This window comes from Odontesthes bonariensis, chromosome 13 (assembly GCF_027942865.1).
Source record: "Odontesthes bonariensis isolate fOdoBon6 chromosome 13, fOdoBon6.hap1, whole genome shotgun sequence".
Taxonomy (NCBI): domain Eukaryota; kingdom Metazoa; phylum Chordata; class Actinopteri; order Atheriniformes; family Atherinopsidae; genus Odontesthes; species Odontesthes bonariensis.
The window spans coordinates 30,877,970-30,950,058 of record NC_134518.1 but is presented as its reverse complement, the minus strand read 5'-3'; the positions used below and the strand labels follow the sequence as shown (position 1 = coordinate 30,950,058).

The following is a 72,089-nucleotide window of genomic DNA, read 5'->3' as shown; positions in this document are numbered from 1 at the left end:
AAATGACAGAACACATCATGGCAAATCTGTATTTCTACCGTCAACACTCTTAAGTATTGTGTGTAAAAACATAGTTAGAATCAAAAGAATCAAACTCATTACAATGGTGAGTTTACAATAAAATCATTGTCCAATAACTGCACTCCAAGTCCATGTTTCACTGTGGGAAAGTCTAACTCTTCCTCAGCAGGAGTCCTGCTCAGAATGGAGGGGGATTTTGCATGCAAGCTCATTCTGAAGATGGTAAAGACCAGTGTATTCTTTTACACTGACAGCTCCTCTGACATATTGGAATTTTTTTCACAGTGTTAGGACAGCACCCAATTTGCTTTTTGGTATATTTCACTTACTGTAAGAGCAGAAACAGCTGTAAACTGAGACTTGTGTCAGAGACAAACCTTGCATTTGTTTGTGCTATGACACATCACAGCTACAAGAATGTGTAGCTTCTTCCAAAGCTCCTCTGTGAAGTGCCACAATTCTACCTTACAGTAAAACCACAGTTGCAGTAAACTCCTGACGCCTGCGGGGTTTCTTACTGACAGTTTGTGACCTCCGAGGCAAAGGTGAATTGCAAGTGTGGCGCTATCAACAGCCCCAGCTTATTAGCCTGCTGCTTTGACACTGGATCCTGAAGGCTTATTATGAGGGATGAGTAATGTGAGCCAGAATAAATCAATCCAGCCTTGTCTTATAAAATTCAGTCAAATCAGCATGATGTCTTATAATGCAAATTATGCACTTCATGCAGGAATAAATGAAAGACACTCAGGAGAGGAAAGAGGAAGATGAGTGAATACATTTAGGTGTTCCTTGAAGGGAGAATAAGTGAGTGCATTATTCCCTTTTGGTGAGCACAAGTTAAAGTGCATTACATTCTTCTTCACAGATGTGTTGTTGTGATTTTTAAACAACGTGCATTTATCAACTTGTTTAAACTGTGGTATACACTGAAGAACGTATTATCCTCTTTTTTCTGTATACTTAAGCTGTGATGGCCAAATGCCAACAAGTAAAGACCATGTATTTCTGCTGCTGCCCAGTTGTTCTTGTCTTTAACACGCAGACACTCAAGCCACAACTTGAGCCCATTTGTTATCTGTTGCTGCGGCACAAGTTATTTAGCCTGTCAGCAGAATGATAAACTCTCCCCTGCCATGGGTGTCACTTCGACAGCTAGCTCTCGCATTAGCTAATAAACCTATAAGGTGGACAGGAAAGAAAAGTTTCTGTTCCAGAGTAAGACATCCCAACTCTGACAAGTATATGCACTTACAGAATGATCAATGCGTGTAAATTAAAACAACTGAGGTTACATTTTTAAGACCACACAGTAACAAACTCTGTAGTAGTTTTGATGAATGTTATCAGTTTTAAAGTCTAGCTCTGACTTAAAAGCTTGTTATGGCAATGCACTGTACAGGGTTTTGAAGCGGACCTCTTCAAATGATTCTATAAATTCTTTGGATTACTGTGAAATGCTGTGAGCTGTTTTTAGGCTCCAGGTATTGTACACAGAGAAGACTTTGTGCCTGGTACAGCCATTAATCACAGTTAACTTGACATTATAGGGCTTCTTTATTAGAGGTTAGAGTTGGACGCGGGGTTGGAGGAAGGTCAAGGCGAGCTTTATTTTTGTAGATTTGTTGCTGTTCTACTAAAACACACCACTCACTTACTAGTGCAAAATATGTTTTGCGCTACAGAAAATGACATGACAAAATATGGATTGTAAACACAGGAGTTTTTTTTACACTTAATCAAGGGCCTGATTAACAAAAACAAAACAGACAAACTTGGACCATTTAGAAATTCATTATTCCCACGATGCCTTTTATTATATTATATATTTATTTTTTGAGAAAATCCAAATATCATCTAAATGAAATCATAATGGGATGTTTTGTCAGAGGCCAAAAGCTTGAATCTCTTTCATGACCCTGCCTTAATGAGGTGTTTTTTCTCCTTTCTTTTTATTTTGGATCCAGGGGCTATCCTTTTAGCCCATGGAGTCACTGATGTCTTACTCCTCATGCTAGCTGAGTGTGGAAATTGTCACCTCTGATTGATTAGTTTGCTGTCACCAAGAGGTTATGACTGAACTGCCCCTTTTCAAAGCTCCTCTGCAGATCCTAACATGCAAGACACATAAGAGGCTCCACTTTCTGTAATCCCTTTGAATAGGAATCTTTTAGGGGAACAAAGCAGCCCTGTAAATGATAGAGAGAACAGGATTCAACAGGTTGAAAACATTAATGCATAATCCTGCCTATATGTGCCCTTAAATATCATACTAAACAATTTAATTTTTTATACTTTCGCTCTCTTGTAAAATGTATAAATTGGCATTTGTCCATTTTCCCAGTCAGATCCACTCAAACAAACATGTATTTATCAAAGATTTCCCTGCATAACTTTAAAACAAGAAAAATTGGAAATGCTAACAACCTCCGATGTGGAAGTTCTCTCGTAAAGCTTAAAGAATGGCTTAGGGCACTGCCATGTTCAGCTGTTGCTTTACTTTAAAAATGTGCAGAACCTCTCACAGTTCCTCGAGGCACTTTGAATAAAAGTGTCCATCAGATGGCTAAGACTCTGTGGAATTGTTAAACTTACATATGTGGAAAAGAGTTGGGCTAAGCTGTCTCTACTTGGCAAGATGTTACAGTTCTGCTCAGTACATTTGTTGTGACCCCAATTCTGGCTGCTGCTTTCCCCCAGCCTGCAGCTCTGGCTGGGATAGACACCAGCTGAGGTCTGACCCCTGCTGACAGAAGTGAGGTTTGTATTCAAGATCTGTTGCTGTTGTATTGCTTTAACCTTAATGTCGGGTCTAACTCTAAGCAGTTAGACACAGTTGGCCTGATCCGGCATGAAGTGTTAAATTGGTTATTGCTTTAAAAACGGTTGCCATGAGGTGGGGGATTAAAAAAACTCTGCCGGAGCTTTTGCAACCACATTATAACTGTGAGCGTGTGTGTTTGTGGTTTGTCACCTTATGCACATGGGTAGCCAAGCTTATATTAATTTAGTAATCCCTTCTTTCAGCCAGTACACAATTGTGAGCGTACGTCTCACATTTGTTTGAGAACAAGCGTGCGTGTGTATGTGTGTGTTGCCATGGTGTCAGACAGTGAGAAGTGTTTGCTGACTTACAGGCCACCTGCTGAAGACAGAAGCCCCACAGAGACCCATCCACAAGCAGAGGGACACGTCTCCTTCATGCATTACTCAGTCCAACCAATGGCTAGCACACCATAACTAGGGTAAAGTGATAAACACAAACCACTTGGGCCAACTCAGGCCGGTTTTTTCCACATTTTTACTTGCAACACTAAAACATTATGCTGTGTAATGTGCCTTCTAAGTGTTAAATATGTTTGGGCTTTTTAAACTTCCTATACTATATAATTAACAGCGATTTATATTGATAGAACTCTTGATCTACGGAAGTTTTCCTGATTATATTATTACTTTGATTAAGTTAAGCACCTCATTGCATCATGATAAAAATGAGATTGTATCACACATAAAGGAACATGAGGAAGTCTACAAGTACATTTAAAACAATGAACGCTCTATTGCTTTTACAGGAAAAATACTATGGTGTGTTTCCTCCTGTTGAGCTTCAGAATTCTTTCTACCAAGTTAGATAACTTACCACTGTCTGTGTGAACGTACAATCGATTTCATAAAAACGTTTCCTAGCATAAACTGCAAAGAACCACAGAGAAAATAAACTAATTGCAGCATTTTATGGGACTTAATTTGACAATCAAATCTTTTCTGTAAACTTTACAATAGACAGTACATGCGCATATGAGTATATGCGATGGTGAATGAAATATGTGGGATCAAGTTAACTGAAAAAAGCTCATGAGCCAGCTGTGTGGAGTTTGTATGTTTCTTCTGCTTTTATCAGAGTGCACCAGCAACCTCCCAAATTCCAAATGAATCTTAAGGTTATCTTCCCTGGTGCCAGCTGAATGGGCTTCAGCTCCCTACAATCCTCTAGAACCCCAAATAAAATGGACATGGAAAATTAGTATAAAAGTTTATCATTGTTTTATTTTATTGACAGGATGTAACTCTAGAATACAGAAACTGTTCAAATACAACACTTTTTTTGACAAAGCAGCAGCCAGTTAATTCCTGCAAAAGTACACTGAAAGTGTTAGTTTAAGAAGATTTTAGTAAAGTTTGATGCAGCAAACAAGTAAAGTCAAGGTCATACTATAAGATTTTAAGCCAGATTTTCAGGTCATAGACAAATGCTGTAGGTCACGGCCAAATGGATCTGAGACACATCTGCGGTTTGAGCGGTAGTCACTAATCACTGTGTGAACGCATCAAAGATGTGCTTTGTGTGGTACGTGGACACGTTCCAGTGTCCGATCTAATACCCATATTGTTTGATATTCTGAGGCGGTCGTCCCAGCCAATGAGAGTGTAGGTGATAGGATCAGGGGATGTCAGGTCAGGAAGACATCCAGAAAAGTAGAGTAACAAACATACAACATACATGGCAGGGAGAACGTGATAAAGAAACCACAGTCTGCTCAGAAAAATAAGTAGAATTTGGTGAAATGTGGGCAAGAACACTCACTCCTCTTGGATGTTTCCATTGTGCAATAGCATGACAGATTAAGCAGAAAGAGACTTCCAGTTTTCTTCAATGACCAGGAGAGCAATCACCTAAATCACTAAGAGCCCCTTGTATCATAAGGTAATGTTAATGATGAGGCAGTAAAGTGCACGACAGCTGGAAATGCTTGATAAAGATCAGTCAGACAAAGTCTGGTGAAAAATCCTACAGTGTTTGATCTTCTGTTGCAGATAACTTGTATTGTGTCTTCAAGGACGTCAAAACTCACCGTCATAAGAGAAACACTTTGTGCAATACAAACATTGAAATGAACAGAAGACACTAATAATTGTGCACCAGAATTTAAACTTGGCTTCAGCAGACAAATTTAGGTGAGTAGCATCCATATGACGTGACTGGAACTGTGACCCATACATTATAAGAATGTGTGTCCCCTAACCATGTGCCTTGTCTAACCTTTTACCTTAATCCTACCATTAGTGAGTGAGAGGGCAGTAAAATACGAGGAACTGTGAGCAAGGGTAAATTAGATGGGAGAAAGGAGTGTGGAGATAGATCTTAAACTCTTGGTGTCTTGCATGGAATCGACAGAATAAAGCCTCCCACCAACCATTTGAGTCCAACTGCACAGTGTGAAACATGTTTATTGTCATGTATCACAACGTCAAAGTGGACATGATGACAAACGTATGTCGATGTTGGGCACGAAGGACGTTGTGTAGCAACACGTCGTGCATCAATGTCATGACTCAGCAAGAATGTCGATGTCATGTCGATGACAGATGTAGATGCTTGCTGTGGGGAACTAACTGAGAAAAGTGTAAATGTAAATGTTACAATTTTCAAGTGTTTATTGTGTAATTATAACATTTAGCTATAAGGACTAACATAATTATCACTGTTATGAGATCAGATTAAAGGTAAACATTTGCATTCAAATGACAAACTACAAAAGTTCTAGTCAATATTCACTTTTTGAGGTGACTAAGGTTAGGAACATACAGGAACATGTTTTTAACATTATTTCTTTCAGATACACATTGTGTGATGCCAGTATTTTGGTTAAGACTCAACAACTCTCCTATTTTTAATGGATTATGGAAGAAGTCAGAGTTTATAATCTAAATGGCAAAAAATCCCAACATCAAATAGATTATGTCAAATGGAAAAAATTTGCCAAGAATTATTGTTAAATCGAAGGAATTATGAATGTTGCCATCATCTTTAAGTTACAGTAGTAAAAGTCTGAGGCCCTGATATTTTTCCCCGTTGACCACAGAGAATCTCAGACAGTGCAACTGCTATTAAAATCATAAAAATAAATGTGCTGAAAGCAAACCTAAAACCATCAAAGACTATTTTAAATGGGCTTATTTATGAGGGAGATTCATGTAAATATTTGCATTAGTTCCGGGGCAAGGACAATATTTCTGTTTTGCACCTGTGCACGAAAAAGAATGAAGTATGTCACATTTGTCCTTACAAATAGACATGAGTAGTAGCTGAAGAATGATTTTCCTTTCATGCCATGCCAATACATGCACTATTAAATGTATGTCCTTTTGATCTGTTTCAAACCATGACATGAATTACAAGCATGTTCCTGGCAACCGTAAGCTTTGCAGAAACCTCTGTAACATTTCACCAACCAGCATTTCTGCTTTGTACTGCATGGCGGAATCAATTATATCGACATAACTTGAACATTTCTCGACTATTTTGCGAAGGGTTTGTTTATTTTTTGTCTTTACAGTTGTTTCATGTTGTGCGCTGCTGAGTATTTACCTCAGTGTGTTGATAGATAGGAGGTGTTGTAACACTTATTTTAGGCCACACTGCCACTTTTTGCACCGGGTCATTTAACAGATCCCAGGAGCATGAAATCTTAAACTGAAATGTATTCCTGCAGCAGTGCGGCTCATTAAGGCATAAAGTGTTTTCACAGCTTACAACAAAGTTTTTAGTCTGACTTGTTTAGTTGTGCTCCTGGTCTTTACTCTTTCAGAACAAGTGTTGATTCTTGTTATAAAGTGACACTCATGAGTTCTGTTTAGGATTTCTGTGGACAGATCTTTTCAACATGTTTGTGAAAACTAACTAACACCATGTCAAAACACAACATTCAAGCTGGCGATGTACTGTATATGGGACAAATATGTTCTGTAACAGCAGGACTCAGTTATGGTTTGATCCCATGCCATCTGGTGACAGCTTTCAGAAGCTTTCAGCAGAATCTGGCTTAAGTCCACAACCTTACTGCCATCGTACCAGTAATGCTCATCATCTATTTATACAGTGCGAGCAAATGGCCATAGCAGGTTTTGGAGCATGGCATTAACAAGCAGAGATGTCTGAACAAAGGAACCAATGGATATGAAGGGTTATGTGTTGGGGAAAGGCAGCTTAGGGGGATGTTTGGGATAACTTCCTCATTGTTGAAAAGCATCCATTCCCTCACATTGAAGCAGGGATGGTTTTCAGAGGTGGGGTTTGATCGTGTTCTCCATTTACCCCGAAGAGCAAGCGTCTGCCCCCCACCCTTCGCCAGACTTCACCCCATTGTTGGCCTGCCTGGGGTTTGGACACGAGCCAGACCACCTTCAGTCTAAGTCACGCATTGTTCACCGCTGTATTGCGACAGACCCCGTTTTACTGCGGCTGCACTCGGACATCTGGCCTTAGAGCAACTGCCACCTGTTTCTGTGGAGGGATTGTTCACCAAACTGGGATCCATGATATGCCCATTTGTTGGCTGCATTAGTTGCAGCATGTCATGTGATGTGACAGACTAAGCTCTGTGCTCAGTACTATCTCAAGTTTCCCATTAAAGATGAATAGGAAGAATGAGCTGGGGGGTGGAGGGATTAGACTTTTCCTTCATGCAATATGTGTCACATTGGGCTCACACGGTGTGTAATATGAAAATATTGTAACTCTGCCTGTTTTTCTTTTTTAACTGTAAGCCTGTAAATGTGACATCAGCTTACATTAATCGTTTAAACTTGCAATAAACAACAAACAATGTTCATTGTTTTTATAGAGAAATAAATCAAGAATCTGTAAAACCAGCAGCTGAATTAATGTGACAAACATTTTGAATATTTCTATGAAGCTTAGAGTTCAGAAATGGTCATAACTGAGTAATTGAATAAAGATAGAGCAAAAAATCATGGCAGTTGGATGAATGTTTTAAGAATCTGTGTCCAGATGTGTTCCTTTAGAACAGCCATGGTTCTAATGAGCTGCCAACCAATCAGGACGGAACATGAACACAACGGATGATACGAAGGAGAGAAAGACTAAACATGTTTGCTTGACACTAGAAAAAAATACATTTTGTGTTAATCTGACTAATACCAGACTCTTGAAATACTGAGTGCGATCTATATATCTAAATAACTATAAATGCTCTAAAGCTCCATATTTTTGCATCTTTTTGTGAAAACAGTAAAGTGCAAAATTATATTTATATGATATATACAATCCAAATAAAACTGCTTTAACTGACATATTTTTTTCTGTTTCTTTTGTCAGATGGCAAAACATGTCAGAAATTGTGGTTGAAAATCGGTCCATTGGGACTGTGTCACCCCATGGTCACATAAAGCATTTCCAGACTGTCACTCTGCTCTAATAAAATCTTAGTTTTGTAACCACAGTGTCATCTGACAAAATCACCATTCAAGTAGGTCAGAAAGTTAGAAGAGGCCGAATGTCTTGAACTTTTTCTTCACACAGTTCTCTGCGTCGTGGCATCAGACATGTTTCAGTAAATAACTCAATTCTGCTCCCATACACGTAAACTGGGACAAGGACGGCTGTCCAGTTAAGTAATAAACTTTTGTCCAATATGAGTCCAATATGTAACAACACTGTCTAAACAGGGCTAAGAACTTCCGTTTGAACTGGAAAGCAAAAGAATTTCAGTTCAGTAGTGGGAAGTTTCAACTTGAAAACCCCTGATTTCCCACTTGGAAAGTTGGACATACATCACCAATCCCCACTTCAAGCTCCACCATGACTGCCTCATGCATAAAAGTGGGGAAAGCCATTTTACTGTTTATTTGTACCTCTGAATACCTTTATCTGTGGACATATTGCTACTGTGTTTACAGTACAACTACCCGATGCTGTGCATTATCAAGCAGCATTGCTAACAACAGCAAATCTGGTCTGGTAACAAATACCAGAGGTTTTTCATCTGGCTACTTGCAATGCATTCTGCTTGAATGGGATGTTATTTGCATCTGACACCTTACCTGTAAAGCAAATTAAGTACAAAATTTGACCCAATTTCAGCTGGTTGAATTTCATTCTACATAGAAATTCCAATTTCTGTGAAGTAAACTACAAGAGATAGTATTTATAAATTCACTGCTTCAAGGTGTGTTTGTTCAAATAATTTTGTTCACAAGGAGCCAGTTAAGGCCATCTGTCCATGTTGATGTTGTTATATGAATTGAGACAAACACAGAACTTTGAGCAGTGAGCATGGAATGCGGTAGTGAGCCCACCACTCAGGTAAAGGGAAACAATGTAAAGTACAACCTAAATTGTTCGGGTAAAACCTGTTTCTTTTCCTTACCATCAGCACACAGTCGCACTTTGGACAAGCAACAGCCTCTTACTTGTCTTCGATTAAAATAATTATTTCCCCCAGACATGTGAGCAAGTTATTTTGCCAGAACTTTTTGTGCTGAGGTTAACATCTGCAGAGCACATGCACATTTTTGTAAGTTTTTTTTGTGGAACTGTCCTGATATTTGCTGAGGTGAAAAGTTTAGAAAGTGTTTTTGCATCCAATGATATCACATAAAAGCACATTTTTAGCAATTACCTGTGCACAACAAGTACTGTTACCAGGCTGAGAAGCAGTAGTTCTTGTCATCTTGTGAAAGTAATCCCCTTTTTTATCAATGATTTTATTAAAAAGCTTGTAATAAGCATGAATTAATTAGTAATAATTCCCTTATAAGCCTGTAGAAGATTCTTCTTATGCTATTCTTTAGACTATGTAAATATGCTGGGTTATATATAAACACTTTCTTGTTAGATTATGAGACATTTACAAGAAACGTTTACAATAGTCATACTGTTTAAGAATGTTATTAAAAGCCCATGATTATTGCTTTATTACAATCAATAAATACTATATTAACATGTCAAGTGCCAAAAGATACAAAGAGAGAGATTTATGTATTTATTAGCATTTAAATAAACGATCATTTAAAGGGTTAAAATGATGTTTGGTGTTACTAGATATCAGGCAAAAACAACAACTTACGTAGATTGAAGTTTACTTTAAAATAAACTTTTTCAACAGTTAACTATCATTTTTAGCTTCTCCGTCTTAAATGGGAACTTTTGTCTGAATTAGCTTCTTAGCAGTTTGTAGTGATGCACAAAAACGGACTGGAAAACCATTTTTCTGATGTATATATTTTTAACAATCCATCATTTTTAAGTGAATAGCGGAGCTATGCGTCCCCAAACGGAATGCGTTATTAACACTTGCACAGTTCAGTCACACCATCTTTCATAATTAAATTGTGTTCAAGGATTTGATGAGGGCTGTACGGTGGTGTGGTGGTTAGCACCGTCACCTCACAGCAAGAAGATTTCAGGTTCAACTCCCAGCTGGGGCCTTTCTGTGTGGAGTTTGCATGTTCTCCCCGTGTTTGCGTGGGTTCTCTCCAGGTACTCCAGCTTCCTCCCACTGTCCAAAAACATGCATGTTAAGTTAATTGGTGTCTTTAAAATTGTCCTTGGGAGTGAGTCTGAGCATGTGTGGTTGTTTGTCTCATGTGGCCCTGTGATGGACTGGCAGACTGTTCAGGGTGTACCCTGCCTCTCGCCCGATGACTGCTGGGATAGGCTCCAGCCCCCCCGTGACCCGACCAACAGATTCAGCGAGTACAGAAATTGGATGGATGGATCTAATGAAATTTGGCTTGCAGACACCAAAGATCAAGTGTCTTTTGCGTCAGCTCTTGCCATGAAGGAGGGATATAGGAGGAATAATAGTAGAATTGGGACTTAAAATCTTGATAAAACCTTTAACTTAAACTTTAAATGTTGAGCTCAATAGAAAATTCGGAAAATTAAAAGAAAAAGCCACAAAGAGTATTATTTTTTCATGAGTAACCCATTTTCTCAACCCCGTCTTCTCTATTTTCTACTATTCATGAAGAAGGAAGCTCACACAGTAAAATCTTTTGTTTTGTTATTCTTAATGATATTAATGAAGCAAGAGCATTAAAGAATACTTGTACCTCTACAACAAAAACTACAATATTCAAATTTGGTCTTTCCAGTCACAGGTCACAGGTCAGAATGATAAAAAAAAAATGTCCTGATTTGTGTCCCTGTATTGCTTTTAATATTTTTGTGTTTTCAGTGTGTGGCCACAGGGAATTTATGTGTTTCTATTCTCATTTATGTCCAAATGTGTTTCTCAGTTTGAGCGGCAGGGGTGAGTTGGAGTTGGTTGGGGGTGAGTGGGGTGGGCCTAAAGGAAAACACATTCAACTTCCTCTTTGTAAGTAAAAGGCACACTTTGAGATAGAACAAGTGACTTAGTGGGTGTTTCCCACCAGGGGGTAAAAATAACCAAGAGGAAGAGTTTCTTCACACCCGCCTTGTTAATTAGCTTCCCAGCGGTGCTCGGAAACTTTTCGCCTCACCTCACTCAGCAGGGAGGAGGAGGGGAAATATCTTTCAACCTCTCAGGAAGGACTAAACCACAAAGTTATTGCAGATCACTCTTGCGCCAACTCTTGCGCTATACTGTCCAACACCAGAGAAATATGTAAAAAAAAATCTTTCAGGATCATTATGGAGGAAGTTGAATTATATGTTAGATGTTATGTTTCTTTCAGAGTGAAAATGAAAGCACCCCCCTTTGTTTACTAAGCCTTGGGAAAGCCTCCGGGGGTGTCCCAACATGTCTATGACTGCTCCTGATCCCTCTCTTCATTGTTTTTGGCAGAGCAGCTGCTCTGAGATTTAGATATCATCATTCAGGCAGGCAGATAGGACATCAAGACATTTCCTCCGGCGAGCCTGGAGAGCATGGAGAAGAACGTTTGATAAAGAGTCTGTGTGTCAGTGACAGCAAAATCCCTCCCCGGTGAATCCCCTGGCTGTGCTCACTGACTCCCCAGACTCTGGAATACAGTTTTGGAGAGTGACTGCTCGCAGTTCACACAAAGACAATGTCAAACATTGTTTAAACATCGATCTTCTCATTTCATATTAATCTGAAAAAGAATGTCCAATCTCTCTAGATTTTAAAGTTCAGGACATGATTAAAGAATAAAAATAAAATCTGCCCCTTCTCAGGTGTTAAGATCAGGTAAGAACAACCTTAAATGACCAACAACACATGATCATGCTATAATGTGCCATCATTTTATTAAACAAAAAGCCAAAATGCAGTGTGAGACAACCAAGTTCACAATCTCAGCAGTAACTTGAATTATTCCCTTTGGGTATGAAGTTATCACTTTGACCCATTCTTCTTTACAATGTTGCTTCAGTTCATTGTTGTTTTATGGGCATTTCTTTATTTTGTGTAGATTTGATGGGATCATTGTAGTGTCGCATGACCTAGTTTCAGCCTAACTTTACCTGTCGGACAGATGGCCTCACATTAGACTCGAGAATACTTTGGTATACAGAGGATGTCATGGTGGACTGCACGGTGCCCAGTGTCCTGTCATCAACCCTCCACCACCGAGAATGACAATTGGTCAAAAGTGATTTTTTTTCTTATAGTATTGTCATGAACTTAAAATTCAAATTTTTAACTGAGACCATAGAGTCTGAGATGCAGCTCTTTATTTTTTTGCAGTTTCTCTGAGCATTGCACATTCTTTGGTGAACTTACTCTCCAAATTGTTTGCAAATGGCCTTACACCCTTTCCAGATTGATGAGCAGCAACAGTTGCTACTCTAAGATCATTGTTAATATCTTTCCTCCTTGGCATTTTTAACACACACTTGAATACTCTGCTGTTTTCTATAGAAGCAGTACGATTGTGCTGTTTGTTTGTACGTTTTTCCATACATTATTCAGCATTTTGGTCTCATTGTTAAGTAAATGAGAACATAGGGCAATATGTCATTGCAGTTGGTAAAGACATTATGATTTTTTATTATATCCACATAATTAGAATTGAGAGAGGATGTATTTTCTCATTCACGACTGTGTATGAATCTGCCTTTCTTAGTCTCCAAGCATATGTGTGCATTTAGAATTGAATTTCTGTCCAAAAGTATCTTTGACATTTTTGTGTTTATACTACATATGTGTAAGAGAACATGTGAGTTGGATGATTGCATTTGCACATGCATGAGGCTGCAATTACGATACCATTGTGTGAAATATTAGTTAGAATTAGGACAGCTGCAGTACATTTGTATTGCTTGCTCAAGTTCAATCAAATCATAAAAAATAAGTTCTAGTTTTTTCTTTCTTTCTCAATCTGCAGCTAAATTTGATCATCTGTCCTTTTAAATCAGAGAGTACACATTTATTTTTCTGTACCTTCTCTCCTGATCAAAGAGTTGTCTGGGTCCTCATTGCATCTCTGCTTATTGCATTTCTTCATTTTTTTTCTTTCCATGACAACGTTTGGCCCGATGTACAGAGAGAGTGTTTCATGGGAGCACTCATCAGATGGGAATCCAAATCAATTTGTCAGGTCATGTTTGACCGACTCATTACTGGCGGTTCGATTAAAAAGCGGAATGGGCTCAGGTGACTGACAAGGCAGCTGAAGCCATTATGCAGAGATTTGGGATCGAATCCCAGTGTTAGATGGTTATTCCCATCCAGAGGCCTCCTAAAGTCATCCATCATGGGGAATTTCATTTTGTTCCTTAATGTTGGCTGTGTGTTCTTTTTTGCAAACCACAGAAATGATTAGAATTTGCCCAGATTGGACCATGGACTGAACGTGCTCAGTCATTGTTATCATCAACAATTATTGTCTTTCCATGATTTGGCAGGAATAGATTGACTGGCCGTGTTTAAAATGGAGGTGTGTTCCCCAGAGCAATGCCAACACTGGGCAAGATCAAATACTCAAGCATGTTTCTTTAGCCAAGGATGGCAATTAAAGCACATTCCACTCCAGAGTCGATTCTGGTTTTAAATGTCTTCAATATTTCCTTTTAAACAATTGTGGAAACAGTTTTGATTATTAACATGTGTGTCCACTCAGTCAAGTTCACCAAAAAAAAATAAAAAATAGATGTTTCGGGCTTTGATAAGTGCACTAATAAATTATCATATTTGTCAAGAAACACGTTCCCTTAGAAAACAAGTATTTTGTTTGATTTCTTGTCAAACACCCACTGTATATATATATATATATATATATATATATACTGATCCATCCAAAAAGACCAAAGTTTAGATTATGTTCACTGTGGTTACGGTTTTCAATATTTCATGAGCTTTTATTTCCACCGGGCCTTTAAAAACTTCATGCAACGCAGACCTATTCTTCATCATTTACACCTGTTCAGCTTAATCCACAAGGAAATGTTTAAACTGCAACGTTGTGCCATATACATATTTCTGAAAGCAGGAAACAGAGTGCCCTGCCTGGGATTATCTTCTACATGAAACATTACCAGGGAAACTATAGAATTAATTGCCCAAATGATTAATTACACTCACGGATGGTCACTTACAAAAACATATTTTAATTTCCAGTGGGCCATCATAGTGGACTGACTCTAATAGTTACCATACATGGAGCATTCCTCAGTCAACGCCTTCTTGAAAAGTTTTGACAGGGTGTGTATGATATCACACCAGATCCAGACATGCATTAATAGTTAACAGAATGATAATAAATGTAATTTCCATCTGGAAAAGCCTAAAGAAACTTTTCTGCCTCAAAAGGAAAGAAAATACCACACATTTGAATGTTATTAGTTTTCTAAATTGTCACTGCAAGTGCAGATTAAGCACCAAAGACAGAGTTTTTTTGCTACGCCTTAGACAGAAATTTAGAATGAAAATAAAGATTTTACACAGCATGTGAGTCAGTTAGAATAAGAGTCCTGGTTGTACATGATGAAGCTGAGTAGAAACATTGCTTAATATTTATGGTAGAGGCAAAGAATAAAATACAAGTCTATTATTGCAAGGAAAATCATTTTGAATGATTACTGTAATTCAAAAGATTCTGTTCTTTTTCCAGTTTGCGCTTCCATCAGTTTAGTGTTATAATGTGATTGTTGTAACTTTATAGGATTCTTGCACTCAAGCTTTATAGCTTAAGGAGGCGTTTATTAAGATCACAAATCCTCAAATCATGGGACAAACAGCTGTAATTATCACCATTTCTATGTCTACAGTTCTTACACAATTCTGGGCTCCTCCACAGAACTTCGTCATCTTTGTCACGGGCCCTTAAGTATCTAATACCCAACATCACGCTTTGTTTATGATGTCGCCGAAGCTTTTATTATCGTCTCGGCTATCATAACAGTTGGGGGACTTGCTGGGGGCATAAAATGGCAGACAAGCCTTTTAGATGTGAGCACATATGCATGGTGATAGATGTAATCCCTCTCCCCCCGTCTTGCCCTCTGTTTGCTATCCCCCCACATAGCCCTTAATGGCGACGAATCCTGCTTCAAGGCTGTGAACCCACGCAGCGCTCCAGTCTGCCTTCATGCTTGTTGACTTCAGAAGGTTCTGATGTCATAATGAAGAGGGCTGGTGCTTTGATATGGCTCCTCGGGAATTTCATGCTCCCTGTGTTTCGAACGGGCTAAGATGCTCAGCTGGCAGGTACAGTAGAAATAGGAGTTTTATTGCCTCGGCCCGGGGGGATTACTAGCCACCTCTGAGGCAAGGATGGGGCAGCCGTGGAGGCGGCGGCATCGGGCCCTTTCTCTGTTGAAGCTTTGAGCTGCATTTCTCATGCCATCTAATCTGAAAGCACAACTCAAATCCCGTTAATCTCCTCCAAATACAAAAGGATCCAGGGTGGTATACCATTTACAGCCCTAGTGGTCTGTTCAAGTATTTAACTGAATCATTGTTTCATGAGGAGATGCCATATTTTGAAAAGAAGTCGGCCGCATTCTTTGTGTTTCTTGAAGCAATCAATATTTTATTTTCTAATTATGGAAAATATAAATATGCAATAAAATCAAAGACACGGAACTAAAGAAATGAAAAACAAATGATGTACTTTGCTAAATGAAATAACAGGCTGATGTACAATGGCAGATGTGGCATCTGCTCTTGCCAGAAACCATTTGCAAGATGTTGAAGCTTTTGAGGCAAATAAAGTGAAGCAACAAGTGGACGAATATGTATTTGTTTAGTAGTGAAGTTAATGTTCATTGTCTTTCTCTCAGCATAGATCTTTATTACATCAAACAGGCTGCTCTATGTCAAAACAATGGCAGGAACAAAGCCTAAGCTATTTCCTCCTATACCTTTAATGATGTAATGCATTTTGCCATCAGTTTGTGGGGAGTAGCAATCAGTCGGGATATATGGTATTCCTACATGATTCCTGGAGCAAATCGTCAGTGCACAGCCGCACTTGACAGGAGTACAAATTTATCATTTGCTTTACGATATCCCTCAAATCAGTTCAGAATGCCTTTAAAGGGGGCCGCAGGGAAGCAGTGCAAAGACACATGTGAGTCGTCTGTTCACCAGCACGCTCCCCACGGAACATAAATTCTGGGCTTCCACCGCAGGACGGGCCTCAAGTGGAAGCAGACATACTTTGCTAATAAAGAGTAGTTTTCCAGCTTTGCTAATGGCCTAAATAGGAGCTGACTTTTGTTACAGCAGAAAACTTGAAAAATAAATAGACACTTGTTTGAATCGAACTATGTACCTTCAAAGAAAAGTGTTTAAAAATCAAGTTGCGTGGAGGAAATGTTTACTGTGAGATACATAGATTTTACTTGGATATAATGTCTTCATTTTAGAACACCCATAATAATAACATCAGCAAATCAGAAACCCATTTAGGAATGTGGTACAGATTTGTTTAACAGCGAATCTGTATAGTCTTGTGCTTATTTATTCAGAGGCTCAATTGCAGCTGAGACGTTTGCATGCTTGCTGTGACAGTGACAATATGACAATGTGTATCTGTCATCTTCCAGGCTATAACAAAATTATAAGATGGATAAGTCTCCTGAGAAACCATTTTGATGCAGGCAGTAACAGTTAGTCGCTTCCCCACATGCTGCTCGAACAACAGTGTCGGATGACAATTTCATTAGGTAAGATTAGAGGCGGAATGCAGAAATTACAGATCATTATTGCCCTTTTCTGGCTGAAAGATTGTGTTTCACCAGCAGATTAATGAAGAATAGAGAGAGTAGAGAGGACTCCAAAAGGTTCAACAATTAATTGTCCTGAACTGCAATGAATTTCATTGAATGGTTTTTCCAGCTTTTGGAAATGCCCAGGAAAGCTTGCAATTATTAAACAAAGACAGACAATAGTACACAGAAAATCAATTTCTTCTAAGAATATCAAGTGGGTATTTAACGGTCCAAGTAGATATGAAACAGTTCAAAGGATATTAATCGTATGAACTAATACAACTGTTTCTTTTTTTCTGAGCTTGTATATGTATGTGTCCAACTTTGCATAAAAGAGCGGGTGGATATGTCACCATCTTTACCCCAGCGGCCCAAAGACGTAACAGTCTTCTCAGCAACCCGATGACTCAAAGATTTTACATGTGATTACAATTTATGACCGGTAGTTTTAATGTTTTCCCTTTATCTGCCGCATCAATTTCTTTCATACTTTCTTTCTCTCTGGTCTGTTATTTCTGTCACTGCGAGAACTGTGCAGAATGAAATGTCATCAGAGGAGCTCTGTTTGATCTGCATGCTGAGGAAGAGCTACGTAATTGATAAAAGCTTGATTCAGGAGATAACCAGATCAAGAGTCAAGAGTTTGAAGAAACAAAATATTTTGAAGTGTTTCACAGCAGTGATGAGCTTCTAAAAGATAACCATCCTGATCCTAAAGGTGAAGAAAGTTCCATGACCAAAAATAAAAACAGATCTCCAACAGATGCTCTGGTAGAAAGGCATACAACCACAGCTATTTTGAGCTCATAATTTATTTTGTCATTTTCCCTCATGTGCCGTGAAATGTGTATTTTGCTTAGCTGTCATCAGGCGTGATGCTGCTGATAGGGGATTTGCACTGTGTTTACGTTGCATTTATTTAGTATGAAGCAATTGAACTGGAGTTTGTTGTACCATTACAGGGTCAAAGTATTTGAAAAGGAGTCATATTTTGATGTGGCTAGTTGCTTAGGCTCGCTTAGGCTCTGAAAAACTGACATCCAAAATGAAGGGTTTTGATCGTGGTGTAACTGACTGGTCCTTTTTGAGGGGAGTGGACAGACCATGTCTTGGGCTTGAACTCAACAACCTCTAATCAGAGAAAGCAATGCATCAAGAATGCAGAAAAATACATGAAATCTGCATCATGTTGAGGTTGGAACAATGGAAAAACACTTACCTTGATTTGGAGATAGAGTGCTTAAAACAAGATCAAATGAATCTCACAAACAATAACATAACTGTATTTATGCTTCACAGCAGAATCAGGTACTAAGAAGTTGAGTACCTGAGTAGGATTTGTTGAGACAGTAAACCTTTATCTTATTCCAAACAGATGCTTTAATCAAATTCCACTCTGACATACTCAATCGAGACAGTTACTCTATTACTTTAATAATTTTTATTAATAATAATATGGGTTTTCAACCCAAAATGATGCATCCAAATGTAATGTTACAGTGTTTTTACCAGACATCCCCTTCGTGGCTTAATGTTTCAGTGTGATTACATTGTTGACAAATTGGTGTAATCCAGGTATTTTTGCTCAAGACTGGTTGTCACAGCAAAATATCTGTAAGGTTAAAATAAACTGAACTGAAAGCTGTCCAACCATTTGATAAATGATTGATTTTGATCTATTTTAAAAGGTAAAACTTAAAATTTCTCTGTAAAAAAAAGGACAGAGTAACAAACCTTTAACAAATACAAATATATTCCCACATAATTTTTCATTCTTTTATTTGCTTTTTTTTTTTTTTTTTACTTTTGGAAATAGATGCCCGGTCACATTTAGCTGGAACATATTCAGATTAAAGCCTGATGTGTCACCAAGTTCTGGTCCAAATTTGTATTTAAATGATAAATAATATTTCAACAAATAGATAACATCTGCCCTTTACTGCTGATAACGGCATTTGGTAGACTTACATTCCTTGGATTCCTTGAAGTTTTAATAATTCGGTTATCAAGTAACTGAGTTTAAAGACCTATTTACATTCAAAAAAGAGAGAAAAGATAGTGCAAAAACTGTCAGAAAATCTTAAAAAGGCTCAACAACAAGTTTGAACAAATTCAGACTGACACTAACAAATGAGAGAATGAATTCTGTTAAAACAAGACATTTTACATTGAAAACTGGCACGTCAACTTTTTGCCTTTCTTCTAGCTTGTTTTTGCTGCTTTTGCTGTATTATTTTTAGTTGAAATTTGTCAGATCATTCTGAGGGTTACAACGTGGGTCTGTGTCAACCTGTCGTAGGTGCTTTGCAAAGCCTCACAAATGGAAATGTACCTGTTTGGCTGTGTTACCTCTGGTATCAGTTTAAAAAATATATGAAACAATCTCAGGTCTAGGCTACTCTTATGTGTTGGTGTTTCTGGTCCTTTAGTTTTGTCTGCTGTGGAAAAGAGGACAACAAGCTGCTTAGTGATTAGCTGAAACTAATTCCTGAAAATATCTAAGATTGTCCAGTACAACTATTGTCTGTCACTTTCAACTTAGGCCAACTTTCAACCAGATCAGCACACAACCTGCACAAGGTGTCATCTACATGCTTTTAGCTTTCTGGAGGACAGCATACAAGTTGTGTTACATGCCACTTAGAATCTAAAAATCTAAGAATCGCTATGCTGGGATGAAAATTTCAGCCCTCTGTTGTTTTCTGCAACAATCAAGCAGGTTCAAAGAACAAAACCAATTGGATTAGCATTATCAGGATAAATTAATCCTGGATCAACAAGTTGATCTTGCACCTTTTAACGTATGTATGAACAATAGGCCCAACTGATGCCCCACTCCAGGTCAATTATGTCATCGGCACAAGTTGGCAGCACAGTTAGAGGAAGTGATGATATTCAGTCCCTATTTGTAATTGCTTGTTGCCCTACACTTCATACGGTCTATGATAGCCGTATCGTGTAAATGAAATTGATAAGCCAGCACACATCATAAGCTCCCGCTTAGCATTTTGTATTCGACTGATCCCTGGCCAAATACAAAGTTCCTGATTGTGAAACACAAGAACAACTGGTATTCATTATAATGGCGGAGAGCGAATTGTCCCAGGAAAGATAAACGAGTCCTTCACTTGGGATCAACTGAGGTTTGAGCGTGAGATGCATCTTTCCTCACAGGCTCTGGATCTTTGCCGGGACACCTTGTTGGGAGTGCACATCATTGGATGGATGCTGCCGCTAGAAGCTTAAGAAACAATGAGCAGCAGACCAAATGATGACTGAGTGTTTGTCTTTGATCTGCTCATGTAAAATTGGCCTGTTTTTTGTCTATCATAGCAAATGAAGCCTAATCTAAAACCAATGCAAACCACTCAAACCTGAATAAATTTTATGCAGAAACCTGGATGACATTCAATAGTCTTAGAGCATTAAGTAACAAGATTTTTTTTCTGATTTATGGGTCTTTAGCATGAAATGCATTCCTAATCATTGCAGTCTTTGATTACATTTGCCAGGGACAAAAACAAAAAAAAAGGAATGTGAGTTTGACTTATGTCTATTAAAAAAAAACATGTGGCATTAAATCTGCTGTTTATATCATTAACTGCTCTTGTTACATGAAAACTACACCCAACCAAATCACCTGACCTTCAAGTTGCACATGGTTTAAAGACATTGGTTTGAACAAATTCATTTAAAAAGAAAAGAAAAAAAAAAACTTTTGAGCTGGACTCTGACTTCTTCTGACAGTATGACTCTATCAAATTACATGCTAATAAAAACAATGAATAACTAGATAAAAATTAGGAAAGAAGGCTTGTTCCTGGACAGAAAATTGTATAATTCAGGATTAGTTAACTATGACCTCCTTTTTCTTTGTCTACTCCTGTTCTGCCCTTGAGCAAGGCATTTAACCCAGTCTGCACAGGGAGAACCAGGAAGATTCTCTACTCTGATCTATAAAAGTGAATCAAGGCAAACCATAAAAACTACATATGTAGATGAATGTTATCATCTACATAAAAACATTTTCAGTATAGTAGGAAGCTGATTGAAATGTGCTGTTTTAACTGCTCTTCAGAAAGGCCTAAAATACTGACAGGTCTGTGTGGGGTTAAGTGGCCCTTCAGACAAGAAACACTTTAATGGTGATCCCACAATAACAACAGTAACAGTGTCACAGACACTCACCACTTTTATTGAGTTTGCTTCGGGACTTTGAAGGATTGATGCATCACCATAGCAACATTGACCCATTGCAACATGAGCTCAGCCTCAGATTTATGGGTGTTTTCAGCTTGTTACAGCAGATTTATCATCACAATAAAAAAGAACAACAATCTGCAGAAATCATTAAGGGGAGACCGTTGGAAACTGGGTTAAAGGCAAAAAGTGCGCCAAAGGAAGCTCAAAAATTATGTTGACATGATAAACTACAAACGTTAGGAAGTTCAGCAAAGCCTCTTAAAAAGCTTCTACTTCAGTTTTATGACTGATTGAATACTCTCTTCTACAGAGGCTCTCTTCTATTGGCCGGAGAGGAAAACAATCTTTGGTAGAAACTAACAACGTAAAACTTGGTGCTATTTTTGAGGTATGCATGAAATTGTCTTCTGCATCATACTCTTTAGTGAAGACATTTTTCTTGTTTGTATCAAAACTTTGACTTTATTAAGTTTATCTGACAACTGTACTTATTAAGCTGTACAAAAGAGAGTTCAGCAGATAGGGGTGGAGGGCAATGTGCTCATTTTCTTTCCGTGAATCCGTCTTGATTGCCTCACATATGTGATGAGGCACAGATATTCAAAACCCCAAGATGTTATTTAAGACTTCTTCAAGAATTCAAGAGGAAGTCAATGAGGAATGGTCTCATGTCAAAGATGAAGTCATTAGTATAGTGTGCTGATAAAGACAGATGACACAAGAAAAGTGGTGATGAAGAGTTGGAAGGGTAGAAAACCGCCTGGGGCATGATGGCTGGACTGGTATTTTAAGAAGGACATCTTCATTCCTTCCTGCCAGTGTGAGTGATCTCCTTCCATTCGCCACGGTAGCAAGCTGTGTGACCCTGCAGGGGCAGTCCGGCCCTTCTACTGGCCCTTCTCCAGGGTAACCGGCAGTGCATCCCTTAAGCAGGCTTGACCGACCTGCAGTCACATACTCTGCGGTCAAGCCCTGGGCAGGGGATTTGAGATGTGGCAGCATAATCAATTTCCATGATTCATGATCACCCCGAAAGGAGGGCGTGCTGAGCGACAGGGCAGCTGAAAGAAGAGAGCAGAAGAGGAATGCTGACAACAGAGCTGAGTGCACTGCCATGTATAGCAGTGGAGACACTCTGCTTCTGGTTGTGCTGGTCTTTAGATCTTCCACAATACATAACAATGTGTAACTATTGATCCCAGCAGGGAAATTCCCTTTTCATTGACTGTCCTGCAGGCAAAACTTGCTCGGGACTGCAGAACAGAGGAGCTCCCTGATACTAACAGTAATTCTGACTTTATAAATAATTTAGTGGAATGCATCTCTTATAGTGTTGCCTGACTAACTGCACATACGTTTCCTATTAAACAAAACCCAACAAGATAGTTGGAGCCACAAAAATGGCAAATAACAGATAATTGCCAAGTACAAATTAAAGAGTCAAGACTAAGAAAGTAAAAATGCTTTCTTGCCTTCTCATGTTACTGCTCGTGTTTTCTGCAGGAGTGTGTATTGCTGAGACTCTGAGTAGGCAACATGAACTCTTTGCCTTGAGAAGATCTTGTGTGAAACTTCTGTTGTATTTCCAGTTGGCTGGTCAGTCGCTCCACTATTAAACCTGGTTAAGTGCTGGTAATTTTGATTACTTTGTAAATGCGTACTTAATACATTTTTTCACATCGGATTCTCATTAAATATCCTCTTATATGGTTGGAAATGCTTCAGTAATGGGAAATATATCCCCACATTCACGTGAAAAGAAAATTAAAACCAAAATTAGGATTAAAAAGTCCACTCGGGTATGGCATTTGATCAGATCAGACCAAGTTTTTATTCCATGTGCAGTATAAAGCCAGACATCTGAGTAAACAACATATTTGCCATGAACCGTGTTATCCTTGTAAAACCTGGGTTTATGTTTTAGCCTTGGGAAAATGTGCTGTCATGAGGACTTGACTCTGTAAAGAGGGAGGAAAAGTCTGCTAAATACTGAATAGTTTCAATTTTAATTGATAAAGAATATCATCATCTTCTCAATTAGTATCACAGCAAATACAAGATATCTACTCAACTCAAAGTTAAATCATGTTATCAGATATTTTCTAACGTTGCACTGTTTTCCATTTCCCTTCTACGGTTCACTGATAACCCAAGGCCAGCACCCACAGACTCTGTGAATGACTCTAACAGCTGAAATCCATGCAGATGTGAGACTTTGTCACTGTGGATAATGTCACAGTCTCGTAAATACCATCTTGAGACTGAGAAAGTAAATCCATAATCATTCCATTACATTCTCAACAGGGTTCATCCCTTGAGCTTCTATAGCCTAAGAAATGACCCAGATAGCAACGGAGACCTGACAGGAAATAAAGTAATTAATAGAATTAGAGGTTTTTTTTGGATTTGAATGCATGATGCCAATCTCTCTGAGTCTGTTTGTGTTGTCTGAGTTAAAATGACTGTATGAGTTTTGAAATATTATTCTTTGCTCTATACGGCAAAATAAAAAGAAGTACTAATGGAAATTTTAACCAGTTTGGTTGGAAAATCACTCATAACATGTTGCATTTAATGCACAAAAAAAAAAACGTGGCCAGGGGGTGTGAAACCAAACATACAAAAGCAAAACAGAACAACATTTCAAAAACACAACACAGATCAGGAAACACAACTGCATTTGACAAAAAGACAATGACCTCCCAGAAAAAAATACAAAACTGAAAACAAAACCGTTCACAAAATACATTTCACCCACAAAACAAAAAGACAAGACTAAATTTAGCGAAACACAAGAAAAATAGAATACATAACATTGCATGAAGAGTGTGAAATATTTTCTAGAATATTATTTTTCTGTTGTTCTACCTTTAAAATGTTATATTTAAAAGTCTTTTTTTTTGTGATGTTTTCCTTTATAAATGTAACATCTGCGTTGCTATTGTTGTTTCTTAAATCTTTTATTTTTGTTCAGCATATTATAAACGTTTAAAGACCATGAATATACCTGTTTCTCTACAGTTCAATGCAACAACCTAGTAGCCTGAAGGCCAGGCTTGTTAGCAAGTCACCTTACCGTACAACATTGGGTCATAAACATTTAAAATTAACAAAGAGGTTATTAGAATGTTTGCACAAATCTGTAATTCCATCTTTGAGGGAATTGAAGAAGGCATGTTTAAACAAAAGTCATCCAAAGTGTTGCACAGGATTTACTCTCATGTAAAAGCTTAAGAGAGTTAAAAGTAAATTCAAAGTCGTAAATAAGAGGCTGGTTAGTCGGCTTCATCTTGTGTCAAGCTCCCTATTCATTTGTTTGTCCAGCTCTCAAGGTCACGGTCCTTGGCCTATTAGCAGACCATGGCTGTCCTGTGTGCTATACACGGAAAGGGTTGATGGTGGTGTGTATGTGTGATTGTGTGGGGGGAGTATAGAGGGAGAGTTACTGCTCAAGAGTTGATATGTCTGTCGCTCAAAGGCCAGCAGGAGATTGGCCTCTCCTGCCCAGACGATCGCTGACCCCCGTGGAGACAGTCCTGCGTCAAGTTGCTGCCGAGTCCCTTTGAAAACACCTCGGCCCTGCTTGAGTGATTGGCCATATGGGCTACAGTGCCATCCAGGAACCCCCCAACTGTGCCAGGCGTGGGGTGTGGGAGGCATGAGAGGGTAGCATGGCAACCTTCCCCCAATTCCCATATTCCAGTCATCTTGTCCAGTGTCTCCACAGTATGTCTTAACATAACATGCATTAATTTACAGTTTACTGAGTTTATCCTTCGTGTTAAACACACACACATGCATATTTAGTTTCTCATACATTTCATCATTAGTGTAAATATAAAATTTGTACAATGGCTACTTCCTTTTCTCATATGCTAGTTTCCCCATTCTCACATTTTGCAATTACAGTTTTGCATTTAAAGGGAACATTTTTAATATGCTCACTATTATCAGCTGTGTGTCTATTATATTTTCTTTGCCTTGAAACTTGATTTGCTCTGCCTACATTTACTATAATGTAGAGCATATTACTCTATTATTACAACTGTGGTGATATGTAGCATACAGGATACATAATTCACAGTGAGTGCATAATTTCAATAAACTGAAAAACTGCGCTTTGAGATGAACTAACAAAAAGAATGAAAACTTTATTCATTTTTATTTTCACAGAGCTTTCAGTTTAAATCTCAAAAACACTGCCAGAAGGCTAAAACTTGATTTAAATGGGAAGCTGGAGTTAATCTGTGATGTGCTTATTAAGTCTAAAACATGACTTGAGTTGGACATGTGATTTCTGCAGAGCTTGGAAAGGGAAGCACAAAGTATAATGTGCAGTTTGTTCACAGTGATTCCAGAGAGAGAAAGCATTGGGGTTAGAGATCTGCACGGGTGCAAATAGTTGAACCAGCATCGTAAAAAGACCAGAAAGTTTACTACCCTAAATTGAAACTGACCCATCCGCAATTTGTAAGCTTGGACACAGGCTCATGTGAACCAGACAAAAACCAGGCCAAAAAATAAGTCAAACACAGAGATATCATGTCTTTCTAATTCAATATTCGTTTCTCTTTTGCTGTACTTGACTTTGACTCACAGTATGGATAGTACTTAGCAACAGATTTGGTAAAATACATCCATGTTTCCAAGTACTCCTCTTTAGCTAATTAAAACTGCAGTGCTAATCCTCATGTTTATTTTTGTTTTTGTTTTTTTACACCTTAAAAGTCCACTTGATGTTTTGGTCACAGATGATAAGCAGGACTTGTTTAGAATCAGCTGTTTTGTTGCACCGAGCACGATAAAGTGACGGAATGTAGGAATAAAAAGTAGGAATACTTCCTCAGACGAGCTATTTGATTCTGCCTTTGACCATAGATGTTCTCAAATGAGACTTCCACATCTGACATTGTCTTATATTCTATTGGATCATGTATTATGTTTTTTTTTTTTTTAAATTGCCTTGTTAATGTGCTGCTTGATTGATGTTGAGTACTTTGGGATATCAATATTCAGGCTACTTATATATTTTTTTGAAAAATTTTTATCTCAGTATGTAACACAGAGTAAAATGTTTTGAATATTTTTGAACAACTGAAGTCTATAATTGTTGTCTGATAATGCCACACATGAAGAAATAAATAGGATGTCACAGTATATTAATCTTATTTACAGACTTTTCATTCATGATTAAAGATTATGGAACTGGTTTGGTTGTCTGAATTTGATTGTATCCGTAAAGTTTATTTTTGAGAGTTATTTGATTGAAAAAGTTCAAATGCTTTTTGTAGGTTTACTTCACAAAATTTTTGATGATGCATTATTGTCAGTGAAAAATGTGCTCCACCAAATGGTAGAGCAAATGGTAGAGTTTTACCAAATGGTACAGAAGGAAAGACCTTTTTAACATATGCCCTATTCATATTTCTGACAGCATTATCCTTAGTGAAGCTGCTAGGAACAAAGCATAATTTCATAGTATTTAACTGTATTTTTTCCTTTCAAAGATGTACTGTAACAACACTGAAGCAGTGTTATGTTAGAACTGTTTTGAGAGTTGGGATGAACATCACATTCACACAAAAACAGCATGGATCCAAATTTGATGGCACACATGTGCACACAAAAAGGGGCTTTCACAATTTAACTGTGTTTCCTGCATGACTCATAAGTCATAAGAGACATTAGTGTTCGTAATAAAACTCTGTAGTTACACTCAGTTCTGGTTTTTGTCTACCTCTTACTTGTGTCCACAGTGCTGTATGACATTAACTTTGCCAAAGGTCATCAATGTGTATCTCTGTTTGTTTTGAAATCCCTTTGACACAATAAATGCTGCCATCTGTTTGATTGGCCAAATGTATGATAACTGAAAAAATTAAACTGTTCTGTCCAAACATCGCTGCTCATCAAAATGGTAAAAAAAAAAAAAAAAGACACATTATCAGCTAAACGCGTGCAACAGGATCAGTGTGTTTACAGTATGGAATACTTTCATATGATAACAGGGGAATACTTACTTTGATAAAAATGCATGAATGCTGCTTTTCCCTGCTCAAAATCAAGCACATGTCAAATTAGTTGACAGGCTTTTTCCTGCTTATTAAATTATGCAATACTGAAAACATTTAACACTGCTGCTTAATTTGGTTAACAGATGAAATAAGGCTGCCCGATGAATAATGGAGTAACACTAATGTAATCTGCTAATTCCAAAGGGGGCTGTGAAGTTCCCCATAAGGTTAACACCACAGGTTTGTCCTCTTAAAGCATCAAAGCCTCGCACCTGCAGCACATCAACCTGCAAATCTATACAAATTAAGGCATCATGACTTTCAATGTATGAAACTCCAGGTGGACCAAAAGGCCTGGAGTTATCCACAACAGCTGAATAATGAAATATGGAAGTCTCCCTTAAGTGGGATTTTTATTGATTTATTTAGACCTGATAACAAGAGCCGTAAAGCCATTTTGAGGCGCCCTCCCTTCCCTGCTGCCCTGCCACCCTTCCTGTGCTAACAGACCTTGGGTTCAAAACACTTACTGCTGCTGCTTCTGCTCAAGCAGAAGTGGAACATTTCGCCAGAGTTGTAAATCTCCATGCCAGAGATTTTCTTTGATTTCTTCCCCCCTCCTTCCACATCTCTCTACGTATACATCACTCCGTTTCTTTTGCACACGACTGTTCAAAGCCTCAGAGGCTTACTTGGCAGAGGTGAAAGACAAAGGGGGTTAAAATGAACAAAAGTAATTTCACGTTTTCGGATGAAGATTTGCTCACATTTTGTTTCAGTTAAATGTTGCGACTGCACACTTGCCTGGATAAAAGGCGGGGGATTCCCCCTCGGAATTTGCTGTTTCCAGTCCATATGCTTTGTTTCACATGGACTTTTTTTTATTATTTATTAATTTACCAGACCATCTGGTCTTGGCCTAAGTCACTGTTAGGTCAAACAGTACTTTCACTTAACATCAACAGACAGGTTTTTTCTCTACTTGGGGCATGTTGAACAGAACACATTTCAAAATGTAAATGGTGTGATAACAGATATGCATAAGCTAATAATCCCATATGTTATCACATGTACAACTGGAATAAGCCTTTTTTTCACTCTTTTGAACGAAACAGTAATATATTCTACCTGCCAAAACAAGTGTACCTCGCTCTCTGACTATGATAATCCTAAAATTATTACCTACTAACCATAGAAAAGAGGTTAAACTTCAAATTACAGTACCTCTCTGGTCTGATTTTGCCCAGTAATGGCTGTTTTATACTGTTCAAGCAACTTGAATCCTCCACCACAGCTGTTGCTTGCTTTGTCATGCAAAATACTGTATTGCATTGCAACACGGTCTCACAGCTAAACATGAACATATTAACTAATACGGAAAACCGTACCTACCTTTGAAAGATGTGAGTACATCATTGAGTAGACCCACGGATCGAATGTAATGTGTCATAAGCCAGTTGATGGCCAGATTCTACAGTTAAAATCTGGTTGAATAAGGTTTCACAGGAGATCATATGCAGCAAAACAAGACTTCCATGACAACTCACAGTAAAACATGAGAGTGGGCAAGGAGAACTATGCCGCCATGTGGTTAGTCACAATTTAGACGGGTATTGGCCTACCTGCCGAACTCCCCACTCAAATGAAGTGGTGCAATTGGCATAAACACTCCTATGATTGACCGCTGGGATAGGCTCCAGCCCGCCCCGCAACCCGACCGACGGATAAGCGGATATAGAAAATGGATGGATGGACTCCTTTCATTGCTTGTGAGGTCTGATAATGAGCGCTAACACTGTTTACAGTGTAACATCAAATCCAAAATTATATATGAAAGAAGGAACATTGGATAATAGTTTGCCATGGTTTGATTAAATCTGTCACATGACACCGCTAAACACCTGGTGAAGCGTCATGGTGAAACCCTGGATGCTAACATGGATAGCACAAGCAACAACGGCAGACTTCAACGCAGCTCAGCAAGGTCAAAGATACAGCATCTATTATTTAATTTATTGTAAAAGAACTACAAATTTACAGCATGTTTAAGTGTGACTGTTTTGCTGACCTGATGGTGTTTGTACATTAGAGTTGTGGTAAAGTAAGTTGTGGTAAACAACACCAACCAGACAGTATTTAAAATGTGTGCCACAATTGTATTTAATCAAGTGACACAAAAATGATCAAATACATTTTTTTTCCAGTGCTATAAAGTAAGAAAAGCTCCATGTTTCCCCGTTCTTTTATTATGTACCTCGAGTTACTTATTTATCATTTGCCACCATTACAGACGATGACGTGTTCTCAACCAAATCATTCAGTAAAAAATAGAATAGTTATCACATTGAATCACATCTAAAGGCAGCTACATACTGTGCAAAGTTCACTGCAAGCAACACTGAGCAACAAGTATTTGATCAACTTGGCAATGACATCATGTGCAGACTGTACAGTGATGATACCTGATGAATGATGGTAGGCTGCAACTGTGAAGTACAAGACAGATGCTGGGGGCATAAAGATTTATGACCTGAAGAATTGAAAAAACACCACCCTATTTATTAATTTGTATTAATATCTCAACCGGTATGCTACTGGTTTGATTATATTTGGTCGCGAGACCCGTACAACAGTGGTCTTTGAACTTCTCACACTGTATGACATGAGACTTCCGTTTTTAGCCACAACCAAAGATTTGTCCATGATTTTTTTGCTTTGGTCTTCTTAGATCCTGAACAGACCAGAATTAATGGTGTATCTACATAGACCAAACTGTCATATAGGGGAGAGATATACACCCTGTGAAATAGTCACAAATTGAATGTATTGATTTGCCTTCACAGACACTATTTTCTGAGATTTGTCAGTGTTAACACATATCATAAAATTTATTTATTTATTTATTGAATTCATTCATTTCATTAAAACAATTAAAACAATAATTTGCACACAACCATTCATATTTGTATGCCCACATAATATGTAAACCCATACATGCGCAACACCCATTTATACGTTGTATGCACACTTTATTTTTGCAATTTAAAAAAAAAACACAAAATATTTGCATGTATATAGTAAAACAAAATGAAAGGCAGCAGAAAGAAGATTTAAATCTTATATTATCTGCCCCTAATTTCAATGTTAGCTCACAACAGAAAGAGAAGTAAATAAAAAAGTAAAAGGAAAAAACAAAAAAAACAGTTACTAAACGCCTGTTGCATCACTTTCAATAGGCAAGAGAGTAAGCATTTGGAAGTCAAAAGGACTGGAATTGTCACAAACAACTATCAATGTCAGTGTCAGTGATGTCTTGAAGTAATTTGACAATGTGATCTCATTTTAGGTGTGAGAGTCTGTTTCCTTGAGCATTATTGCACACTGCAATAATAAATCCCCTCAAAATGTCCTTTACCTACAGGCTACTGAGTCTCATCCCTTTGACTAAAAAACTAAAAAGTTTCATCAGCACAAAGGTTTCTGTTGCGTGACTACTTCATGTTTTCAGTGACACTAGACTGCGAGTTGACAAGCAGTCCCCAAATCAGTCACATGCACTTGACGGCTTGATAAAGGTCAAAGATAAAGTTAGGCAGGTGCAGGAAAGTAAGAGAATGGGAAGAATAAAACAAAGCAGGGAAAGGCACTGAGAAAAAGAGGGAATGAAGAGATGTTTTACCGGACAAACTTTGACCTCTTACTCCTAGCTGGATGGTGTTGTAATAAATTACAGGTCGTTAAGGTTCTGGACACCTCTTGGCACCCACTTCAAAAGAACTCAGAGGTTCTGCCTGTTAGTTTCAGATTTGGCATGAAGGACAGGCAGGTTCTGTTCCAGTTGCTGCTCAGTGCCTCCACATCTGGCTGGCAGCACCTTGGCTGAAATTGAGACTTTGTGTCTCCTGAAGTTTTTTTTTGTGACACCTTTATGATCAGTTGCTGTTACCCATTGCAACACCCACTGGTGTTCAGGCCATATTTCTCACACTAAACCCACACCCGCAGCCATCTCCCACTCACCCATGGTTCCCAACTCCAATGAATTCTGATGATAATGGAAAACATTTGGAGTGTCTTCCGATTACAAGTCTCTGTGAAAGATGCTGCTAAATGGAACCTTCCAAACTTGCTCAGAAACCATCTTGTGAGAGCTGCGAGCAGCAGAGAAACTAATCTGCACACCTTGTCTACATTACTACGATACAGGCCTTTTATGATCTTCTCCTATCTATGAATCTATCTTGCTTCTGCCGATTTATTGGTTGGCCTGGAGATGGCCCCCAAGGCTTTAAACTCCTTAAATTTAAGGAGAATAAAAAAAGAGAAGACTGGTGAACCTTTTTTTCCTTTTTTTTAAGCGCTGACCTGCGCAACTGCTTTCACCTTCTCTCCAAAATGGCTCTAGCATGGAAACAGTGCTTATTGTAGGCTTTGAACAGGTGCAGAGTGGAAACCGTGAGCCAGAGAGGGTACATAAATTACACAGCAGGCCAAATAACACAGCACTGTAGCTGTGTTAATCTGCCAAGAGCTTTGAAGGCTAGGACAAGCAAATTCACCCTGGGAAAAAAAAAATGTCTTCATCCTGGACTCAACTGCCATGATCACAAGTTGAATGCATTACAAAGCTGAAATTCTCTATGCAAAAATCAATCATATATATATATATATATATATATATATATATATATATATATATCTGAACAGGAGGTACTTAGTTAACTGCAGATAGAATCGGCCCTGCCTGATTTGATTTAATATCGTAACGTATATTCTTATTTATTCTTAAGAATTCTTAAAAGTTAAGTTGAATCTACAGAAAATACCACAGACAGCACAGTTTAACAGGCATAAAAATGTCTTATTTCACCAAAAAGGTGATTGCCAAAGAGCTATTAGTGGAAAACTTGGCATATCTCAGCATGGTGTGCAGTGTGTCCTTAAAACATTTGAGGAAACTGGACAAGTGGAGGACAAAAGAAGAAGTGTCAGGCCTAAAGAACTATCTACAGCAGATGAAGAGGATCTGAAAGTGATGTCCTTAAGAAAGAGGAAAAAATCCAGCAAAGACCTGACACAGGAGCTGAGAGATGCATCTGGACCTTCAGCTGATCCATCTGCTGTTGGCCCAAGCCTCATCAGAAATGGGCTCCATGGAAGGGTGGCTGTCAAGAAGCCATTCTTAAGGAAGGGAAACAGGGAGAAAAGGCTGAGCTGTGCCAAAGGACACAAGAAGTGGGCTGAAAATCAGTGGCAGCAGGTCTGATGGAGGGATGAATCCTCCCCAGAGCCCGGAGCTCAACATTACTGAAGTAGTGTGGGATCATCTTGGCAGAGAACGGAACAAAAGGCAGCCCACATCCAACGCAGAGCTTTGGGATGTCCTTCAAGAAGCCTGGAGAACTATTCCTGAAGACTCCTTAAAGAAAGGACAGAAAGCTCGTCTGAGAGGGTTCAGGCTGTGTTGAAGAATAAGGGTGCTCAGACAAAATATTTTTGCCTTATACACTGTATCTCTATTTGTTTATGTTTACATGTTTCAATAAATCTCTGTATAGTGCAATCATAGTAGTGTCATTATTTTAATTGCCAAACTAGCCAATTAAATGGACAAAAATGTCTAGTTTATTTAGTAAATTTGAAAATTTTCCTCGAATAAGCCATTACAGCATTGTTTATATCATCATCTCTTTCCACAATTATTAGAGAATTGGTCACAGATGTTTATTCAGATACTCTCAAAGAATAATGAAAAGGGGAAACATGCCTGATCAGTGATTAAACAGCACTTATGTTTTTACAGGAAATGCCACAAGAGTAGTATGTGGTTATAACGGTTCTATCCACATTTCTTTACCCTATATTTAAACATTATTTTAAAAAAACAAAGAAAAAAACAAACAACAACAAAAGATAGTCTTCAGAAAATGTTTGGATAAATATCAATTAAATGTGACTAAGCTTGGTTGAGATAAAGCAACTGCTTTGAGGTCACAATTACCCTTTTTAAAGCCACACATAAAATTTTCCGACTGTTTCCACAAGTAAAAGTGGTAATTTGTGGTTTCATAGATTCTGGGCTTCTACAGCTGCTGGTATCCCTTTGTAAAATTTCATAAAGAATAATGAATAGGGAAAAGTGAACCATCATTTTGCTCACAAAACTGGGCCAATCACCATCAATAACACATTCTTACTGGTACACTTTATATATTAAAAACAAAGAAAGTCTCATCAAGACAAGCATTTCCATGATAGTTGATACCACAAAATAAGTATGTGTGGATAAAGCAAGAGGGTTCCCAGTTCAAATCCCAGCTGGGAGCCTTTCTGTGTGGGCCTGTACGTTCCTCCCGTGCATGCACGAGTTCTGGGATAGATTCCAGCCCCCCTGCGACCCTGAATCGGATTAAGAGGGTATAGAAAATGGATGGATGAGTTTTGGCATTTGAAAACATGTATGAAAATAAACTTGTTGCAATTGATCTTTTTTTCTGTTCTGTGAAGAGTAGACACTCAGATATAACCACTAATATTTTGTTGTATTTATGCTGTCCTGCTTGTTTGAAAAACCAAAAGGAATGAAGAAATTTGATTTCGATAACTGACATTTAATTACAGCAGCGTTCTTTGTTTAGACATTTTTAACAGTAACATGGCTTAATGGCATGAAGAAATGTTACACCATCGCTATTCAGACCTATGCTGTGGGTTTGTACCATTTTTTATGCCCCTAAAATCTGGAACAGTCTTCCAGAAGATGTGAGACAGGCCTCAACTCTGACAATGTTTAAATCCAGACTGAAAACAGTTCTATTTAGCTGTGCATATGACACCTGAAAGTATTTTATCTGCACTCTTCACTTTTTAATTACTTAATGATTATTTTAATGGGTTTTAAATTTCTTTCTTTTTTAATTTCTTTCTTTTATTTTTTTTATTCCTTTTTAATGGTTTTATTGCCTTCTTGTGATTTTATGTAGCTGTAAAGCACTTTGAATTGCCCTGTGTATGAATTGTGCTCTATAAATAAAATTGCCTTGCCTTGCCTTGCCATTACTGATATATTTAACCACAGTGGTGTTTATTAGTTGAAGCCCAAAGGTGTGCTGTGATATTTCCAGCTAAAGAAACCACCCCCAAATTCAGTAAGAGCTTCTTAACTTTAAGGCTAAAATAAACAACCTGTTAAGAAACTTTCAAAAATCAACACTGATATTAATGAACCTTATAATAATCTCAGCTCCAACTGAAATGAAGCACAACAAATATTGCACCGACTGGGGTTATGAAAGTACTTTCTGGTCTCTTCCATGCTCAGCAACCGTTTAAAATGGCAGTCTGTTACTTTTTACTTACAGGTACAGCCTGGTTGCAGTATAGGTGGAAAGGGTTCAAATGAAAGGAAAATGATCATTAGAAAACTGCCTTGTTTACTCAGTTCCCAAAAGAAATGTTAAGATGTCCAATTTGTGATTTAAGACTCCTTTTATACAGTCCATTTTCAGGTTATGTACAGTTATGAGAGAAGTACGACAGAGATGTTTTATTTTGGTTGCCTGTCAGCCTGTCAGCCACAACACTAATTCTAGACTCCAGCAGATTCACTGACATATAATTTGGTACAATTTAGAGAAAGATTCTCACAGCTGCTAAAACCAGTCAGAAAACCAAAAAAAAAAAAAAACATGAAATGATACAGAATGTACACACTGATGCCACACGTTTCACATTTTTTTATTGGACTTTTAGGGAAAAAAACTAAATCACACATACCAAAACCTTAGAAGTAAAATGAAAGATGTTTTTTCTCCTCAAATAACAGTTGACTATTTTTTCTCTTTCCACAGTCTTAAAGCTAAGATGGACTTGTGAGTCATGATCTCGGCTCCGAACTTAACTCATGTATGGAAAAGTACATATCATGTAGCTGGTAAGCTTAACTTAAAATGCTTTATAACTCATACACCACAGAAGAAATTTTTGTTTCGGTTTAACATAACAAAACCCTGTTATTTCATTTGCCTGCAGGTAAAGATGCTCATAATAGTATCCTGAGGGTATATGTTGAAAAACCTGCAAAGGCTCCATCTACATGAAGTCCCACAGCAGAGAGGAAGTGTCAGAACCATAAGGGGATTGGGTGTTTTTGGCTTGGTGTCGCAGGAAAGCAAGGAGGAGTTGACATGTGATAGACATGTTCATTGTGGAGCTACAGAAGCTGGGCCTAGCTGGACTCCCGGAGGCCATCGGTCTGTGCGAGTCCTTGGGGCGTGATGCCATCGCCGGGGGGCACCGAGCATCTGACAGTCAAGCACATGGCCGTGCTGATAGGTTGTCGAGGCCAGAAAGCTGCAAGCACACAGGCATACTGGATCACAGACAAACAAACACAGAGAAATGCATGTGCTAAGAAATTAGACACACATTTGTGTGCACACATACAATTCTCAATTTGTGTTTTGGTTTAACCAGACAGAGAAAACAGTAGACAAGAAGGAAAACACAGAGAGAAAAAGGAATGCAGAGGGGAGTAGGGGGACATTCCCTTTGCCTTTGACAGGATAAATAAATCATTGCAATTATGGGCTGGCCCAAGTAAATGGGGACAGGTCACCCTTATCATTCCCAAGTTCAAGGTGTTTCCTGCTCATCCGAGCCAGTCAGGCTTTGATGCCAACAGACCCATGCTTAATGGCAGTGATCTAAATGTGCCATGGAAGCTTGTGAAATTCTTGGCTCAGGCACAGAGCTGTCCCTCAGCAGACATTGCAATGTTGACTAGATGTTGATGCAGCAGCTCTGTTAAGACAACAACAAGGCAAACATTTGGATTTTTTTCGGTTTATAAATGCTTCCTGCACTGTTTATAAAAACAAACTTGAAGCAATATGCTTTGAATTCATTTGCAAAGCTGAATTCTTAAATTTGTTAAAATATTCTGATGCACCTTGCTGGATGTTAAAAGCTTGCAGGAATGTTTTGGATACTCAGCTAAACTCAGTAGTTTGGGATTACGTATTCATGCACATATTTCATTTAAGACAAAGATGACTTGAGAGAAAAATATTTGGACACCATCAATGCTGTTGAAGGTAAGCTGGTGCCTTGACAGTCCTAGTGCCGAGTGCCTTAAGCAGTCAACACAGACTGAATTTCAAACAGAAAAAATTCTGCTCTAAAACAAATCGGCTTCCTTTTTTGACTCCTCAGTGCTAGACTGTGTGCGCGACCTCAGAAACATCACAAATGTGCAGCCATCTCTTTAATCCTTTGTTTCTTCACTTCTTTCTGCCTTTCACCACCACCATCTGACTATTTTGCTTTTATCCCTTTTCATTCTCGCACCCCCCCCCCACTCTTTTTCTCTCTTGCGGGTGCAAGTAGGGGAGTGCAGGACAGGGGGAAATTGGTGTAATGAATTTAGGGCGCTCATGCTTGCTGAGGCGAGCCTCCCTTGGCTGCTCGTAGCCATTAATCTTCCGCACTCTGTCAGAGCAAAATGTGCCCACAATAGGCAAAGGGGGAGCTCAAATTGACTACCAATTACGCGCCTGTGAATAAAGGATATGGAGAAAGGAGGGAGGGCACAATGTGGTTCATCTGTAACGTTTATTTTAACCCTGCAAACGGCGCAAGAGCAGAAAGGCCTGGAGATGGTGTGCATGTGTGTGTGTGTCTGTCCACTCAAGGGTGAAGTCTCAATCTGACTTCACCCTCAACTATCTCAGGATGTAGTAGTTCACATCACCACAGTGTGTAATGGGTATTGGATCGAGGCAGTAATACTTTCTCTATAAATTCATTCTTTTGGCCAATAGATTATATTTGGACGTAATCTGGGATCTTTTCTTCCACTAAGCATGCTATGTGTGTTAGTGTCAAAGAACACTACTCTATAATAAAAGTCTTTGTTCTCGAGGGCAAAGACTTTAGAATTGAACAAATATTAGTTTAATATGAAATAGTAATTCATGATTGGTGATAAAGCATAATTACTTAATACTTCTACATATACTGTGTACAGTGCCCAGCTTGTTTGCAGGTTAGAACTGTATGCACAAAGTGAGTTATACTATAATACACACTCACCGACCACTTTATTTGGTAAACCTAGTAAAAGGTTGGACCCCCTTTGCCTTCAGAACTGCCTTAATTCTTTGTGGCATACTTTCAACAAGGTGTTGGAAACATTCCTCAGAGTTGCAGTTGCTGCAGATTTGTTGGCTGCATTGTCATGTTCAGGAAACCAGTTTGAGATGATATGAGCTTTGTTACATGCGTTATCCTGCTGGAAGTAGCCATCAGAAGATGAGGGCACTGTGGTCAGAAAGGGGTGGATACACACACACACACTGTCAAAATTAATTAATGGAATATATATAAATATATACCTATATCTATATAGATACACGTCTATCTGTTAACGCGTTAAATTTGACATATTTATAGACCTGTGCAGGTATAGAATGTGCGTACGTTTATCTTTTGCGTTAAAAGGTTTAATTTCAGTTAACTTGAATATCAAATTAACCAGGTAACCAAACTAGCGGAAATTTCATTTCTGGTCCATTTTACTCGTTAGCGGATATTCAATTTCCGTTCCGCCACTATTTTGACTGCGACTAAAATCGAGACTCGTCAGACCAGGCAAAGTTTTTCCTTTTATTGTCCAGTTCTGGTGAGCCTGTGCAAATTGCAGTCTCAGCTTCCTGTTGTTAGCTGACAGGGGCGGCACCCGGGGTGGTCTCCTGCTGCTGCAGCCCATCTTCTTCACGGTTCCACGTGTTGTGCGTTCAGAGATGGTATTCTGCATCCCTTAGTTGGAACGAGTGCTTATTTGAGTTACTGTTGCCTTCCTATCATCTCGATCCAGTCTGCCGATTCTCCTCTGGCCTCTCACATCAACAAGGCATTTTCGTCCACACAACTGACGTTCACTGGATATTTTCTCTTCTTTGGACCATTCTCTGTAAACTCTAGAGATGGTTGTGGGTGAAAATCCCAGTAGAGCAGCTGTTCCTGACATAGTCAGCCCAGCCCGTCTGGCACCAACAACCATGCCAGCAAGTTGTCTTGACCACCTCTATGTGTCTAAATGCATTGAGTTGAGGCCATGCGATTGGCTGATCAGCTATTTGTGTTAACAAGCAATTGACCAGGTGTAGCTACCTAATAAAGTGGCCAGTGAGTGCATCGTGTACTTTTCATTGGGCAGTTAAAACCACAAACTGTTGAATAAGGTGCCGGAATATATAGTAATTATCAGCAAATGTCAACAAGAATTATTGGACATTTACTTTTACATTTTCAAATGACACTGTCCTTCAGGCTCAAATTAAATTACGTTAGCTGACCAGATATAACATCAAAATGTAACTTGTGAATTATGTACATCATAAAATCACTTACCAGTATTATTATATGTGCCCATACATCTCAAAAGTGTAATGACCAGATCAGAAAACCCGATAATTCAACCAGACACAAGCTTAGTGGTAAAAGGTTTATTGGATCACAGGTGCTGGACAGGAGTTGAATGTAGCTGGAGTCCGGATAATCCTCCAATGGAGATGTGGATCCGTGGTGGTCAGAGTCCGCTCCAGGGTACGGAGAACAGGTCCAGAGAAGACAGTCAGGGGTAATCCAAGATTGGGTATGATCTGAGGATCCAGGGAGGTCTTCTGGAGGTAGAGGGTTATAATCCACAAAGGTGATTCAGGCAACGGTCGGAACAGGAAATCAGGAAGACACGGTAGAGAGGTGAGGCTGGACATCTGCTGGCTGTGAGGCTTGCGATAATCTGGCAGGGAACTCTGGCAGGAAGGAGTTGATATAGGCGGAGTGCAGAGTGGGAGAGAGCAAACGTTAATCAGGCACAGGTGAATATCATGAAGGCAATTAGTGTCAGAGCAAGGAGCAGACCAGGAAATGAACAGCTTCCAGGCTGCAACATTACAGTACCCCCTCCTCAACGTCCGGCACCCGACGGACCACCAGGTTTATCAGGATGGAGGCGATGGAATTCCTTGATGACCATCTTATCAATAATGTGTCTAGCAGGAACCCAGGTGCGCTCTTCAGGTCCATATCCCTCCCAGTCAACCAAGTACTGGGTGCCACGACCCCAACGTCTTGACCGAAGGATGCGATTGATGGTGTAGACCGGCCCCCCATCAAGGATTCGGGTGGGAGGAGGGGGCCTGGAGGGGGGCGAGAGGCAGGAGGAAGCATATGGTTTGATGCAGGAGACGTGGAATGTGGGATGAATGCGTAGAGTGCGAGGAAGCTGTAGACGAACTGCCACTGGGTTAACCACCTTAGAGATAGGAAAGGGTCCGATAAAACGAGGAGCCAATTTTCTACTCTCCACCCTTAGAGGTAGATTCTTGGAAGAGAGCCAAACCTTCTGCCCAATAGTGTACTGGGGTGCGGGGATGCGGCGTCGGTCAGCACCTCTGCAGAAGACACTGACCGCTTTAAGAAGGGCTCTTCTGGCTCTTCTCCAGGTCCGCTGGCAGCGGAGAGCAGCGGCGTGGGCAGATGGGACCCTGGCTTCCTTCTCCTGGATGGAAAACACGGGTGGCTGGAATCCATAAACTGTGTAGAAAGGAGACAGACCAGTGGAGCAGGATGGAAGAGAGTTTAGAGCATGTTCAACCAAAGGTAAATTCTATGACCAACTGGTAGCATCCTTTTCACAAAGCATCCTAAGCTTCACCTCAACCTCCTGGTTAGCACGTTCCGACTGACCGTCAGTTTGGGGATGAAAGCCAGATGAGAGGCTCACCTTGACCCCCAACAGACCACAGAACTCCTTCCAAAACTGAGACACAAATTGAGGGCCCCGGTCAGAAACAATGTCGGAAGGTAGTCCATGCAAACGGAAAACTTCTCGGACCAAGACTCCACCAAGCTCCTTGGCCGAGGGGAGTTTCTTGAGGGGAACCAGGTGAGTCATCTTGGAAAATCGGTCCACAATAGTGAGAATAACGGTATGGCCATTTGATGCAGGCAGTCCAGTTATGAAGTCCATGGCTATGTGAGACCAAGGTCGATGTGGAATGGGCAAAGGCCTGAGATGTACGGCTGGCGGTCTGCGGGAAGACTTAGACTGAGAGCAGGTATGACAGGCAGCAACAAAGCCCTTAGTGTCAGAATATAACGTTGGCCACCAATAGCGTCCCCGGATGACAGACAGGGTTTTACTTAGGCCAGGATGACAAAACAGACGAGAGCTATGACAGAAACAGAGTACCTGAGTTCGGAGATGATTAGGGACAAACAGGCGATCTGGTGGGCAAGTGACTGGGACTGGGTGCAGTCGATGAGAGCTCTTGATAGACTCCTCCAACCCCACCCGAGAGACTGCCAGTCGAACGGAATCAGGTAAAATAAATTCTCCACTCTCACTAGCTTGTTCCTTAGCTGATGGCTCCAGTATTCTGGACAGAGCGTCAGGTTTGATGTTCTTCATTCCAGGTCTGTAAGAAAGAGTGAAATTGAAACGGCTAAAAAATAATGCCCACCTGGCCTGGCGAGGGTTGAGTCGCTTAGCAGAATTGATGTACTCGAGATTCTTGTGATCGGTCCAAACTAAAAATGGTGTCTCAGCTCCCTCCAGCCAATGGCGCCATTCCTCCAAAGCCAGTTTGACCGCCAGCAGTTCTCTATCTCCCACATCATAATTTTGTTCTGATGAAGATAGACTTCTAGAGAAAAAGGCACAAGGGTGAACCTTATCATCATTGCTGCGTTGACTTAGAACAGCCCCTACACCCACACTGGAAGCATCCACTTCAACAATGAATTGCCTAGCGGCATCTGGGCTACGGAGAACAGGCGCAGAGGTGAACAGATCCTTCAACTTGGTGAAGGTAACATCTGCCCATTTATTCCACAGGAATCTGGTCTTAGACGAGGTTAGGGCATGTAGAGGGGCTGCAACTTGACTGAAATTGCGAATGAAACGCCTGTAAAAGTTGGCGAACCCCAAAAACCTCTAGTTGTTTCCGGGTTTGTGGAATGGGCCAGTCCTTAACTGCAGACAGTTTACAGGGATCCATAGTAATTCTATTAGGAGAAATGACAAAACCAAGGAAGGAAGTAGTGGACTGATGAAATTCGCACTTCTCCGCTTTGATGAACAGGTTGTTTTGGAGAAGGTGAAGCATGACAGATCTAACATGTTGTCTATGAGTCTCTAGGTCTTTGGAAAAAAATCAATATGTCATCTAGATAGACAAAGACATACTGTCCGACCACATCTCTGAGGACATCATTGACCAAAGCCTGAAAGATCGCTGGAGCATTCGTAAGGCCAAAAGGCATCACCAAATATTCATAGTGACCAGTTGGGGTATTGAAGGCAGTTTTCCATTCATCCCCCTCCCTTATCCTCACCAAGTGGTATGCATTTCTCAGATCTAATTTGGTAAACATCTTCGCTCCTTGAATGAGATCAAAGGCGGTGTTCATGAGTGGGAGAGGGTATCTGTTTTTCACTGTTATGTCATTTAGTCCCCTATAGTCAATGCAGGGGCGCAAGGAACCGTCTTTCTTGCCAACAAAGAAAAAGCTGGCTCCTGCAGGGGAAGACGAGGGGCGAATAATGCCAGCCTTGAGACCATCACTGATGTACTTTTGCATAGCACTTCTCTCATTAGCTGACAACGGGTATATGCGGTTCTTAGGAGGAGAGGTCCCAGGAAGAAGATCTATGCCACAATCATACGGTCGATGAGGTGGTAAGGAGGTGGCCTTATGTTTGTTGAATACCTCCCTCAGATCATGGTATTCGATGGGGACCTTAGAAATGTCTGGGTATTTCTCTTCGATTTCCGACACACTGGTGGGAATGGGAGCATTGCGCAAACAGGACATCAAGCAATTCTGAGACCAGCCCCTGATTTCTCCTTTGACCCAATCCACATGGGGGTTGTGCTGCTTAAGCCAGGATGCCCCCAAGATAACTGGCAAGTCAGGCGACTTGATCAACATAAACTTGATTATTTCATGGTGATTACCTCCCATAGTCATATGAATGGGTTCAGTCTCATGGATAACCTGATGAACTACATGACCATCTATGGCTAGTACCTTCTGAGTCTTTTGAGTTGGAGAGTTTTGTATCCCTAAAGACTTGGCGAGGTCTAAGTCAAGAAACTCAGCATCTGCTCCAGAATCAATAAAAACAGGAAAACTATGAACACGGCCATTTATCTTGAATTCGGCAGGAATAGAAAGGAGTGGGAGGGTCTTGGCGAGAGAATGACTCAGTAGGAACCTCCCACCACCTACTGAGTTTGTCCTTTTAAAGAACAGCGGTTAATGGTATGCTTATTGGAACCGCAGTAGAAGCATAACTTCAGTCTCCTGCGACGTTCCATCTCCTGTGGCGAAAGTTTGGTACGCCCAATCTGCATGGGTTCTTCTGTTTCCTGTGTAGGCATGGTAACCAAGTTGTGTACCTCAGGGGGTGCAGAGGATGAAGGAAATAGTTCCCCAGAAGGAAGGCCTCTGAAGGTGCCAGTCTCTCTTCTCCGTTCCTGCAGCCTTAGATCCATCCTAGTAGCCAGGTCCTCCAGGTCTTTCAGCGTCTCCGGAGTACTATGAGTAGTGAGCTGGTCCTTGATCTGCTCAGACAGCCCTCGGTAAAACACATCGATTAGTGCATCTTCATTCCACTTACTTCCTGCTGCCAGAGTGTGAAAATCAATAATATAATCAGTGACTCTTCGTCTGCCCTGTTTAATTGATAGCAGACCTCTGGCAGCTTCTCGGTCAGGTAATACTGGGCTAAAAACTCGTGCCAGTTCTTTAGCAAAGTTCTTATAAGAATAACAAATCCCTGAGTCTCTTTGCCATTCAGCCGTTCCCCATAACTTAGCGTGGTCAGAAAGCAAGGAAATAACATACGCTACCTTGGATCTCTCGGTAGGGAAGGAAGACGGCTGCAGCTCAAAATGGATCTCACACTGTGTTAGGAAGGCTCTGCACTGTGAGGGTTCGCCTTTAAAAACTTCAGGTGGTGTGAGACGAGGTTCATGAAGTGTTGATGATCTGTACTGCACAGCTGGTTGCATGGAAGGTGCGGGTGGAGCTGGAGGAGGGTTAGTAGGGAGAGAAGGATTACGCAACAAAACCATCATGTCAGAAACAGTCTTCTCTAATTTGGAAATGGATCGCTCAACTCCAGTGCACCACTCTTGTGCTGGTGACGGGTTCATCATGGCCAGATTATACTGTAATGACCAGATCAGAAAACCCGATAATTCAACCAGACACAAGCTTAGTGGTAAAAGGTTTATTGGATCACAGGTGCTGGACAGGAGTTGAATGTAGCTGGAGTCCGGATAATCCTCCAATGGAGATGTGGATCCGTGGTGGTCAGAGTCCGCTCCAGGGTACGGAGAACAGGTCCAGAGAAGACAGTCAGGGGTAATCCAAGATTGGGTATGATCCTGAGGATCCAGGGAGGTCTTCTGGAGGTAGAGGGTTATAATCCACAAAGGTGATTCAGGCAACGGTCGGAACAGGAAATCAGGAAGACACGGTAGAGAGGTGAGGCTGGACATCTGCTGGCTGTGAGGCTTGCGATAATCTGGCAGGGAACTCTGGCAGGAAGGAGTTGATATAGGCGGAGTGCAGAGTGGGAGAGAGCAAACGTTAATCAGGCACAGGTGAATATCATGAAGGCAATTAGTGTCAGAGCAAGGAGCAGACCAGGAAATGATCAGCTTCCAGGCTGCAACATTACAAAAAGTTCATGTTGAGTGTTTTTAGTCCTCAAAAACTTAAAGAACCTACTGTAGAAAGTACAATCCTGTATCCAAACAAATTGGAGGCTATGTGAGGTAATATTGGAAACAGACTGCAATAATATGCAAGTAATTTAAACTTAATAAGACTGAACACAATACAAATTGAAATCACAGCCCAGCTGTAAGGTTGGCATGTTGTGTTTCAACCACATATTTATAATCCAAGTACATTTCTCAGTGAAAAGAACCTGGTGTCACGTCTAATCCATCACTTACTCACCACAGTAAGTAAGTTAGGTGAGAAATATTTAGGGGTTGGAAAGGTTGAATTTGATTTCAAACCATGACAAGCAAGCCTAACCAAACGGTGAGCGAGAATGGTTTATAAGAGACTGTATATATACAGTCTCTTATATATATATATACATATATATATATATATACATATATACATTTCATATTGTGTGTGTATGTATGTGTATTTATTTATAGTTGGAAATGAGCTGCATTCAGGGGTTTTCAGAAGTGCTCCTGAGTAGAAGGCAAGGCAAGTTTATTTGTGTAGAACAATTCAACAACAAGGTGATTCAAAGTGCTTTACAGAAACATTAAAACAGTAGAAATAAAAAGCATGATTTAAATCTTAAACAAAAAATAAAGATACAAGAACAATAGATAAAATCCATCCATCCATCCATCCATTATCTATACCGCTGAATCCGTCGATCGGGTCGCGGGCGGGCTGGAGCCTATCCCAGCAGTCAATGGGCGAGAGGCGGGGTACACCCTGGACAGGCCGCCAGTCCATCGCAGGGCCACATAGAGACAAACGAGACAAACAACCATACACACTCACAGTCACTCCGAAGGACAATTTAGAGATGCCAATCAACCTAACATGCATGATTTTTTGGACAACAAGGTGATTCAAAGTGCTTTACAGAAACATTAAAACAGTAGAAATAAAAAGCATGATTTAAATCTTAAACAAAAAATAAAGATACAAGAACAATAGATAAAATCAGTAGTGAAAATATGATTAAGTTTTGAATCTCAAGCAGCTGAAAATAGGTGTGTCTTCAACCTGGACTTAAACACAATGGCCCTCATTTATCAAGCCGTCGTAGAAAGCATCGTTGATATGAGCGGAGAACTAGTCGTACGCAGAGGCTCAAGTGAGATTTACAGAACATGCGTACCACACCAATCCCATCGTAAGACCGAGCGGCTGTTGATAAATCCGGCGGCTGAAATCCATCGTAATGATCCTAACCACGCCTTCTACAAAAGGCCGCACCTCTAGAATTTGCGACATGGATAGACGAAAGGCGGCAAAGAAACGCTGTCAACAGCGTTGGCGATGTAAATCGCAGACCGGACGAGTTATGTATTTTCCCCTACTGTGATGGTCAATAAAATGTGATAAACTCCAGATTAAATGAAATCTAAAATTGAACGATGTTTTACTGTTTCTCCAATAAGATCAGGAAGAAGTGGTCCGATATGAAATTTGCCACCAAAGAAGGTCGCAGAGCTCTCCGACGCAGCATGTCACAAACAGGGGGGGGGGGGCTCCGATCCAGGTTTGGATTTGAGTGCCTTGGAGGAGAGGGTGGCTGGCCTGATCGGAGCTACGTCTTTTTTCCTTGAATAACAGAATGCTTACCAAAAGTCAGAATCGCTGAATAAGTTCCTCTGTCCTCCTGAGCGCTCTTGGCTGTGCAGGCTGGTGGTAGGGATCTCTGGGTACGGGGTCCTCTGGATGTACATCTGGAAATGGCACTCCGCATGCAATAATAATATTGCATACCTTATCGGGCGTATATAAGGGTTCCCCCCGCAGCCGAGAGACAGATCCACCTGCCCTTTAGGAGCCCTGTACACCTCTCCACAGTGGCAAGCGTACTATGCGCAGTGTTAAAGCGCCTCTCCTGTACGGCTCATAAGCCACTCATCATTTTCCCGAAAGAAATCCTGCCGGTCCCGGAACACTCTCTCGCGCCTGATGCGCGCGTTCAGGTCCTCTAACAAAGCCAGATCTGCCATCGTTTCGCCATTACCGCGCCGCTAGAATCACCTCTTAAATAGGCGGTTGAATAATGAGTCAATAATAATCACTCTTCCAATTACGGAATTAATTAATTTTTTTATTTATTTAATTTGCGTTTATGTTTATATTTATGTTGAAGTCAAATAAAACATGGGCCTTCTTTGAAGTGATAAGTCTGTAATTTTAACCTAGGGATTTGTTGCGACTCATGAGGCACGCACTAGTGACGCTGCTGTTTATGTATGCTATTGCAGTCACCGCAAGTCAAAATGGAAAAGTGCGTACACGGCTTCAGACCTGTAATGGCGATTTCATCTTTCCTGCGCTCACGATGGATTTGATAAATGCCAACCTTTGCGCAGAAAAGAACGTACACACGACCTACGCATGTTTTTCGTCTTACGCAAGTTTGATAAATGAGGGCCACTGAGTGTTTCAGCTGATCTGAGGCTTTCTGGGAGTTTGTTCCAGACATGTGGAGCATAGAAGCTGAATGCAGCTTCTCCATGTCTGGTTCTGACTCTGGGAAATGATAGAAGACCAGTTTAGATTTAGATCCAGATGACCTGAGGGGTCTGGAAGGTTCATACTGGGTCAGGAGGTCACTGATATATTTTGGTCCTAAACCATTCAGAGCTTTATAGACCAGCATCAGAACTTTAAAGTATCCTCTGATGGACAGGCAGCCGGTGTACAGACCGCAGAGCTGGACTGATGTAGTCCACTTTTTTGGTCTTAGTGAGGACTCGAGCAGCAGAGTTCTGAATAAGCTGCAGTTGTCTAACTGACTTTTTAGGTGGACCTGCAAGGAAGAAGGATCCATCACAGAATTTTGTGTTGGGCTTCCTGTGGTCACAGCCATTCAAAATAGTTTTTTGTTTTTTTAACCACATTTTACAACTTCACTATTGTACAGAGCTTTATCAAGATTATCTGAATGTTTTAACAATATTATAAACCACAGATGATAAAATTTCCAAATTCTTTGCAGCTCAGTGTTGAGAATTCTTAAGTTCTTTAATCACCAAACTATTCACCCACACAGTCTTTCACAGAGCGGAAACACTGTTTTTACAACAGATTATATCATAGAATGCGTTTGGAAAGGCACAGCATTATTACTTTTAGTCAAATACCTCAAACCCTCTTCACTATTGTATCAAAATATTTAAAAAAGCGCATTACTAATTTGTTTCCATTGCAGATTTTGCAGTGCCTGTGTACTTGTGCCATCGCTGACACTTGTTATTTAGCTTTGTGTTCCCCAGTGACATTCTGTTTATACATAAAAAGGTCATTTAAAGAAAGGCTATGCAAATGTTTTTATAGTACTGAAGTCTTGCTTAACACCCTTTGAACAATGTGCATAGGCTTTAAATAACACTGAGTTTAACTGCCAAGGTGCTGTAATGTGGGTATTCTTGCACAGGGAAGTTCAATTGTTAGTATGATTGCCGCCCTGATGGTTGTGATTATTTGAGGGCTATGTTTATTGTATTACCCTCAAGAACATGACAAGAACTAATAAGTTCCTTAATGGTCTCTGATTTCATTCAGGCCTAATTTTGCTATCGGAGACATGGGCCAGCATGCTTGGAAACCACCTCCCTTTTAATAAGACCATTACACGAACGGTGTGCTCAACATGTGGCTGAAGGGAAAAAAAACCTGACTGGACATTGGAAGATAAATCAGATGCTTTAATAAAGTTTGACTTTCAGGATTAGGGTTTTTAGGCCCATGCTGCTCTGAAGTTATGCATAGTTTGTAATTCCAAGAAAAACTTTCACAGTTGGAATAATACATTTCAAAGGCGATTGCTCTTGGAGCTTCAGAGTTCTGTGAGTTTTAAAAGGACAATGTTGTTGGTATGAAAATAGTAGGAATTAAGCTGAGATTCTGAAAGGCATGTTTGGAATGTATTCTTTTTCATGAATGTACGCTGGAAGCGCACAAATGTTGTGAAAGGGTGGGTGTTTCTTGAATGTTAGAAATACAGAGTGGACCAGCAACTGGTGTATTGTCTAATGAATGGTAGTTAAGGGTGTTTTTAAGAAGCTTGTCTGAAAGTTTTTCACAAAATGAAATAAAAAACGGAGAAACTGAAGATACGCACGTATGATGTGTTCATGACATGGCACATGTGGCATTACTACAACATTTTTTGTGTTGTATTGTATTTCTTTTAATGCTGATCCATTCAGTTTGTTCTTTTTTTTGACAGTGATATTTAATGGTGGCAACATTTCTTTTGTATGATCCAGATATACAAATAAAGCTCTGCCAGATAGTGCCTAAGACAATGAAGTCATTAGCCATGGGTTTAATCACTATTAAAAACCATTTTTAATACTTTGGACAAACACAACAGCATTATATCCTTTCTGTAAACATCACTGAGTGTCCCTGCAGACACACAGCAGAATGTGTCCCGGCCCGTCGGGGGGCAGATGGACGATGTTGTTCTGGGTGGGATGAAAGAGGCGTGAAGGAGGCGCAGTCAGCCAACTGCTCAGGGTCACGCAAGGGTTGTGCTCTGTGCTTGAAAGAGTGAGGCAGGACTACGAGAGACACCAACAACAGAATCTTAACTGTTCCCCGTCACACGCGCACGCACATTTGCACACGCTCGGTGCTTAACACAAACATTATTAGCAAAACAAACAGTCTGACTGGCAAGAAAAGAAGAGTGTCACCGACAAAATGTCCTTGTCATGTCACAGTTTTCTTTTCTTTTTTTGGAGGGAGGGGGTGCTATTTCCTCTGTTGTGCACATGCCAGTGAAACTATGGACCGGTCACTGTCGTCACCTCTCTCGTGTAATTCTTTATCTTAAAGATATAAAAAAGCACCATTTTCACTGCCCATGGGAAATGGGCTCAAATACTTTTGTGATGGACTAGTGACCACTCCAAGGTGCACCCTGCCTCTCACCCAATGGTAGCTCGGAACACAGCTTTATACAGTAAAATTCAACAAGCAGTCTTCTCTGTTCACAGACCTGAACAAATCACAGTTTTTGCAACCCACAGTTCTGATCAAAACTTTTCAAAATGGTAAAATAATTCTACAAAATTCAAGACTAATTCTTGGAATTCTAGACACATTAGACATACAGTCTAAAAACTATATATACTCTTTTTTTCCAATCCTGTCAACTTCCTATTAATGATCAAGGTTGACTAAACTGGTAGCTTTTCTGTTAGGTTGATAGTAGTAACTAAATTGACTAACACACAGTACAATGGGGAATTTTAAAAAGCTCATTAAAGACCTGAGAAAGAAGATAATATATCTATATACTGTAATTAAATAAAGTATCTTGGAACAATATCCCAAAGAGTGTAAGGTGCTTGAACTCCTGTGTCTCTGTAAAAATGTTTTACATCGTCCTTGATTGAGAGGATGTTCAAGAAACAAGCAGCTGCTTCAAAATGGACACTTTCAAGTTGACTGGCAGTGTCCAGGTAACTACGGGAACAAAGAAGTCTTCTGGTGGAAAGATTTATGGTCAGATCTCTGAAATAATGTTTGGAGTATAGGTGAGGCACTCAACCTTAAAAACACTGTTCGGCTTGTTGGTGGTAGCATCATGATCTGGGGTTTGAAAGTGCATGGAAGAGTGAAGAAGGAATGTAGTGTTTCATCATGATTTTCATATCAGCCAGACGGTTAACGATTGGTCAAAACTGAATGTTGAACAGGATGATGACCCCAGATACACAACTGGTTAATTTGAACCTTTTAGTACTGCCTACCCAAAGTCCTTACCTTAGGCCTCTCAAAAATATGTGGACTATGCTGAAAAGTCAGGTCCATGCCTAAGAAAACAATGAATGCAAAAGTGATAAAAAAAAAAAAAAAGCCAACTAGAGTTCTGCCAGAAGCTTATTCAGAACTACCAAAAGTTTCTGGACAAAGTGCAACTTAATAAATGACAAACAACTAAGTTCTAAGCCTGTTTCTAATTTTGAATCTGCATTATTCTTTACCCTGTGCTGATTTCTAAAAACCCCAAATAAACAAAAACAAAAACAATTCAACAAATCACTTTTTATTTTATTTCAATGATATCTGTTGTACAATCAGACAAAGAAATAATTGAAAAGCCAGTTTCGCCTTAACATCCATATCCATAATGAGTGTATATGAACCGCTGGAACTGTATATCCTATACTTCAATTAATTTGAAATTGTTTAGATTGTACTTACTTCTTATTTGAAATTAAATATATGCTGACTAAAAATATCTAAAAGATTATATGAATTAATAGGCTCCAGCCCCCCCCCGCGACCCGACCGTTATAGAAAATGGATGGATGGATTATATGCTTTAGAAAACGCCAACATTTTTCCTAAATGCAGAAACAGTATTAACATAACCTATTAATTGGCCTAATTTTTCAAACATAAATAGCCTAATAGGAAGCAATGACATACAATGTTTCCAAGACATTACAGTTATTCCAAACTTATATTTAATTGAAACATCATTGCAAGGAGACAGAGTTGGCAGTTACATTTTCACGAGCACCTGCAACAGATTCACTCACTTACACACCTGGCAGTTGCCCGGGGTGACCACAGTTTTTCTCTCATTAGCTGTTTTACCACTGAACTACTCAAATCTACAACTCATAACCTTTCAAACTGTCATTTTATCTGCCTGCACGATTGCAGTCCGCATGAAGTGCACAGTATGACGGCTGAGGGAAGTCGCACTGCTGACTTGCTATGACCTTTTACATTAATAGTGAGAGGGAGACATCAATCTCTCCCTAATTCCTTCAAGTGTGAAAGGGTCCTTGTGGAGTCAGCCAAAGAAGGAAGATGGTTCGAGCCAGAGGTATTGAATGAGCGGAAGACAGAGTGGAGAATAGGAGGAGAAGGGCCTCCCCATCACCAAAACCCTTCCCTCTGGACCCCCACCCTCACCTTACCTTTGCGACTGACACCCCGGCACGGCCAAGCAGATGGCAGCGGCATTAACCCAACAAAGACGATCTAATTAGGGGTACAATGGAGAAAAGGAAGGGAGGGGGGGCTGACAGTGTCCTGATGGACGGCACACCACAAGAACAGCCAGGCAAGCCACTTGGGACCAAAGCAAGTCAATACCATACCTACAACCCCCATCCCTACACACACACTCTTTACACACACTCGCTTACGCCCCCCTGGCAGTAATATGGGGGGCTATGACTTTATTACCCCTCATTAACACAAATTAGACCACTTGAGCCTCCCTGAATGGCGATGACAAATTGAATTAAGTGTTTGGAAACAAATCAGTCCCCACCCATGGCCAGGCTGCAACCATATTGCATTAACATTCATTGAAGGGTGTGTGTCTGAGAGTGGGGCTATAAAAACTGTTATTATTTAGAGGTAGGTGGACATTTTAGAGACTGTGAATGGCTGAATTCCTTTAGAATTATATGGATCCTCCTGGCTGTGGTGAGTTAAGTCAAGCAAGTTAAGGGAGGAATAAAACAGAAGGGAACAGATGGTTTAGAGAGGACTCAGGAACAACCGGACACATTTTATTTTCGATAGCTCAGATTTATTGAGTTGATAGGTCTACAAAATGTCTCAGTTTTAGTGACAAAACATTAATACATACATATAGTAGCACGTTTCATGGACTGTACTGGATTTAACTTTTTACGTTTTAGCCCATTTTCATTACCTCCATTCTGGTTTCCCAGAAGTATCTGTATCACCACCTACAAATAATTTAAAAAAAAGTTGAGAAGAGATAGAAATGTATAGATTTCAAGAACAAATCAAAATCCTTTTGGTCAGTGTTTACAACCTTATACTCAGACCTTTCTATGACGGACAGTGTCTCCAAAGAACACTTGAAAATCAAAGTAGTTAATCATCTGTACTAATCTTATTTAATGTTGTTAAAAATAATCTAACTACTTGTTTATGTATAAGTTTTTGTTAAATTTGTTCTGTTTCTAGCAAAGAGTATTTGAGAGTAAACTATACGTTTTTAAAAGAATATCTGTGCATCCTTTTAAGAAGTGCAGTCACAAATGAGAAACCTATTGCAAGTGTTCAGGCAGGAAAAATCACAGGTACAAACTGAATATGTATTACTTTCTGTTAGGATATACTTTATGTTTTCTGGTCTGTAAAGATGTGCCATTTTCCCAGCACTGGAACAAAAATGCATATTTTTACTACTTTAATATAGATAAATCAAAAAAAGAAAATAGTCCTGACATGGACTTCATGAAAGTCAACTTGACCTGCTGTTTGGATAGCAGGAGTATACTGAATACTTTAATGAGCCTCACATCATCTACTATTGGTAATCAGGGAGATGACAGCTCGTGAGTCTTTATTTGTGTGTGTGGTTTTTTTAATTGTTTAATAATAATTTAGAGCTGGACAAAGACATCGGCAGGTGTGACGCTTTCCACTGTATTCGTTCACGTTTCACCACCAATAACCAATTTCCAAAGGTCTTGCTGACACCTTCTGGCAGCAAATGAAAGTACGGTTTTCTTCTGTTGCTCCCAAAATCTACTTCAAATACTTCAAATCACATACAGCAATTAAATTACACTAAATGACTAATGAAATTAAAATTATTCAAGTAAATAAGGGAAATTAATGGGACGTGATATTCAGGGATAATGCCAATCCTCTACTTTAGGTATTACAGGTTGGCAATAGGGTATTTTTAATACATAACCTAATAAGAGTTACATAGTGATTAAATGGCTCTTTGCTTTGTGATTTGGCATGCTGTCATATCCTAAGTATATAATACACTTACACACATAAATTATACACTCACTTTCTAAGCTAGATACAACTAATGTTATGAAGCTTTTGCCTGCTGTTGTCAGATGTCAGCATTTGTCTGGAAATCAAAAGCTTTAGTTTCTTCCTGTTGTGTTATACAATTTCTAACAAAACCTGATGGTGTTTTTAATCAACAGTCTCACAGTGCAGTGAGAATTTTATACCTTTGATCAAACATGTTTTTAACTTCACTTTTGACGTTCTTTGCTTCCCATCAGTGTACATTTTAAAAAATCAAACTCTTACAGGTGGATTGCTCAGGACAATAATCAAAAATCAGTATCAGAAGTTTCTGTGTCTTATCTCATCAAATCATCTCAGTATGTTTTCCAAAGTGCATATCTTTATTTTACAGTTTACTCCATCTGCAGTACACTTGATATAAAAGCGGAACAAAGAACACATTTGGTAAAAACCTCGGCAACAACAAGTAGGAAGCTCGGGAGTTACAATTATAATGTTAATCCTCTCTGCTCTGTTGGCTGAGAGTCCAGCAGGAACTCTAAGGGTGAATATATTCAATATTATAGCTTTAGAAACAGTAAGAAAATATTAGAAATGCACAATGAAGAAAAATGATCCAACGTTAATATTATACTGAAGCAATGTCTTAGTACAACAGTCCTTCATCTATTAAAAGTAGAGTTTTTCATTTTCAACGATCAGCTGTCTGAACATCTAGAAATCTCATAAAATTTTACAGTATCTTCCTACTCAAACAGCTTTTTTTCAGTTTCAGTATAAACTATCAAACACCAGGTGGTGCCAGTGACTCATAAAATAACTTGCCCTCCACCTGAAATTATTCTCCAGTTCCCCCAACGAATGGTTGATCTTAGAGATTTCATGAATCAGTCTCTAATGAACTCTAAGCCCCCTGCGACCCTAAAATTGGATTAAGTGGGTATAGAAAATGGATGGATGGCAAAAAAAGGTATAGACAACCTTTCACTCTGATGAAAGTTAGTCACAATGGAAAAATAGGGTTACTATTAAAATGCATGTTTTTAAAGAATCTTTCTCTAAAAAATTTTATTCATCTATTTATTTTTACTCCACCACAGTGTCAGCTGTTTTGGAATAAGACACATAAGATGCTTATTTAAATATTAGCCCACAACTCACTTTGCCAGTATTTTTCACACTACTTTAGAAAAAAAAATGTTTACATTGCGCAAAGCCTGCAGTACACCCAGTGCCTGCAAGTTTTTCCTCAAGACATTCATCTAAAGGAGAAGTTCCATCAAATATCTTTCCAGGAAGCAATGGAGGCTTTAGCTCAACAGATGCAGCACCTCTATCAGCCTTTAGGTGGAGCTGTTGCACCATCCTCCTCCTGCTCTCTGGTTAAAGGTCTTGTTTGCCCACAGACTGGCCCGGTGTCCACCTGGAAGTGTTACAAAAGCACAGTTGTGCAGGAAGCTTCTGCAATTTCCTCCCTCTTGCGTCACAAACACATTACTGTGCCTCTCACCCAAACCACAACCACATGGGACCAAGTAGCGCTGGAATTTTCCCACTGACAAAAACACATTAACTGTTCAGAAGCTCTGGGCTGACTAGAAGTTGGGCTGAGCTGTTGCTCTGATGCCATCAATGAATGAGCCTCTTCTTAGCAGCACCTGTTATGTGTTAGGAACACATGAACTATACTGAATGTCAAATTTTCCCTATGTTTAATTTAACTTTCAACAAGTCTTTTTTAAAATCTTCATCAGTGACTCACTACTGTGGTTTCAGGTGTCATGGTAGTTGTTTAGTGAGAACATACTACATCTGCACTCCTAGCATTTGAGAACGTATTGCACAAGAACACACTGGTCCGGATGCTATTTGTGGATTTTAGTTCGGCCTTCAATACCATAATCCCTCAGCATCTGATCAACAAACTGGGCCCACTTGGACTGAACACTCCCCTGCAACATTATATATTGGACTTTTTAACAGACAGGCATCAATTTGTACGGGGAGGAAATGACAGGTCAGACACTATCACACTGACACAGGCTGTCCGCAGGGGTGTGTTCTCAGCCCCCTACTTTACACACTGATCACCCACGACTGTTGTCGTACAATACAAATCACATCATTAAATATGCAGACGACACAACAGTGGTGGGTCTGATCCAGGAAGGCGAGATGTAGTACTGCAGAGAGGAGGTGACACTTTTTGTAGACTGGTGCAGAAGTAACAACCTGCTCCTGAATGTGGAGAAAACCAAAGAACTGGTGATCGACTTCAGGAGGAAACGGCCCGTGCACACCCCGCTCTACATCGAGGACACTGCTGTGGAGATCGTCCCACACATCAAGTTCACCTGGTCACTGCACACCTCCTCCAGTCAAAAAGGCTCACCAGCGCCTGCACTCAGGCTAAAGCCTCACCACCTTCTACAGAGGCACCACTGAGAGTGTGCTAACCAGCAGCATTCTCTCTGTGGCATGAGAGCAGCAGCGCCTCAGACAGAAAGGCACTGGGGAGAGTGGTGAGGTAATGCATCGTAATCCCGTTCTGCAGTGCATCTCTGATGTCATCTTGAATGACAATAAAAGAATCTGAATCTGAATCTTACAAAAGCATAGAAGAAGAGTCCAGGTGTCGGACTACCCTTCATGCAGTCAAGACCTATCACCAGCTGAAAACATTTGTGACATTATGGAATACAAAGTATGACAAAGAAGACCCAGGACTGTTGAGCAGCTAGAATCCTAAATAAGACAAAAGTGAGATAGCATTCGTCTCCTAAAAGTCCTGCAGCTGGTCCTCTGAGTTCACAGATGTTTGAAGACTGCTATTCAAAGAAGAGATGATACACAAACAGTTAACATGGCCCTGTCACAACTTTTTGAGAAGTGTTGTTTCCATCAATTCAAGATGTGCTAATATCTTTCATAAAATAACAGAAAGCCTCATTTTCAACATTTGATATGTTTTCTTTGTTCTGTTGTGACTTAAATAAAGGTTTATAGCTTTTGCAAATCATTGCATTCTGTTTTTGTTTACATTTACATGGTGTCCCATTTCAGAATTCAGGTTGTATTCAAATTATACAGATTTTTTACTCCATAGGAATAAGTGGTTAATACACCTGTGTCCTTACTCTACTGAACATGATTTTTTCTCAGTACACAATGGATGATAGAGATGAATTACCAAACCAAAGCCGAACTCACACCTTGCATTCACTTTAGTCAGATTGTATAGGAGGAGGAATCCATCACTTGCATTCCTTTCAGGTGTCTCTAAATAACATTAAGTCTCTTTAAAATTTGAGGAAGAAATGTGGCACCAAATCATCACTGGGTCATAATGAGAAGGCTGAAGATGATATCCTCTTTACCTCGCTCAGTGGAATGACTTTCATGCTTGGCTGCTGTCCAATTTTATCTCCAGGAGTTGCTAGGCGACAGGAACATCCTCATTGCCAGTGTATTCTGGGAAATGGTGGGACCAATAAATGAATTCTCTGTAACTTATTATCTGCCCTCAGCACTGTGATAGTATGGCTCAATGAAATGGAAGTACCCTGTGAATGGACAATCTGAGTATTGCCACAATAAATAGATTTAATCAGTAAGTATACTGTCTGCAAATTCTAACTAATGCTGTAGAGTATTAGCTTAGCCTCTATCACCTGCCAAAGGGAGGTCCACTTTCCTCAATCTTGGTGATAAGTACTCTAAGTCACTACCTTACTAAAAACACTGCCCCCTTGATGAACAGCACCAGAGGTGTGCTGAATTATAAGCTGTCTGGTATCTTGTTTAAAGCAAATTTGCTTAGTGGGATCTTACACATTGCCTGGCAGTATCTTAGAAATTAGGATATAACAGGATATATAACAGGCAATTTATTGTTGCTGAGGGCTTCCTTTCACTCTGGTTCATCATCAAAATCAGGGTCCCACCCACATTACATCATTGTTAGGAAGATGGCACCTCGAGGAAATTACACTCCTGATTCAACAAGCTGCTTATAGAAGGCAGAGATATGTACATAGAATAACTTCCCTGCTGTCTTGTTTTATTTTTGCTGGCTGAGAATTTTCTAGTAATAGCAGATAAGTAAAGAATTCCTATAGTCAGGCTGTGAGTATTGGTGTCAAAGGCTGAACCATTTTTCACACAGTATAAAAACAAAAACAAACAAAAGAAAACAAAAACCTTTAACATTCACTGACTTATAATAACATTGTTTAACGTTCTTCTGCACCGGTGAATCTGAGGATTATTTCAACTGACAGTACATCTGCAACAGTGAAACGGCCGTCGAGAAATAAGCCGATCATGCTGTGAAAGAAATGTAATAACCTGTCCCACTCACTTAAACAGCAACGGGTTTTCATTTCAAGTAGATCCTTTGTGAAATTTCAATTACAGCATCAAAGTTGTTATCTGCCCTCAGAGGGACAGAATTGTTATTAGAGAGTGCAACGTATGGTCAGTGCAGCAATGCTGACAGAGAGTTCATTAGCACCATACATGTCTTTATGAATCCTTCCATGTCAGTGGCTGTGAATAACACTGAGCATAGGAAGTGTCACAATATAGCTATTGTTATTTTTGTAATACCTATTACCACCACAAGAGGCAGCAATCTGTTGGAAGTACAACAATGGTAAAACCATTTTTAGCATTTTCTATTTTCTTCCAATTCTAAAATGAAACCTGTTCCAAATAACCAATAAGCTATCTAATACAACGGCCAAAGGTGATATCCTCTTTACCTCACTCTATAGAATGACTTTCATGCTCAGCTGCTGTTCAATTTTATCTGTAGTTGCTAGGCGACAGGAACATCCTTATTGCATGTGTAGTCTGAGAAATTATGGTACACATTTATGAATTCTGCAGCTCTGTAACTTATTATCAGCCTTTCACACTCTTGTGATATGGGTCAATGAAAGAGATGAATGCCTTTCAAATGGGATATTAGGTCATTTAGCTGTGTCATTTCAGTATTTGCTTTGTCCTGCTGCCTGTAGACCCGGACAGGCTGAATGTTTCAGCTCTGCTACCCAAAGTAGAAAGGCTGAATAAATGGGTGTGAAGTCTTAATGTTATATTTCAATGCCATCACTTGGAATCAGTAATCCATCTAAGAGTAATTTAGTACATATTAAAGATACAGTTTATGCAAAAGTAAACCAACATATAGTATAAGCAATTGTTTAATATTTGAGAGCTCTCATTTATCATTTCAACTCTAGATTATGGACAATGTTGAAATGTTCAATTGTTTCATTTTGCCATTTTCAAACGGAAACATTGTGCATCATAAGAAAGCATAGAGCAAATGCATGGTTTGTCACATCACGTTAGGGGACTGACATCAATAAATGTAAAATGTTTTATACCTTAAATATCAAAGCCACAGTTCTATGCTCAGTCCAGTCAGTGTTTTACACACCTCACAGAACACTTCTGCAGATTGTGAGCTGAAAAAACAAAAACGATGATTTGATGAAGCGGGTAAAAAAGGCAAAAGTGAAAAGACAAAACAGACTTCATCTCTACTTGCGCAGTCATAGCTTGACCTCAGTGTATTGTCACTGAAATTAAACTCAATTAAGCAGTTCCATTCAGCTGTTACATCCATCACAAAGGCACAATGAAGATGCATCTGAGGTCATCATAGAGGACTGATACGATACCATAGGACAAAAACATTGTGAAGCACTGATCTAGCATACAGTGTAGTACTTTAAACCGGAAACATTTTATGTAGCCAACGTGATGAGGAGCGCTGTGAGTTAATGAATCCAATAAATCAAATTAACAGCAATGACTAACTACAGTTGCTGAGCATTAGCCAAACCTTGATCACCTGCCAGAAGAGAACCAATTACCTCATTTTTAACAATAGACACCCCGACTCAACACTTGACTGATAACTCTGCCCTTTAATTAAAAAATTTTCATGAAAATGTCAGTCAGTAAAGTCAGTGGAAGAACTTCACATCTTGTCACCAGAAAACAGCTCTAACGTTGCTCTGCTCATGAAAGTGCAGGGAGATGTTTGTGCACACGAATGACATTTTGCATAAAAACAGCCAGCTAAGACATATTATACTATCGTGAAAGATACACATCTCATAAATGGTGCGACTAACTAGATTATATAGGCCCAGTCTGCAGTGCAGCTAATGGAAGCTGAAGTGTAGTGGGAATATGACCTGTTAGCTGACTGTGAAATGCTTGTCCGCCAGGCTTTTTCACCATTGTTCTCACAGAGATAAATCCCTGTTGCACTTAGTAGTCATCCATTTTTAATGCCAGGCTCAGCTGGAGAGATACATGAAGACAGAAGAGGGAGGGTGAGGAAGGGAGAAGGGGGAGTGTGGGGAGCTGCAAAGCTGTGGACGAAATCAGTCTAATGTTTTGGAATAATGTATGCACAGTTATATTGATGTAGTTTTGAACTGTTTGCTTAGAATCAGCAGTTATTGAGTTTTGCTTGTGAGACAGACAACAGGCAGAAAGGCCATTCAAGAACTATTTACATGTTCTCCTTTCATTATTTCCCTCATTTATAGGAGATTTGTGACAAACCAAACTGCTGCAGTAAGTTACATGCACTCTCAGCTGCACAACTGTGCACAGCACTAACCTTTTTCCAGAAAACTAGGGATGGCAGCAAAGCTTCCTGCCTGTTTTTGAGCTGCCATAATATGTCTGCAGCAGCCATTCCACAGATGGCAGGCGGAGAAGGCCGGGAGGGCCAGCTATTCAATCCACTTCAGTGCAAACATGATCTGTTTGAATGGCGAAGCATAAGCCAAGACATTCCTGTGTGGGTTGACCTCCATAAACAACAGCGAACAACTGTGGCACTGTGCTTGTCTTTTGGAGAGAAATCTTGAAGATATTCAAAGAAACAGATCAGTTTGACTTTGATCAAAGGTTAAAAGAAAGTTTTTTTCTCTATTGAGCGTAGCATACACAGGACTTAACATGGTCCTCACAGAGTCTCTGTGTTAGTGAGGGAGTCATTAACAGGGCAGTTCTGGCTCACAAAGCAGCCCCTTTGTTTTTAGTCAGCTCTCATGCTTGGTTTAATCGGTCAGTTTTCAAATCCCAAAACCAGTTGATAAAACAGAAATCAGAGCCTCGACACAACTTACAGTATATGGTGCAAGGAATCTTTATATACTATTGTAGTGAAATATGGAGTAAACCACCCACAGAACACAACCACAAAGCCCTGAATACTTGATACGTTTTTTATTTCTCTAGTGAATTCATGTTATTCTGCACAGCAGCATACAGTAAAATATGGTAAAATATAAATAACAAAGTTCAACAGTGTTTGTTTTTCTCTTATTCATTTAATCAAAATCCTCTGTTAAAAGTGGCAAATGTTGTCAGCCTTTTTCAATATCCACTCTCTTACACACTCTCAATGAAACATTAGACAACTAAACTTTAAAAAGTATGGGTATAATCACTATTTACACACAATCACCTTTTGGTGAGCAATGCTTATAGCTTCATGGAAACTTGCTTCCATTATGTTAAATGCAGCAAAATGAAAATACAATTATGTTATACAAAGATCAAAAATACTATCAAAACCCTTATTATAAATGGCAGCACTATTTCAATAAACTGCTGTTGACATTTTACATGTAAGTACAAAATCCTGTTGAGGTAGCGCCCTCTGAAGTCACTTGTAATGTTAAAATACTGAATAAACATTGCTTTATTTACAATACAGCAAATCTTTTGTCTTTCTTCAATGCAAATGTATTCCTTTGGTAAACAAAACTGTCAGAAATGTGCAGTCCTGCAAGTGACACTTTCAATCATACATTCACAACATTTTTGCATCTTTTTGGGATTCTTCAGAAAAGAAATAATGGGATAACACGGTGTTGTTCACTAACATTCATTTGCTATTTTTCACCCCCACAGGGTGAAAGGGATGGGACTCACTCTACTTCATAATGCAGAGCAGACTTGCCCGTGAGACTCTCTGGTGAGCATATTGTCAGGGCGAACCAAAACAAACAACAAAAAAACAAAACATCAACAGAACGACCTGACAGAGAAAAGAAATCCAGTGTGTCACCCTCATTTGGGAATGTAAACATAAAAATGCTGAATAGTTTCTCTAATTTCTGTCCATTTGTGGGGTCAGAAAACTTCTCATCACATATAATTGGAACAAAGGTTTGGCATGGCAACAATTGATTATAATATTCCCTGGAGAATATGAGCCCTAAACAGAGGCCACATTGTCTTTCTTTTTTTTTTTTTTTTTTTTTTGTTCCTGCCTCTCAGATTGAATGTCAACTTTTGGAGCTAGTTGGAAAATGTGTTGTGGAGTTTTTAAGCAGGCAGAAGGGATCAAAGATTTCCTCCCCAAGTCAGAAGCACACAAATATTCATTAATGACACATTCTTGAGCTTCTTTAATGGCAAACATAACTTTGGTTTTCTAAGACGTGAAAGAAAATTGTAGCGAGCTTAGCTCACCATACAAAAATACTTGGTAGAAATAGGCTGTGACATTCACCCCATTTGCCAAAATGTCAATGTGTTTCCCCATATGACCAAAATACTTTTTTCCTTTACATTTATTCACACTTTGTGATTACTGATACATATGTGTATTGATATGCACACGCTCAAAAGACTATAAACTAGAAAGAAAAATAAATCCAATGTATAAAGCATAAAATTATTCTATGTGGATAAAAGAACTATAAAAATATAAGAGATCTTCGAGAGAAAAAAAAAAGTAAAATCAATATGTTTATGAAACTGGGATAAAGGCTAGAGCCGAAATCAAAACAGTCATCTGGAAATTGTTCAGTGCAATTGAATTGACTTTACAGTCTGTTTAAAATATTTTCATCCTCTTACCGCCCACAGCCCTCCCCCCCTTTAATGGTCGCTGGGATGGCTGGTCTTTTGACAGTGGACAGTATTTTATCGTATGGGCATTGTCCCCGTTGGCACTGCAAAGGGGGCAGGTATAAGCCCTCAGAATCGGGCACACAACCCTGCCGTCCGGAGTCTTCAGGACGTGGGAACCGAACACCTCTTCTGGCGCTCCGTTATTTCGGCAGAAGACGCAGATTTTGGGCTCCTGTTTGCTCCTGGAAGCAGGTTTGCGCATCTTCCTCTCCATGCCGAACAGATCGAACCCGGCGAAGCTCCCACCGAAACCCACCTCCCGCTCCGGCAGCTGGACGCCGAGCTGGTTTTGGAAGGGGCTCAGGATCGAGAATCGCTCTTTCAAGTCCAGGATGGAGGGCGGCGGGGGGCTCCCGGATGGGCAGCAGCAGTCCAGGTGCCCGCTCTCTCCAACGCACGGACACGCCGGGGAATCGTCCAAGCCCAGCGTCGCTTTTAGAGACTCGGTGATGGAGTTGGGATTTTGAGGCATGCTGATCTTGTTATTCTTCGTAACCAATGTCGTCAGCCCGAGATAGTCGTTCCAGAAATTAAAAGTATAGTCATATGGGCTGCGCGCATTCAAATAGTTGTGATTGAGAAAATCCATGGCCACTGCTGATCGTTTGCTTGCCGTCAAAAGGCGAAACAGTCAGTGTAATCCTTAAGGTCTTAGAAGCCAGAGTTCGCCTCCAGAAATACTTCATGTACAGCGATGTGGTCTCCAGTGTTCCTGTTTTGTTTGAGCGTCCTGCAAACAGGCTTTCTGGTTATAAGGACCTGGAGGGCGGGGCACTCCCCCTTCAAACCCAAGTTTCTGATCAGGGTGAAAGCGAGCTCCTTTTCTTCAAAGCCACATTTAGACAGATTTGTTTTCCTCCGGGGAGGCGCTTTGGCGACACCAGTCATTGTTCTGACGTTTAGAGATTCGGGCACTTTCATAGAAAAAAGGTTTTTAATAGTTAATGATTTGTCAGAAGCGGAGAGAAATGATTTCGCTAGCAGATTCTCTCTGTGGTTGAGCGCGAGTAATAGTCCTTTACAGCTCGCCTCTTTTTTCCCCCCAAATGTTTGAAATAATTACAGGTACGCATGTTTTTAATCAATAACCTTAATCTGTAGGCGCGTTTACCGTAAACGGCAGCTGGGACATTTACAAAACACACGCACACACACACATTAACTCCATGTGTGCCAAGAGCAAAGACCTTTGTTCCCAACAGAGGCCGTGTTTTTTGAGGAAAAAGAGAAATAATGTGTGTTTATATGTCCTATTATAATAAAACAAAATCAGAAGGGCCTAGCCTGCACGTTTTTTCGTGCAGTTTGCAGTTACTGGAAGATTTAAGTCAAATACTTTTCTTGACTACTACTACTGAATAAACTGAGTATATCAGCAAATTTCCCTCAATTTCACAGTCTGAGGACATCATGTTACGTGTGACATTGGAAAATAGCTTCTCCAGAAACATAAACAACCTTTTCAGACCGAATCTTTTGTTTGCAAGACTACAAATGCTGCAATAATTAACAAAATGCTGCAACACGAACATGAATCATTTATTGTCGCATGCTTTTCGTCATGGCATAGAATCCACAAAAACACACCAGCCCACAAAGCTCGTAGGTAAACACAACGTGCAGATTAGTCTTCAACAGGGGGCAGCATCACGCAGTTACAGGTCAGTTCATATGAACCAACGGACCCCTCTCCACTTCTGAGCAAATGACAGCGCCAAAAGAAAGACAGGAGGGAAAAAAACAGTGAAGGCCACTGACTGGAAGATGAAAGTCACCAATTATGTCCCAGTACAACCAGATGTTATTCATGTATTGTGGTTCCTCTGTGGGAGGTATGGCCATTCTGTAAGAGCAAACAAAGACTTTAACTAAACCTAGTTGCTTCAGTGTTTTTGGATTTGAAACGAATGTGCTCAACAAATCTGACTAGCCTGCATAACATTCAATACAATACTGTATATGTGAGGCCATTTCTTGTCACTTCACCAGTATTAAAGTTTTCACCTATATCTAGTCTCATTTAGCCTCACAGTGGTGTTTTATCCGTATCTGCGATTACATTTTATAGTGGTCGTGAAAGGAAATTTGTTTTGTGAAACAGCACTGTAAACATTATAACTGAAGCAATACAATTTGAAGAATAGCACCCTTATGCATTGGGTTCGTCCAGAATTGCCGGTACAAAGTTCAACAGTGTTTATTATATATCGTGTGTGCCAACCTTTTAAAGTCAGTATTATATGTTAGTTTGCTCTTAAAAGCAACACCTAAACAGTCACAAAAGCAAATCTGTTTTTTATGGGAACATGCAATGACTTTGCATCTAAGAATGTTGTGATATACTGGTGTTTTCCATGAACATATGTTAAAAAAAATTAAATACTGTGTTGTGTTAGTAGAACACAAACGGTAATGATTTAGTTCCAATTGTATTTATGGCAGGTTTTTCTTTTTATATTATTTAGCTTACAGTCACAGTATAGTATTTTTCCTATAGAAGTACTGTTTGAATAATTATTTTGCCAAAAAAAGAGACAAAACTATCAATAAACAAAGATAAATCTGACAAAAAGCACTATTATTTTTAAAAAGGTATAGATATTGCACCTGTTACATGTTTTTTTAGTCATGTGTTACAAAATGGTATTTAGTTTCTTGAACAATTAGTCAAGAAATTAGAAGTGATAGATTGGTTACTGTTGTTGCCACATGCTGTGTGATTGTATGTCAGGCAATTATAAATCCATTCATTTCCCTAAAAACTGTGACAGATGTTCAGAACTCTGTTTTCCTTTTTTTCTGTCTTCAAGGAATTGGTACGTTGAAAAATTTTAAGTTTTGCAGTGGATTTTGGAGAGAGACTGCACAGAGTGACAAGAAGTTTGATCAATGAAGGAGTGAACAGGCAAACAAACTACTTGTTTTGCAGTCAAACTGAACACAGCATTCTGTTCACATTCAATTGACAGCCTCATAGCTATTCATAGCCAACATTGGGACTGAAATAATGGGCAGCTGTGTAACATGGAGTACATGCATAACATTGTCTTTTACAACATCTCACAGAAAAGACTATCATCCAGCCCAAACTCTTTTAACTTGCCTCCACCTTTGTGTTACTAGTGTTGTTTGTCACAGTTGTTCCATCTGTATATTTGAGCAATAAGGGGCAAAGTCCACATAGTAATCATATATATATTGAATTACGGACCTAATACACCTGGAAAGGAGGTGAAAACCTATTGCCAAATTCTGCTGGTGATCTCCATAATAACTTGATGTGTATCTCACTACCTGAAACACATGAAATGTTTAAAACTTAATGAAAATACTCACAATCCCTCCTTAAAATTGGCATTTGATTGATTTAAAAGTTGTTCTTCATTATTGGTTTATGAAACAAATTCACCAACCAAAAGTTTTAAATTATGATATTTGTGTTGTTCTTCTATACCCTTCAATGTCCTGTTTCACAGTATGGAAAAGCCCGCTTGGTTTGGGAATGTAATGTAAATATCCTTCTTTTTGTTGCCTCAAAGAAATATAAAAAAGGCAATAAAACATTTTCTATCGCTTTTTTCTCAGTGCGGACATTAAAGGGTTCAGTATTAAATCAGTTGATCTTAAACATCCGCACCGATAATTCAGTCTATTCTTTTATGTAGTGGGAATGTGTAATCTGGTACTGGCAGTATGTGCTTTTTGTCTCTAATGTATCTTTAAATTAAATTGCAAAACCTTTTCTTATCATAAGTAACAGAAGTGATTCATTTTTTGAATCTTGAGGTAGAATCCAGAGGAAACATGAAACAGCTACCCTGAACAGTCCTCTCACTGTGGGCCTCTGATCCTGTGATGAAGTGGGCAGCTGAGGTATGTGGAAGCTGCCCTCTTGAAACAACGATAACACGAGTGACTGGTGTTCTAATTAAAACTTCCAGGGGGAGGCTGCAAGAACTCATTGACTTGGAAGGATCACAGCTATTTTTAAGGGATATAATAAGAATGCACTATCTTATGAGACAAAGATAAAAGCAGAGCAAGAGCTCGGTTCACTGAGCTGCAATGTTTTAGAAGCTCTCTGCTCTATGTGTTCAGCAAGTTGTGCAGAAATAGTATTGACTGCTCATTGGATTTTCACTGCAGAGCTCCCACTCCACTGGTGCAAAATATGAATTTTATTATGAAGCATTAATAATGGATTTAATCGCCAGTTCCTTTTCTGTAACCCAGGGAAGATCTTGTGAGCAGATTCTTGTGTTGCTGCAGTGTAACTGAAATATTCATGGTCACATTATTCCCTAATTTTGTTTGGACTAAGAGGGATTAATACTCATCCATTAAACAAAGCTAATTCTGTTGTTGCCTTGAGGTTGCACGAGTATGTTGGACAAGGAAGTGAGATCAGCAGTGGAATGATGTGTAACAGCAGGATGGCTGTGGCTATAAATCGATTTAGGAATCACACTGGCGAAGTGATTGTTGTGTAAGTGTTTTTTGCTTGACAGAGAGCGAAAAAACAGACCAACAGGAAAAGTGATGAATGTCTGAGGATGACACCATTTCCAATAATCAGATTATATTTCCATCATGGGCTCATTAGTAATATAAGCAGAATTCTTTGGATGTAACCTGCAAAGCAAATGAGATCAATCAAGCATTTTGCTGAGTTTAGGAGGATAATATCCAATACCATCTTGTTGAGCTAATCTCCGACTGATGCTTTGTGAATTATGGTCATCATCATCATCATCATTCACTATAAAATAGGCTTTTGTCTTCTTGCAAACAGTACAAAAGATTTCTCACATTTGGGATGAAAATACTTCTCAATTTATTTTAAATAATTTGATTTAAGAATGATTAAGAACATTGTGGAATGCATGAAGACAAGAAATCCTCTTTTTCTAACATTATTGCATCTGTTCTTCAGCCAGTGGTATTTTAAAAGCTTCACTTGAGCATGTTTTCAATCATTAACATCAGATTGGATGCCTGTAACTTCACAAGCTAAAACAGGGAGCACAGTGAAATGTGGCTGTCTGGATATGCTCTGATGTCTTTTACTTTTTGTGAGGCAAGTTTCAGCAGGGGCCTTGAAGAGTGAAGGCATGGGGGATTTCACAAAGCACACAGGGAAGCTTCTTTGTGTAGTCCTGCAATGCTGCCATAGGTGTGAATAAATAACAGTGCCTTGCTCAAATATACTTTCGTAGTGGGTTTTCCCTCCAACTCTATTAAAGCCTATATTCCAGGCTTCTGCACCACCTAAAGAGCTCAGTAATACTCTTTTCATGTACCAGCCACACCCTCCATCTTTATGTTTACAGAGTGAGATAGTGATCACTGAAACAATACATAATGGGTTTGCAGGAATTGCTGAAAAATCAATTTTGCCATATTGATCGCTGTAATGAAGATGAATGCTGAATCGCTTGCTTTGGAAATGGCTTATGCATTTGCAACCTGCATTTTTCATACCTATTGGTCAAACCAAGAAAAAATAAATATTTTTGCATTAGAACCAGAGATTACCATGTGTTTTCATTTATGGCCATTAGAACGCTGCTTGTGATTATGCAAATGAGAAAGCATTCTGGAAATTTAATCAAACCGCAAATTTAATTTCACATGAAAGATATCTGGAGGAGGGGGGGGGCTGATCGCATAATATTGGACAAGAAAATTATGCTCAATATTTGTTTTCACAGTGGGCCTCCACTTGGACATGCCTGGGCTTTATAAGCTTAAGGTTTTCCTTGGTTCAGAGGCTTGAAGTCAGCAGCACTGCATAAGGTTTGATTATCCTTTGTTCTCCCCAGAGATGCTGAATGGAAACTGCAGTTAATGGAAAGCATTTCCATATCAGCAGAAAAAGCACAACAGCTTGTGTTTTTCCTTTTGCATTTTTATTGTTGCTGCATCCCCCGAACCAAATATTTAAATGCTTAGTTTTCTTTTGTTCCCCAACTGAACGGTAAGAAAATTGGCTCCATATAGTGGAAGATAAATTCAGATACTCGTGTCGCATTTGCCACTGCAGATAACTGGTAATTAAACAGAATGTTTCTTCAGAAGCATGACAGAATTTAAATTAAAGCATTTCAGTTGAAGTATTTTTCAAGCACGAGAAAAAAAAAAAAAAAAGACTGGGTTAATATTATCCAGTGACCTGATCTTTAGTTCATAAAACTAAACAGCAAAGCTCACAATTTTGGATTGTTCATAGCCTGGGAACCAGACAGAGCTTCTGTTTCATTTGTTTTGGCCTCCCTCTACAAGCGCGTTTAAAGCAGGCTGTGCCGAGCCAATCAACTGTTTATCCAATATGGGATGGCTTTGATACAGTGACTTTCACTCTGCAACTTGACCTTGTGCCATTCCAGAGACATCTGAGTCAGTGAAACATTTATCCCCAGAGATCTGAAGTGAGGTTCACTACTTTAAGTGCATAAACACAAGTGCCAGTCTGTGTGCACATGTGATAAAACTAGTCTGTGGGCCATATGGTCTGGGATGCACCAAGAAAGGAATCTTATCCCAGTTTAGTCAAGGTCGTCTTAAATTCATAATTTATGTTGGAAATGTAGAAATGATCCAGACCGTTCCTGAAATGACAGGAAGGATAGCACCACCCTGAAGATTTCAGAACACCCACATTCGTTAATTATACTTTAAGCCAGTCTGTCCATTAGGTTAATATTCAGGTTGAAAGAGTTTATTGCACTGACCCCAGTGTCAGTAATCTTGTTTGATTAAAGTAAATGGTTTCATAGTGAGCAGAGAGCTATGACAGATGCATATTAGCATGTGACCAGAAGCATTCTACAAGTCCAGAAATCCCATCATCCTGCTTCATTAGGTAAAAAGTAAAACCGAGTCATTTGCCTTCTCAGTGTGGAAGTTAAAGGGTTAAGAGGGTCAAGATGAGACAACCTTTGATTTTGACTAATATTTGGTCCTCTTTGAAAAGGTATAAATGAAGTATTCTTTAATATAAAAAGGTTAATTAACATTCTGTATAAACAATTTATACCACAACTATTGGGGGGAGAAAAAAAAAAAAAAAAAAAAAAAAAAAAAAAAAAAAAAAAAAAACACACCTCTAAGTTCACAATCCAGTTAAATTTTCCATAAAGTTTTATTTCAGTGGCTTCAGTGAATCCAGCCAATATTAAAGGAACCAGGCTTTGAGAATTTGAGCTCCGTGTGCAACAGTTTGAGTGTTTTTAAAAAAAAAAAAATAACATTACCAGTTAATGTTAAGTTACCTCTATACATAAGTTAAAGGTACAATCACATCTCCATACGCGCATTCTTTCTCCAAAGCAAGATTGTAGAAGTTTCCATTTCCTCCTTTGTAGGCACTTGTTACAATCCTGAGCCAGCCCTTCTCACCCTGGGGTGGGAGAAAAAAAAAAAAAGTTTAAAAATTATACAGATCCTCTGATGTGAAGCTCCATGCAAATACTCACCCATGGCTCTCCCCAGGAGTTGCGCACAATCCAGTATTCAGTACCATTTTCCATTCCCCAGCCTGCTACTGACACAACATGGTTTATGGCGGGAGTCTCAACATACTCCGAGTATAAACCTCCTGTGTACTCATCAAGTTTTTCTGTAGCCATGATTGCACAGCTGAGGACAGACAAATACAATTTAGCCTTTTCAGCAGGTTGCCATTTGAAGATGGAGATAATTCCTTGTTACCTGATTGGTCCACCAGTAAAGATTTCTGCCATCATATTGTCCCTTCCACAAAGGACTCCAAAGTCACCCACATGCCACAATGTGTAGTTCTGCACATTAAAGCACTTGCTAAAGTTCATGCAAGTCCCACATGCATTGAATAAGTTGCATTCTGAAAAAAATAATTTGATTAAAAATAAATAAAACGTCATACATCATGAAAAATAGTCAAGCCCTTACTCTGGTCAATAGCCTGGTAGTTGTTACAGGTCTCGTCAGGGATGCCATGTTTGTGTGCATACTCCCACACTCTTAGGTGGTCCCCTCCATGACAGGTGCCAGACTCTGCACAGTCTATTACATGTTGCACAGACAGGTAAGCAGATGGCCAGACTGCTCGTCGCTTGACATTAATACGATCTATAATCAGATATGGGGAAGAAAACAATAAGTTCAAATAAAAGTGTTTAGGAAAAGTCATTGAAATTTGACTTCACAAGGAAAATCAACTACTTTGTTACACATGTTTCACTTGGTTTTAAGATGTACTTTTAGTCCTCACACTAGTGTTGCATTTCAAGAACATCTTCTCACAAGCTGCAAGTCATTCAGTGACAGGTTGTGAGAAACCCACTCACCTGCCATTGCACTGGTGCTACCATGTGCCCAGCAGGAGCCACAGTACTGAGGGATGTGTTGGTTACGAGTTGGACTAACATAGTTAATGCCATCCACATTCCTCCAGTCCCAGGACTTTGGCAGCAGAGCAAGGTTCAGGAGTTCATGAGGACGAGATGCTGTTCTGCAGAAAAATGGTTCATTTAAAAGTTAATTGGTTCACAGGGACACCCTGTGATTTTATTTTAAGCCCACATGCACCAAGGTTACTACAGGAAGAAGTTACAGATCTTCAACAAGTCCCCCAATGAATTGTAATGTCATGGGAAAGGAGGTCTCCAGAATCTTCCATGAAGTCTGTAAAATGTTAAGAGTACAAGTCTCAAAGCACAACATTTTGTGCTTTATGGCCATTAGACCCTACTTAAATATATAGATCAAATAAATGGCATCAATTTGGGATACCTATTTATTTGGCCCTCCCATCGCATCTCCATACCAGAGAAGATGCAGAGCTAGAAAGATAAGAAGCAAAAAAACTAAATAAATACATTAAAAAAAACAATTGAAACTTACTTGACACCAAAATTGGGTTTCCTGGGCATTGGCTGGTAACAGCCTGGCTTATTACTAAAATGATGCCTTGCTTTGGCAGTGTGTCCAATGAAGACAAGAATAAAACACATTAACTGAACCATGTTGAACCACAGGTCTCTACAACTCCCACTGGCAGTGAATAATAAAAAGTCTGTCAAACAGACAAAACTGACATGTGTGTCTTCAAGCCAATCAAGCTTTATTGAACACACCTGAGAGTAGATCAGAGGCTTTCTGGGCATGTGCAGCTAACCCCAAGATAGGCCTTGAATACACAAGAGAGATTATTCATCTAATTTTCCCAGGTATTCCCCCAGTAGGAGCTGAAACATTTAGCAAGAGAAAAGTGAACTAGCCTGCTCGCATGTTGCCATAATATCTCATTCTCAGAGGAAATGGAGGGATGTATGGAGAAATGTCAAGGTGAGCAGGGAAGTATAAACATTGTTGTTACATGTATATTTTGAGAAAATTGAAACAGAAAACTGGTTATTTTAATTGGCATAAATACTTCAGAGTAAGATTTGTTGACCAGAGATACTACCGTATCAACAAATGCAACAAATTGAGTCCATTTAGACGAGTTTAAACTATATTGATGTTGTAGTTGTGATTGAGATTAAAGCTGATGTTGTTAGCGGGTCGTCTGAGCGGTAGAACATAAATATCCTCTAAATGATTATTTTTGTTTCAAAACTTAAAAGTGAACCGTCTCAAAGTCATATTGATGCACTGATTGTTGACAGAGGCCTGTCATTATGCTGCCTTATTTCCACATGTCTCTTTGTCTTTTTGTTTATGCTCTAACAGCCTCTCAATGATAACAGAGACTTTATCTGGCTTCACTGTGAGACTGCAAACGAAGCATGATGCTAATTGACTGGCTGACATCTCCTCCCATCTGCAGGAATAGAAAGTCATATTTAATGCGTTGATTAAAATCTAATCCCTCCATGTGAGTCGGAGATGAAAGTAATTTTCATGTAATGGAGACTATTAATATTTAGATACAGAAAGGAAATCAGATCCCAGATTTGCAATCAGCTGGAGGATGGTAAATGATATTTGAGACTGCCAGTGAACTGGAAACCAAAGCATGAAATGCAAATGAGTCTGGCTCTTTTCCAATTAGCAATTTCTCCCATACAAATGTATGTTTTCCATATTTCTTTTTCTCTGTGTGTATTTCAAACTCATAATGGGGCCATTTCAACGATCAGAAAATGGTTTATTCAGGATTTGTTATCAGCGAGATGCCCCTCAAAAGAATATCATCTCATTATTGTGTAAGTTTGTTATGTGTGTGGTTCTCTCATTCTTTGTCTTTGTTCAGCACATTTGGGTTTACATGTATTTAACGGTACTAAATAAACCAAATTACCATTGCCATCATACTATATTACAAGCAGCCTGATAGACACTGCATTACTGGCTAAGGCCAAAGTCCTGCAAAACTCTATCGATCTTACCCCAATCAATTGATA

The 72,089-nt window shown here is 39.5% G+C and overlaps 2 protein-coding genes across 2 annotated transcripts; both read right to left on the bottom strand.

Annotated features, from left to right (window-relative positions):
* Window positions 1-59,988: 59,988 nt before the first annotated feature.
* Window positions 59,989-62,439, bottom strand: nanos1 (nanos homolog 1). Its single transcript, XM_075481932.1, has one exon. It carries the CDS (start codon window positions 62,288-62,290, stop codon window positions 61,625-61,627), a length of 666 nt encoding a protein of 221 aa, XP_075338047.1. The 5' UTR covers window positions 62,291-62,439; the 3' UTR covers window positions 59,989-61,624.
* A 6,535-nt stretch (window positions 62,440-68,974) lies between these two features.
* Window positions 68,975-70,706, bottom strand: LOC142397192 (cathepsin Z-like). Its single transcript, XM_075480535.1, has 6 exons — window positions 70,585-70,706; window positions 70,029-70,192; window positions 69,631-69,810; window positions 69,412-69,562; window positions 69,177-69,339; window positions 68,975-69,100 (listed from the first exon to the last, which is right to left on the bottom strand). Exons 1-6 carry the CDS (start codon window positions 70,704-70,706, stop codon window positions 68,975-68,977), a joined length of 906 nt encoding a protein of 301 aa, XP_075336650.1.
* Between the last annotated feature and the right edge of the window lie 1,383 nt (window positions 70,707-72,089).

Excerpts from the sequence above, each read along its gene's own strand:
- nanos1 (XM_075481932.1), bottom strand. The coding sequence starts at position 62,290 with ATGGATTTTCTCAATCACAACTATTTGAATGCGCGCAGCCCATATGAC.
- LOC142397192 (XM_075480535.1), bottom strand. The coding sequence starts at position 70,706 with ATGGTTCAGTTAATGTGTTTTATTCTTGTCTTCATTGGACACACTGCC. Across the intron at positions 70,193-70,584 it reads AAACCCAATTTTGGTGTCAA|AACAGCATCTCGTCCTCATG; the intron begins GTAAGTTTCAAT and ends ATTTTTCTGCAG. Across the intron at positions 69,340-69,411 it reads TTTACTGGTGGACCAATCAG|CTGTGCAATCATGGCTACAG; the intron begins GTAACAAGGAAT and ends GTCTGTCCTCAG.